General features: G+C 37.0%; 1 long non-coding RNA gene across 1 annotated transcript; it reads left to right on the top strand.

Moving 5' to 3' along the window:
• Positions 1-213: 213 nt before the first annotated feature.
• Positions 214-12997, top strand: LOC135413395 (uncharacterized). Its single transcript, XR_010430211.1, has 4 exons — positions 214-596; positions 2174-2231; positions 8624-8801; positions 10051-12997. It is a non-coding gene; the product is annotated as an uncharacterized LOC135413395 (long non-coding RNA).
• The last annotated feature ends 59092 nt before the right edge of the window (positions 12998-72089 follow it).

Raw genomic sequence — 72089 nt, forward strand, 5'->3', positions numbered from 1 at the left:
CTTTGCCTCTTTAAAGCAGCTCAAAAGCACTAAATGAAAGCAGCCCAGCCGGACAGTGCTGCACAGTGCAAGAAGTCTCCCCGAATGAAGACTTTTCGGGACTTTGCATTAGGAAAGTGCGTGGATTGCAAGTGCCCTGTTCAGGAATAATCCACTATTCAATGGGGAAAAAAAAAAAAAAAAAAAAAAAAGAAAAAACAGAAAAATGTCCCTTTCAGAAACTCCATCGAAACAACATTTATTACTGTACAGCAAAGTAACAGTCCCCAACATTTAAAAGTGACTTTACCGCCTCTGCCTCACTTTAATCTTCAAATTGCTTTCGAGCCAACGCACACACAAAAAAAGAAAGCTTGCGGCTCACACTGCCCGTAGCACCCGTAGCGGGGCTACTTCGGTGGAAACACGTCCCGTCGCCGCGGGCTTGGCAGCTGCGGGAAGAGACAGCAGGCTGTGGGACGGCACGGCCCCGCACAGTGAGCTGCCGGCATCTGTGCGCGGCCGCTTTGCGGGGTGGTAAGCAGTGGTGTACCCGCATTTTAGGACTGAAGGGCGTCCGGCGGGGGGAGCGGGACGTACGGAACTCCCACTCCTAGGTAAGAGCCCTTTCGCCTCCCGGCGCACACGAGCGGGGTCCCACCCGACAAGTCACCCACCCCAGCCGGCAGGTTGGGGACGTGGCGGGCAGTCTCCCCGCGCCCGGCCCCTCTGCTCCCCGCTCGGCCCTTTCCCCTGGCGCTCCCCCTGGCTTCCCCTCGGGGCGGCCCGCTTTCCCGCAGCCCCCGCGATGCCGAGTTGAAGAAGGGAGAGCCCCGGCACCGATCAGACGGGAAGTCTGAAAGGGGCCAGCGAGAGGTGCCGTGCATTTATCTCTACTGTAGCCCCGGGCTCAGCCGCAGCCAACCCCCCCCGGGGCCAGTGCAGAAACTGCGGTGAGTGCCTTTGGCCAGGCTCAGCTCACGGCGAGCTCACGGAAGGAGAGAGAGCCCTGGACGACCTTTCCATTTTCCTCATCCTTTATTCTCGATGCTAGGAAATGCATTCCTTATATATATATATATATATATATATATACACACACACACAGCTTGCCATCTCTCGTTCCTTCAACTGCATAGTGACATGTACCATGCCCTGTCACTGCACTGATGGTCAGAAAATTTCCTTATCTGAAGGAAATGGCTTTTCAATTAGGTTATTGAACGTTTGCATTAGTGCTGAATTCAGATGGTACACGTTCTGGAGGACCTGCGGTGGAAGGGAGAGCCTCCACCATGCCTTCTCCTAGGAAGGAGTTAACTCTGTCGCTAATGGGAATGCTTGGGGTTGGCTTTAGGGTGCCTGTAACGCCTTCCCTGCTCCTGTTTGAAGTCATAAATCAAATGTATGGGAATCAATGGGAAATGACGTGTTTAACTGACACTGGTGCTAGGTACCTTTGTAATACCTATTCCAGACAGATAACACGTGGACCCAAACAAATTCTAATTAAGTCAATGGCAAATGCTCTGAGTTTAAATAATATTGAAATGACATTATCCTTGCAGAAGAAGCCTAGAAATGGCACTTTTCTCAAACTGCTAAAAATCTTATGACCCAAGGCTCATCACCCATTCATATTCATAAATTTATTTACTCTTTTAATATAAAGATAATTAATGAGACTAAGATCACAGAGCCGTTGCATTTTCCTCTGTAAAATAAAATTCCAGCAGTTGAATTACATGAGTTTCCAGCTTCATTCTGATTTTGGTGCCATTCGATTTGAGAATGAGTTGCATAGGGCCACAAAGCACTATGATGGCTGGGACCAGGTAGAACTCCATACACTTGAATTTCCAATAACAGAAATCCTGTTAGTTTTCATATGTGAGTACATAAAAGTCATTAAAAAAATAAAAAAGAAAAAAAGAATATTTTACACAATGCTGGAGCCACTCCAAAAGGTCAGGGATCTGAACAGAACTAAACAATTTGGCCTAGCCTCTGTTTGTATTTATACTGGTTTTATGTCAGCAGAGTTCCTGCTAACTTTTACTACAGTAAGATTTATTATGATATGCTAGATGCTAGAGTGATGGCTTAGTGAAGGACAAGTCATGTAGCTGTACAGTTAAAAAGCTGATCCCAGTTGCATTGAAGTGAAATAAATTTCTTCATTGGCATCACACAGCTCCCAGAATATCCTTAACAAGGCCAGAAGAATGAATGTCATGGATATTCTTTAGAAGGTAGGCTATGCTACTATATATAATGTACTGCAGTCTTGTAATATATATATATATATATTAGTAGACATCAATATTTCATAGTAATATGAAAGTATCAAGTTCTTTATCCTCATCCAGAATAAAATTTTTACATTATACAAATGAGAAAGTAACTGGGCTTGGAACTGGGCAGTTACTTTCAATATGTCAGTTCCTTGTGGCCACAGAAGAGATGATCTGAAGTTTTAACATATGGAAATAATCCTATGATAGCCGTTTAGCAGAAGCGTGTTAGTAGTACTAATAAAATTACTAAATGGCTAAATCCAAATGTCAACAGCTTGACACCTGCAATTCTGATGAATCATCAGTGATGAACAGGTAAGATCAGAGAGAAATTAAGAATGGATTTAAACTCTCAGCAACATTAAAGATTAATAAAACCTTTTTCCAGGATGGACAATATGATACATTTATTTTAAAATAAATTCATAATCCCTGAAATTAGAAGGCACGGTAACATTGTTTAAAAATACCTGTTCTATTATCTGACCAAAAAGGGCATTCTTTATAACTAAGACAAATACCATATTGTTTAAGCTTGCAATTTTAGAAAGTGCCCAGTGGAAATGCTCTTGATTTTCATCATATAGAAGGTTTGAGAAATTAATTTGGTTTCATTTCTTGATAGCTACAGCTGTTCAGTTTTATGATATTTATTTTCCTTGAGTACTCTTAAGAGATAAATTTTAATTTTCATATAAATTATTTTCACATTAATTTAGTATTATTAATAAAATTCCGATTATGTTCCATTTAAATATTACTTAAAGCTGTAGATTACAACAAAAAACCATCTGTGCACCTTCCAAATCCAAAGCAGTCAGTCTGATCATGTTTCTGACACTATTAACCACACTCACAAGACTTTCATTGACATACATCTATCTACTTGCTCTACTGAGCACAATGAACTCTACAGTTTCTCTGCCTAGAATCCATTAATATTCAATGTTCTGAACAGCTTTGACTACCACTGAGCCATGAAAGAGAAGGAAACAGTCCCTCATTGGATCAGGCCTGGCACAGCTAGTAACAACATAAAAAAGACAACTGAGCTTCACAAACCTCCAAGCTAAGCTGAACAATGCCAGTTGATGGGGTTTTTAATTCAGTCATTATTACCTGGGCTTGAGATATGTTTAGAATTATCTAGCTGCACACCTATTTCACTTGCATGGCCTGTTTCTGTTTGAGAAAAATCCAAGGCTGAAATTCCCATTTCCTCCTGCTCTGTCCCCTTAACATCACCTTTTTATCTTCACAACACCCTTTGAAGGGTATTTACTGAAAGGATGAGACAGAGGTTATCACACAGAACTGAAAACTTAAAAAGGAAGACCCAAGAATTTCAATAAACTTACTCTGTAGCCAGATCAAGGACTAGAGATCCTCACACCCACAGCAAACAACCTGCAAGATTTGAAACAATTTCTACCCAGCTGTCTCCAGTTTACCAGTTCCATTAAGATGCGATGCCTGTTCTAGATGTAAACGTTGCATGAACATTCAATTTAGAAACCTTGTTTAAATGACAAATTTAATGACCTTTTCAGCTTTTAAAAATTCAGTCAAATCTTCTTTAGGAGATGGTAATGTAGTACCTAGATGTACAGTGTTGACAGACCTCTACCATTAAACCTGGAGAGGTTTGAATTAATAAAGCAAAGTGGCTTCCTAGAGAGCTTTAATTTCTGGTCTTACATGTGTATAAATACCCTTGCTATAAAAGGACAGCATATTAATGCTTCTTTGATTCAGACCAGCATCCTACAAAAAGTAAAGGTAACAAGTTGCTCAGCATAGGATAAACCGAGAAATGCCTGAGAAATATTAACTAACTACACTGGCCATATACAAAGACCAGAGTTGGAACTGAAGCACACCAAAATTATTTGACTCAATTGTAATACCTATATTTCCATAGGTATCTGCTTCCAGCAGCCTCTTAACCTTCCCTCCCAGCTGGTGAAAAATGGCAAGATTTATGTTGCAAGCCCTATGCTACTTCAGGAAATAAAGATGATGAGTGTTGAAAGTTGCTAGGAACACGTTATATGCCAGTACATGCAGGTGCTTAAGTACCGTGACAGTCCATTTGAAGACAAAAATCTGAACTAAGACAACCCAAGACAGCTAGGTTGTTCAGTTGACAACCACTCACCAGAGGGAGCCCATTTTCCCTTACTACCTTTGCTGGGACCTCTGAACTACCGTGCTAAAAACTCTACAGCTGCCGGGAGGAGTAGCTGCCAGCTAAAGGAGCCACATAAACATACGGTGAACAAGAAAGGACAGTGTAAAGGATTTTTGTAGCTGATTGATTAATACTTTCTGAAGTACAAAAGGTTCTTTACTGAAGTAGTTGATGTATTTGCCTTTCAAACAGAACATTTCTGAGGGAAACCAGTCATGTACCTACAGCATGTCTCTGACAGATGTAAACATTTTATACTGTCCTAGGTGGCCTTCTTATTACTGCTTGTTAGACTGTATTTCTTATATATTGCTATTGAATACTTTAAGCTAAGCTGTTGCATGTAAAACTCTCACCTTTTCAATAGAAAAATAATTTTATTTGAAAGGAAGACGCTTTTCACTTTACCTTACCTCAAGGGGAAGAAGCAGCCTTCTAATGTATTAGTAACTCTCTTTAAAGTCCAATTGAAAAACTTTAGCAATATAATTTGCATTTCAACGAAGCACAGAATTAAGTCTGAGATCATAGCTAACACTGGAACATGTCCTGTTCAGGAAGGACCTCCAGCTCCTTCCAAGACCAGACTGTGTGCACACAAAATGTTTGGAACAGAGCATGATACAGAGGTCCCTTGGCAGTTTTCAGAACCTGACAGAGATGCAAAAGTGGGGTTTTTTATTTGGTTGGTTGGTTTGCTGGTTTTGTTGGGTTTTTGGTTGGTTTGTTTGGTTTGGGTTTTTTGTTTTGTTTTAGTGGGTTTTTTTGTGCTTTGTTTTTTTGTTTTGTTTTGTTTTGCTGTTTTGCTGTTGTTTTTTGGTTGTGTTTTTTTCTTTAATCTTAGCCAGGTAAACACAAGATCCCTTTAGTAGCAAAACTTCCCTGCTGCCTATCTAAACAGGAAAACCTTGCTAGTGGAGATGTAGTTACATCAGCAAGCATGTGCTTCTGGCACTAGAAGATTACCTACACTTTTGTACCTCCTGGTATCTGTCCTTTTTTTCCTTCAGTATCATGAAATATTATCAAGTTGCTACTTTTGCTTCTAGTGTCTTTGTTCTTCATATTTGTTTCTTAATTACTGGTTGATACATTTCCTCAGCACTTTTCACAGATACTGCTAGCCAGCAGTCAGTAGATGCCACAGCACAGACCTGAAGTACTGATAAGTAAAAATCAAGTCCCATTGATTATTTCCTTTCCATAGAAAGCAAATCCATCAGTGCAATCATTTTAAAATTTCCCCTTCAGGTTTGCAACCATGCAGCCACACATTTTCTGCTACTTGTCAGACTAATTCAATAGCAAAATCTGAGCAACAAATATTTGACCTGAGTAAGTAACAGTTGTGCATAAGTTGATAATTAATAGCTGTACCAATTATTTCAAACTAATTCTTCGTATTTTCTTTGCAGCCTGTAGCTTCAGAAACATCCTGAAATACAATCAACTGATTTTTATTTAAAGGTGTGACTACAGAACTAAGGTGGGTTTTATCACCTATCTTTGGAAGGATTCCGTATTAATGGGGACTCACTGGTCTGTCATTGATACTGAACCTTAACACGCCACTGGCTAGACACTATCTTACCAGAACTTCACTGTACAGCAGTGCCAAATTAATCTGAAATTGAAACAAGAAGATAAGATAAAGTTATTCAGTTACTAAATTACATACAGGCATGAGTATGGAATCTGGAGAATCCCTTTGACAGGTGCATGCAAGGTTTATGTCTCAAAAGAGCTCTTACTGTTAGGCACAAACAAAATGGTAAAATGTTCAATAGGTATTTTTTACACTAAAGAGTTAAATTGCAGAACTTTATGTAGTAGGATTACTGATTTTACGCATGTGTTTATAAACTAGAGCCTTTTGTGCCACTGGCTCAGTGTGAAATGATTAGTGAGGATGTGTTACTATTCAAAGCGAAAAATTACTGAAAGCCTTTGTCCTTTGCTAGAGATTTTCAATAAAATGGAAATGTAAAAAACCTGTATTTGAAAACTAGTGGATTGTGATATATGTTCAGATTCTGTCTCAAACAGAAGCAGAAGATTACTTGCACAGCCCTTGCAGAAATACTTTCCCAGTTTGCTGCGTGTGTACTTTCATATGTTGAATTTATTGGATTAAAACCGTACTGATGATAAGAGGTGCATGACACATATTTTTTCTTACAATACTCTAGCAAAAAACTAGCAGGGCTGCAGCAGTGAGTGATTAGATAGCTGCAGTTGCACAGCTTAAAAAACTTCAAACATAATACTGAAGTATACAGTTGTCCAGTTGTCCAAGGTGTGTGCTTAATTAGCATTTAAAAAAAATCCCTTTATTACAAAGACAAGGATGCAGACTGCTGATTATTGACTGCTTTTATAAGGCATAGATTATTATTCATCTTTACCCACACAAGAAGTGTTTATAGGTTCACATGTATTTAATGTGATTTCATGCACAGAATAACCATACATTAAGGTCATTATTTATACAGTTGTAGGTCAGAATCTATACTACAATACTGAAATAAGAGTTGAGTAGAAAGACATATCTGTATGACAAAATTTGATAGCAGATACTGTGAAAAAAATTACTATTTCTGCTCTGCAAATATCAGTGATATATCTTAGTAAATAATTAATTAAATATATTTTTACAGAAAGAATTTAAATAATAATGTGAATTAAATATAATACTTGGCACCAGAAGTAATTTGGACATATCACTGGGAAGATCACAAAGTGTTCAAGGTTACAATTTGAATTTCCAGCCAGAATCAATAAATCTATCCGAGTTGCTTTAAAAGTGTAATACATTCACTAGGGAAAATTTTCTTTCAAGAACCAATTATTATCCACTGCTCTGTTAAAAGTAATTAAAAAATGGCTAACCAACTTGAATCTTAGAAGGAAAGTTGAATATGAGGTCAACAGTATTAAGACCATCCAAAATCAATTCTATAAATTCTACAACAAACTATTAAAATCCCAAAGTTCGCAATCCCAAGTGTTTAACCAGTTTTTTTTTAGGTAAATCTAAGAGGAGGAGCTCTCACCAGACTCCAGTTCCATGAAATAACTGCATGTTTAAACAGAAGAAAGGTCCAGGAAGGAAAAAGCTGAAAACTCCATTTCAGACTATTTTCAAGGGTCTACAACTGAGCGGACCAAGATTACAGAAGCAGCTGCAGCTTCACCACTTTGTCACAAGCTAAACTGGACATTATTTTAAATGGCCATTGTATTAAGAACTAAAGCAAGACACTAAGGAGATACAACAGTCCTTGAGAGTTCCTATATAACTGAAACACTAGATGATCAATTAAAAGTCATGTTTATCAAACCTCTGCCTACTGCTCTTACTTGGTAATTGAGGACATTCTGAAAGAAAGAATTCATACTTTTTTTTCGAACCCAGCTTTTTTAATATCATTTCACTTCAGAGGGCATTTATATATTATTTTTTCACACAACAAACACTTTACAAAGATAAGTCAATATTGCTAACACTGTTCTGGACCTTTGGAAACTCAAATGACAAACAAGTGCTCCAACTAACTTGTCTAAAGTCGCAACAGAGCAGAAAAAGGCCATGGATCACGTGCCTCTCTCTTTCCTCTCCTGAGTTATAAGCACAGTTCTATGTTGAACTTAAAGAGACTGGTCTTAGAATCCCTTTCTCCCACATTTCTGTTAAAACTCTGGGAGAATCAGAACATCATTAGGACTCCTTAGCATATTTGTCTTTGGCAGGGTGTCTAGTCAGGGATTGGCAATACCAGGTCAATTACAGTCAACTGGGAAGAGGGTAGATCAATAGAAATCCCAGCTCTTTGTACACAAGATACAACATATTGCATCGGGGGTACTGATGCAGTATGATGCAATACCTTGGAAACTGGAAAAGACCTGTGGGATACTTTTCCAAACAGTTGGGCACTGTAAGTGAAGGATGTTTACGGGCAGTGGCTGCAACAGTGACATTGATTCAAGAGGCATGTAAGTTAACTTTGGTACCTAAAATGACTGTATATGTACCTCATATGTTCAAGTTTTAGGGGGGGCCATCAGTTGTCTCCCAGCACAACACCAAAATATCAAGTTGTATTGTTGGAACAAGATGATGTTTTAAAAACTACTAACGTTGTCAATCCTGCAGTGTTTTTGAATACTCTACAGACAGAGGGCCTGGTGGAACACAATTGCCTGGAGACAACTGATTATGTTTATTCCAGTAGACCAGATTTAAGGATGCTCCTTTATCTCATCCTGATTTGGAATTATTTATGGATGGTGGTAGCTATGTAGAACATGAAGGATGCTTCACTGGATATAAGGTAACTACTGAAACCCTAATTATAGAAGCTAAACCACTAGCCAGAAACACATCAGCTCAAAAAACAGAAATAATAGTGCTAATATGAGCTTTGGAATTAAGAAAAGAATAATTGGTCAATATATGGACTGACTCAATATACGCATTTGAAGTAATCCATGCACATGGAATTATGTGGAAAGAAAGGAGACTTTTATCAGCTCAAGGATCATCAATTAAGTATAAGGAAGAAATATCAGAGCTCTTGAAAACGGTACAACAACCTAAGGCTGTGGCAATCATGCACTGTAAAGAACACCAAACAGGAACTGCTAAGGAAGCTGTAGAGTAGTGGATAGGATAGGAAAGACTGTGGCAAAAACTTCAATGCAAATGGCATTAATACCTACAAAAGAGGTAAAATTACCTAGGGAACAACCTAAATATTCAGAAGGAGATGAAAACTTGGGACAGTTAATGAATGCAAGGAAAAAATTGGCAGAATGGCTAGTGAATATACAAGGACAGGTGGTGGTCCCACTTATGAGAGAATTGGCTCAAATAAAACCGAAGGAATGTCACTGGGGAGCAGAGGCATTGACAGCATTACGAAAACGAACTGTGGTCTCTGTAAAATGGTTGGAATTATCAAATCTATAAGCATGACATGTGAAACTACTTTGTAAAATAATCCAATTAATTGAAAAAGACCACCATTAGGAAGTTTGAAATCAGGAGTTGAACCAGGAGACAATTGGCAAACTGACTTTTTGGAGTTACCTAGATCAGGAGGATATTGATATTAGTTGACTCTTTTTATGGGTGGCCTGAAGCCTTCCCATGTTGCACCAATCAAGTGAGAGAAGTGGTAAGGAGATTATTAGAAGAAATAATTCCAAGATTTGGGGTCCCAGTAGGGATGTCTTCAGATAGAGGATCACACTTTGTGGCAGAAATAGTTCAAGATATAAGCAAGGCATTGGGAATTCAGTGGGACTTACATACTCTATGGAGACCACAATCAAGTGAAAAAGTAGAAAGGATGAATCAGAATATAAAAAAGAAAATTAGTAAAATATATCAAGAGACCAATATTAAATGGCCACAGGTGTTGACTCTCATCCTTTTAAGAATAAGGGTACAGTGAAAGACAAGGACTAGTGTTAGTCCTTATGAAATATTGTATAGGAAACCATACAAATCTACAAATCCTACTGTGGGAATGCATGTAAAAGGGAAATGTGATTTATATCAGTATTTACTTTCTTTAGGAAAAACTTTGACAGCTTCGAGAAGCTTCCCAGTGTGGAATTGACCGCTAACTTTGGAAAATCCGGTTCATGACTTCCAACCAGGAGATTATGAGAAGACATGGACTTCTGAGCCTCTCCAGGAACATTGGAAAGGAGTTTTTCAAGTACTGTTAACTCCTGTTAACTGATTGTTAACTACTTTTACTGCCATTAAGATAGTTGAATCAGAAGCGTGGATACATTATACTAGAGTGAAGAAAGCCTCACCAGCATGGAAGATTGTTAATAGGGATCCTAAGACTTCAAAACTGACTTTTAGATATGCTGTTTAATCTTATGTATCACCTTGAAGTCTGGGGAGAATGCATATTGATTTGGAAATTAATGTTAGTGGGAGCCTGGGTTGAGGCAAAAACTGAACAATTAGAAGTATCAATAAGATGGGGAGATCCACTGAAGCTGACATGTGATTTTACACAGATTCAAGACTTTAATCCTGATAAACTGCAAGTGAACTAGGAAAGGGATAGAAAATAATTCCACCTAAAATGAGAGTCAGAGGTAAATGACACAGAAGTACTATTCAAGGTAATACAAGTTGTATTACCTTGAAGAATGCAGGTCAATGCTGTTGTTTGTTGAGTAGAGATGACTTTTGTTGTCTTCCACTTGAAAATAAGGAACAAAAACACCCAAAATATGACTTAGTGTTACAAAGTCCAACACAAGAATTGATTTGTAAAGAATTCCGAACTTCAAAGCAAGGATGCTGTTTAAAATTAGAAAAAGAGCAAGGAAATTTTATTTGCCAATTCTGTCATTCAGACAAAGTTGTCCCAACACGGACCAAGAAAGAAAGGATTAAAAGACAAACAGAGGCACAACAATAAATACACCTCACAGGAAAAACCTAAGAAGAAAATTTGATGTTAGGATTAATCAAAGACTTTGGCAATTTGCAGAACATGTCAAAAATTGCCTACCAATACTAGCAGCAGTAGGTGAGTCCATTCCATGGGGAATCTTAACCATGACTTCTACTATTCTAGAACATGAAAATAAAACCACGTGTTGTGAACAGAAACCTGTAATTGGATGAAAGAAACAAACAGAGAATATTAGGAAACATGGAAGTCTCCAGGGTGTAGAGCTGATTGTGAGAAACTATCAAATTCTGTTTTTGCCAAAATTGGAAGATCTTGGAACATAGGATGATGTTCTTATGATGAACAAATAAAGAGAAATGTAAGCCAAATGATCATGGAATGGAAATGTGATAAAACTAATCAAACACAGGGGAAGGAGAAAAATTTGGACTCCATTTGGTCAATGACAATCTTATCTCAAATTCAGTACATGTCTAAGGCTTCTTGGTGTTTTACTTGGGATGGATTAGTTTTTAAAACGCGATCAGTTGTGGGTGATAAGGAAACCTCATACTGAGAAGAGGAAAATCTAATGTCACGGTGGAAATGTGAAAAGATATATAATTGTAGTACTGTCGATATGATAATTCAGGCTATTCCCCCTTTATCTGCTGCTTTAAAGTAGGAGTGTCTCTGCAGAGGTCTTAAAAATAGCCTCCAACTGACTGAGACATATACACCCAAAAGAGGAACCATGTGTAGTTGCAGAAGATGTACAGTTAGGAGCCCAGGACACTTAGTTTGGGCAAGGAGTGATGGGACTTGGACAATTCATTTACTGTTAGATGGTAAAGTAAAGCAAAGAACATGAGGCATGCCAACGTTATGTCCAATCTGGAAGAAAGATCCTTTTAAAGGAACATTAGAAAATTTGAAATTGGAATAGGTAAAAAGGTCAGAAACAGATGAAGAATGGCATGAATGTTTGACGAGAGTGAAAATTGGCTGGACCTTGGAGTCTTCCTTGACCCCTTTAGCAACATATAGGATTAGAGAATGGATATGTCGACTTACAGGACAGCTAGAAAGGCTGGCAAATGTGACCAGGGAGGGCTTCAAGGATGTAAATTAGCAGTTACAAGCAACTTCAAACATGCCTTTACAAAATAAAATGGCTTTAGATAAGATCTTACTCAAAGAACATGGGGTTTGTAGATATTTGAAAGATAGAATTGATCATTGTTACATACACATTACAAATGTGACCCAAGATGTAGAACATGGCTTGGACTTGTTAGAAAATTTAGAAAAAAATACAAGCTTCGATAAGACATGCAAGAAAGTTGGATAGATAAAATCTTTAGTGGACTGGGATGGAATCTGAGTTCATGGGCAAAATCACTGATTAATACTGCATTAATCTTGTTAATAATATTTTTAACAATTATTTTGATTTACTATTGTTTAAAGAAACAAATAAACAGTAAGACTGCACTTAATTGGATGATTATCCAAGCAGTGGGCAGACAACAAGATGAAAAGGAATCAATTCCAAGACTCCCACAAACATATAATGAATGAAATATATCTATATTTCATAAGCAAATTTTAGGATTATAACGAAAGTATTGAAATGATTTTCAAAACTTTCAAAGGGGGGAAATGTTGCAATTAATCTGATGAAATAATTGAGATTTGATCATATAGAAGAAATAGTTGTGATTAAAAGGAAGAAAATTGTGAAGCATGATGTATAGGATTGTTAGGAGTGTTGTGTTTGAAGTATGCAACTATGGAAACCTCACCAAGAAGATATTGGACCATTTGTGCTGCTTGGAAACCCCCTTACCCTTCCTATCTTGATTTGAGTATCGAAGATTCCAATCAGTAGAGCTAAGTAAAATTGACCAATGGTTGTTTTAGAATAAAGTTATAAAACTAACAAAACAAAGCATTGTAGAGGATAAATACAAGACTGGGCTTATGTAACAGAAAAGTGTAAAAATGAATGGATTTTTTCAGTAAGAGAACACTTTTGGAGGAATGATCCCCTGTGTTCTCAGCATGCTGAATAAAGAAATGTCTGCTTATTCGCATCAGACTGGTGTTGGATAAGTTTCTTTCATCCTCTTTGGTGACACTCCTGCTCAAGCAGAGCTACTTAGAGCCAGTTGTCCAGGTTGGAGACTCCATGGTCTGTCTGAGCAATCCGTGATGGGGCAGACTAGTAAGCCCCTGAAGTTCCTTCTATCCTTAAGTTTTCTGAACTTAAATGAAACATTATGTTAATATTTATCTTTGACTTTAAAACCATCTTACTAATTTTTCTTCATTCTATACTTAAATCCTTATTTTACCATTTCATTTTCATAATAAGCTTTGTTCATTTATGAATTGAAAAAAAAAATAATTTCTAAAATAAAATAGAAGAAATAAATCTGTTACTCAGGAATTATGCAAACAAATAATCTCTCAGCAGTTCTCCCCTTGAGAAAACATTGTAACTGCTCAATTCTGATTTCACATTGCGTACTCTGATTATGCTACTTCTTCCTAGTTTAATTTTCAACCTCATGCATAAATTATATTAGTCCCATAGGTCAGCCTTGCAATGAAGAGAAGGCAGGTGTTCCAGTCAGTTTTGACAGCAAATGCCTCATGAACTATTTAATATTTCCAGTGAACAGGACAGACCAAATCTTCTGCACATACATATTATTTGCTCACACAAAGCTGTGAAAAATTAATATTGAAAATTACAAGGGCTACAAAAAGTAACTATATGCTGAAAAGTTTATTTTTCAAATTACTTTCAAGGATTTTTTCTAATTCAAATGTTGGAGTTAAAAAAAATTAAAATCAATACTCAAATTTGAAAACCATTTCAAAAAGAAATGACAGACATATCTGTCAAGGAAGCATATAGTTTCTTCCTCACATTTAATAATCCAGAATCATGCATGTTTAGTATTGACCTTGTAATTTATATGTAAGTACATGACAGATCACAGGTGATTAACATCTCTGTAAGCATCTCTATCCTACCACAGTTCTGCTTTAAGATACGTTGCTACATCCTAGAATACCTTTCCTAAATAAACTCCAGAAGGTAAATACTTAAGACAATAGCAAATGAGGGGTGAATGAATGTAAGAACATCAAAGCTTCTCTGAGTGAGCTAAACCACAAGAGAAGCTTTGAACCCAGGTTAAAATGTCACAGGGTGCTACCTGAGCCCTGCATTTATCAATTTAATTCCTTCAGAATCAACAAATAAACTTTGTGACAAAGATAAAGAAAATTTAAATCTGTATTTCTTTCTTAAAGCTGTCTTTGAAGTTACCTTATACCTTAATGTATAACTACCATTTTAGACACACACTTTAAAACAGTTAAAAAATTTCTCAGCAGTGAAAAGATGCAATCATATTGAGTCACAGACACAACTCCCCCCAAAAACCCTAATTATAATCAAATGGTAAAATAACAGTAAAACTATTTTTCATTTAATTAAGAATTTTGGAAAATAGGTACCATTTTTCTACCCAAGGACTGCATCTCTCTTCCCAAGATGAACAGTCACAGACATTAAATAGAGAAGTCTTCCTTACAAACTAACACTACAGAAACTCAATTAATGAGAAATTCACAGCACTAAAAAATCTGCCCAGGTTTATTGGTCAATCTTTTAAATGCAGGAATCTAAAACTGTCCTTATGAATCTGAGTATTAGTAGCCAAAGCCCTGTTTGCATTTGTATCTCTACTTAAAAAAAAAAAGATTAATTTCTTTGGTACCAGTTCTTTGTACAGCAATGCATAACTGAGAAGCGCTTCTAAAAGTCTCCCTCCCCAAAATCACTCCATTTATTGAGGTATCTAAACAATATATTTTAATTTTTTAAGTCGTGGTGCAACCCTATCCCATGAAAAATATTCCCTCAAACCCTCCCTGTTCACACAGTGGAAGGATGGGCAGGCAGACAGCCCTAGTTATTGTTTTTCTTTTTCTCCTTTTTTTTTTCCCCTCTCCACTTTGACATTGTCTGAACTGCGGCAGACAAGAATACCACCTTCTGATGTACAATGAAGAGGGTGAGGAATGGGAAGGTCGGCTTTCTCGGGTTTCCCATAATTAGAGGAGTCAAAGAAAATAAAGGTGGCCTGTGATGATGCAACTAAAGTAGCAGAAGTCGTATTTTTCAGAAGATGGATGTATAGGAATAAACACGATGGAAGAATATATTGCCATTTGGGATGTTGTTGACTATTTGGAAAGGATTACATCTTGATTTACTGTGCAGAAATTTCTAGTGAGAATTTTTAGTTGTCTTAAAAATAAGTGACTTGTTTTTTTCTCACATGGACCACACCAAGAATGCTTCCAAGTACTTATGAGTACAGTAATTAAAGAAAAAAATAGTTCTGGTAATAGTCACAGTTTTAATAAGTCACTGCTATACTTATTCAGGTATGTTCCACAGCATCTGCTTTTTCCACTTGCTAAGAGACTAATGCCAAACTCCACATAAAAACATAGCCTTGCAGAATCTTATGACTTTAAGTTTGAATTTTATTTCAGCCTACTGCCCTCAGGTATTTGGAATCAAGACAGTGATGAGTTTAACTGCACAGAATATGTGAAATACACAACAGTTATTGTTGAAACAGATGGAATTGACATTGAAACAGTATTTTTCTGGAATTTTATTTCATACGCTATGGGAATAAGAAAACACACACTGCATCTTTGAAGGAGTGAAGGGAGCTCAGTATCCCAGATGATGAAATGTAGATTAGTTGCCAGTGATAGTTCTTAAAAGACATGGCTAATTTCTCTCAAGCTGTAGGACATGGGAGTACCATGATGGCTCAGAGTAGGGTACAGATAGAGAGTTTCATTCTACAGACTGTCATGCTCAAACACCCCTTCCCTGGAGAAGTTGTGCCTATGACCAAGGACAACATGAAATGTTTTGAAACAGATTTATAGAAAATAGTGTGAAAATGGAATGGTAGATAATCCACAGGATTAATTTTCTAATAAGTCTTAATAAAGAAGAAGTTTATAGAAAATTCTGTTTAAGGAGTATAAAACACACAGTTATGCAAACAGAATATATTTTCTGCAAGTATCACAGAATCTGACAAGTCAAGCCTCTGCAGAAACCTTTTAACCCTACTTCAATAAATATTATACTCTAACACACATGTTGTTATGAAAACTAGCTTTTAAATTGGATCCCCATGTTCAAATCTGCCTTCTTGAACTCTGACAAGTGTTATTGTTTGGTATGACTTTCTGATAAAAAACTTGTTCTAAGGCTCTTTAGGAGAGAGATCACTGAATTTTAATCCAAAGAGTTTATGAACAATATATGCACATTCTTGTTTCAGAAATACCTGCCAACAATGCTGTACAGCAATTCCAACCAGACTATCTGCATAAAAGATAAGCAGGTTTAGCCAAACATGCCTTTATCCAGGATTGTAATGCATACAGAGAATCCTGAAAAACTTCCAACTTCAGAAATTTGATGTTTATTTTGGAGCACCTATGTCAATAACAGTAAAACATGCCACAAAGGTACGAACTGATCATCTGCCTGACAAAGTTGAAATGGAATGTTTTGCTTTTAAATATAAGAAGGAATAAAACAAAAGGAAATGAAAATGAACTGTCATATGCAGATCCACACAATAAGTTAACAAAAAGAATCTGAGAGCTAATTTAGGGAGCCTTTCATTTTTGCCACCACCACAATTCTAGGATGTTTTCATGTCTGAAAAATTAAACAGCTTCTGCATTTTTGGAAGGTAAATTCTGTCAATATCATTCCATGTATACTATATATCTTCTCATATGTCCTAACCTTGTCATCTCAACATCTCAATTTGGCTTCAAGGTGATGTTGACACGTTTATGCATTAAAGAAAACAAGGGAAAATTTTAAAATGGAGTCACATCTACTGAACAGAAAGAAAAAAAGATGCAAAAAGGTACATCTGCTTGGCTGATAGTTATCCAACTGGCAATGGGCTGACAAACTGCCCCAGCACAGAGCTGAAAATTGCACCTCAGAGAGCAGAGGTAGGAGCTAAATACCAAATTTAAAATAATTATCTTCCTTCCAGGTAAGAGACAGTCTTCCACTAAATCTTTTTCTTTGATTATATATTCCACTATTTATTAATCAATCTTTGGTTATTGCTTTTCTATGACATCTTAGCCACATCTATGTGGATTATTTAGTATTTTTTCTCAATTGTGTATTTCTTCTGTGTTAGGAATAGGATGATACATTTCTTATTTTGTTTAAATGTAGGCCCATTCTGGTTAGAGGGGATATATTTAATCATATGCTCATTCCAGCCACTAACACGACTATGCTAAATTTGCTTTTGTTTCATTCCCTATTATACCAACATTACAATTTTTTTGTTTGTTTGCTAACCACATTTCTTTCCCATCAACCTGGTTTCTTTTTTTTTTTTTTTTTTTTTTTTTAATTTTTTTAATTATACAAGTTGGATTGCCTGGGTTTCAAGAAACTGGCTGACTTATGACAACATGAATAGTACCAAAGCTTGAAAAGAGAAATCCAAAGCTCTGCAATATTTAGGTTTAACTCCCGTTTCTACACGCAATATTCTTTTTTAAAACGAGATTCTTAAAGCAGAGCTCTCCTAATTCCATACAAAAAACCCAATACACTCTCTGAGAAACCATTAACTGTAACACTGCTTTTTACTAACAGTGAGGCAAAATGAGATGTAGCTGGGATGCTTTAGTGGAAATGGCTTGATTGCTATACCTTATATAATAAAAATGGAGTGTTTCAGAAATGCAACACTAATGAAAAGTTAATAGCAAAGAAAGAGTAGGAAACAAAAGATACCTGCCACTGGAACCAGACAAATGCCACCAATACACTAAATAAAACTTGGAAACTTTTATTGACTATCAAGCTCAGCATGTTGGAATAATAAGGAAGTTTGGAATTTCCTCTCTCATTTGGAGTGTCTTTGCAGAAATATCAGCTGGTAATTACATCAGACTGTGCTATGTATAGCTTTGTTGATTTACAGAGGTCTTTAGAAAGCACACACCCAATGTTTTTCTTCACATGAATAACCCTTATAGATGAACTGCCTAATATACCCAAAGTTTGGAGAAGGAGAGAGAACATTATTTTTTAAAGTTCAGGTCATTAGAAATGATAATTGTTTAATTTCAGCATTATCAAATTGAGGTAATCTAACAGAATTAATTTCTAGTTATGACAGTTTTTCTCCAGACTTTCAAGGGACAACTTCTTGCAATACAATAGTTATGAAGAAAAGGTAGAATGCATTACTTCATTCCAATCCCTTCTATTAATGCAGTTTATCTGCTTTTATTTTTTCAAAATATATTTTAAGTTTTTCAATAATGTTAATTTATTTTTAAACCATTATTTTTTATAATGCTAAATGAGAAAAAAACCTTAGAACTATGAAAACAAATGGAAACATTAAATAAACAATTGAGTGCTGTTCCTCAAATATTCTGAATTATATTAATGTTTAAATTATTTGCATTACAGCTGTATTTTTAGAGACAGGACATAATGCCTTTCTTTTCCAAAACTCATCCAGAAAAAAAAACCACACTGAGTATTATTAATCCTTTTAAAATTATACAGAATAGAATTAGAGGCTGTATGATTCACTTCATGTCACATTGGAAAATCTGTGGTGGAAGTCCAATTAAAACTTGGTCAGATGAAGACAGAAATGCAGTAAAATGATATTTACACAATTACACAATCCTTAACATAGATGTGTGATGACTGTTCTGCATCACAGTAAATCATCCCACCCACCCAGTTTACTTTGCTCCTTCCTTCTTCACGTGGACAAATTCTGCCCACCTGCAAATGGAAGAGGGTGAACAAAGGAGGAAAATAAATATCATCCTGATTTCTGAATAAACAAACACATAGTTCTGACAAATTAACATTGCTAACAAAAGAGAATTCATGCAGTAATTCAAGTCTATTTTCTTCAGAAAATTACTAAAAATCTGGAATGCAAAACTGCAGTTTGGACTTGATCCTGCATGATGCCTACCAGCCATGGAGAAGTGTTTAGCCTTTCTGCAAATTTGCAGATATTTTTGAAGTTACAACAAAATTCAAGGAAAGAAGTCACAGATCTACAGATAACAGAATGATTTCTGAAAGCCATTAGCATAAGTACTTATTTAGCAAGAAATACTGTGTGTATGATGAAGGGTTTACTTTCCCAGAAGCGCTTATGGGACTTAAGATTGCACAAAAGGGCTGTGAAATGTGTTTCCCTCAGTTCTGGCTCTTCGGTTCCTGGAGCCTCAGGTCACATTCAACTCATAGTTCCTATCAAGCTTTTCCCAAAGGACCTTTGGGCTCCTGCAGTAGCCAAACTTCCCTGGAACAGGAAACTCTATTTACACTGATGTCTTAAAGCCTGGTGCTCATCCATAAAAGGGAAAAATAATACTTTTAGGAACTGCACTTCTCTTAACCTTTAACAGACCACACGTTACTTTAAAATGCACATGCTGTAAAAGAAAATTTTCACAAAATCAAGAAAAACTATTTCTGAATAAGTAAAGACACTTCCCCTGAAATGCCTGCAACTTTCTGACAGTATGCAATGTCTTGACAGGAACATGAAACAGAAAAATACAAATTAATTTGTCAGCTTTCACTGTCTCATATGAAAGAAAGGCTATCTACAACCATTAAAATACTAAGATTTTAATATCTTTTATCTGCATCATTTTTGATTCAGGTAAATGTTTTTTGGGGGTTGAATAGTGAGTAGGAAAATTTCTCTTCCAACTATCCACTCGTAGGGGAGAAAGGAAGCCTTCTGTGGGAGAGAGCTTTGAAAATTATTGAAAATAACCTTCATGATGGCAATGTGTCTCCTGAGCAGAAAGGTCCTGCAATATCTGCTTCTTATATAACAAACTAAAGCAGGCTACTGGGAAGGTGAAGTGGAAGTATTTCCTTTTCCCTTCTTGTATTAAATATTTCTGTTTGCCATTCTCCTTAACGGACAGTTATTTCACAAAGAACATGTGCAACTTCCATTTGTCAAGCTGCTTTTTGAATTTTTTTAACTACCATTTTGATTACAGGTGAGTAACCAATTAAAAGGTCAAAATGAGGATTTTTATTTAAAGACTCACTGCGACTTCATCTAAAGATACTTTCTAATCTAAAAATAAGTTTATCTTCATGCACATGTGAGTTTTGGTTTGCATTTTGATTACTTTAGTGCCAAGATCAAGCATTCCTGCATGACTACATCTTATAATCACATCCTCTGACTTTCCTTCCCCATAACATCTTTTGTTTACTGCTTTCTTTTTTGTCACATCTAAAGTGAGGGAGACTGCCAGCTCTTTAAGTTTCTGTGAAATGCCTTGCAGTTTACAAACCTCAGAAAAAACCTCAGCATCTGTCCTGTGCAGCATAGATGTGCTGAAGGCTGCTCTGAGACACTGAGCAAAATCCTCCTAAAAAGCTGTTGAGTTGCTTGTATGAATGATATAAAAAATAAGAGACAGTTCAGTGCTGCAGGCATGTGTCTTCATATAAAAACCCTAAAGTATGAACTTTGCATTCAGACTAAGATTTTGTTTTGAGAATGCATTGATGTTTAGAAAGTGAAATAGCATCTTTAAATCTAGCTATAAACAGTAACATGAAAGATAAAGGTGCTGTTACAATAGCATATTCTTAGTCGTGACATTATTTTATTTGAGGTCAGCTCTCACAATTTCTGGTTTAAAGGTGAAAGTTGAAACATACAGTCACCTTGCTTACTAAGAATGGCAAACAGTATCTGCATGACCTTTTGCAAATCATATTTTATTGCAAGGCCTTTAATACTTTAACTATGACTTCTTGGATGGACAAGCCTATTTGTTATGATTCCAAATGCTGGACAATTCTTGACCTCAGTCTAGAAGTATGGAGACATGTCAGTTATATTCTAGGACATTAAAGAAAGCAGAAGGACACAGGGGTTTTCCATAACTTTCTTTCACTAATCACAAGGACTTGACAATATAATGCCTCTAATCTGTCATCTAGGAAATGAGTAAGGTCCTAAAAATAATTGGGAGTATCCCAAGGTGAATAAGTGTAAATCTATGAAAAAAGTGATATATTATCTCTGTATAATGTTACTGGTTTATCTTGGCATTTGTCCATCTCTCTCTCGTTCTTGTGCTGAATTCTCTTATCTGTTTGAGCCTCATCATCACCTCCATTCTACAGGCTCTTCAAAGTGGCTGGTTAGATTTTTCATTGCTTCCTATTGCCACATTCTTATTCAAAAATGAAATGTAAGAAGAGATAAACTTACTATTAATAGCAAAAGCTTATTAAAATGCTATTCTCCCACCAGGTTTTAAGTATCCTTAATATTGTGCAAGAAATAGGAGACATTTCCTATTACTATAAATGATATTTTTCCATCTAGATCTTTAAAAAAAGATTAATGCATTTAATTCTACCAGATTGTTCTGTTTTACACTCATTCTTTTGAGCTTGTGATTATTTCCTTGATTTTGAAAAATGGAATCTGTGATAACAGTTGCATAATAAGTATTATCCAAACACAGGTTTTTGGGTTTCAGTTACAACACACGCAACAAACCTGAAAATGTGTCTGTGTGGTTAAATGTGCAAATGGTATTACTAATGTAAAGTTGCAATTGAATATGTTTATAAAGGCTTGTTCTTTTAAAATATTAAAGGTATCTAGCACACTCAATTTTAGTGTAAACACTGGTAGTTTACTTCTGCTAAAACTACCACAGAAGGCAACCACTTATTGATACTGATTGAAAAATACTACCTTATAATGACTATAAACTCCACTAAAGTTGAACAAGATCTAACAGATTTTACAAAGGTGGAAAACGGTAATGTCCAAAAGAATACAATGTCCCTCTGATATGACACATATCCCTCTTTTTAGATACTTTCCCACAGAAGTGAAATAAAATATTTTAAATGCTCTGTTTTGTATGTAAAACAGAGTCCTAGAAGCCTCAGCTCTGAACTCCCTTTCCTCATCTGCTCTCCATTTCAAGTTTTGAAAATATCTGGGAGACTGGAGGCATAATCATAGAATGTTAAGGGGTGGAAGGCACCTTAAAGATCATCTCATACCATCCCCCCTACCATGGGCAGGAACACCTCCCACTGGACCAAGTTGCTCAAGGCCTGATCCCAACTGGCCTTGAACCGTGCCAGGGTTGAGGCATCTGGTTGGGGCATCCACAGCCTCCCTGGGAAACCTGTTCCAGCATCTCACCACCCTCACAGTAAAGAATTTCTCTGAATATCTAACCCCAATTTCCCCTCTTTCAGTTTGTACCCATTAGTCCTGGTCCTATCACTGTAGTTTCAGGCAAAGAGTCCCTCTCTGGCTTCCCTGTAGCCCATTTCAGATACTGGAAGGTTGATATGAGGTCTCCATGCAACTTTCTCTTCTCCAGGATGAACAGCCCCAGCTACACCCACTGTAATTGCATTATCTAGACTTATATCTGTATTTGGATGAAAACTCTATGTTCGTTATCAAACTAAAGCAAAAGATTTGCAATGTAAATCATGTAGTGCTTCTCCACATTTGACTGATGAACTAATCCTTGTACAGCACAGTCCCTAATATGTATTTTCCTATCAAAATATGCAGTTATGTTATGAGTTGCCTCTTTACTTTCTGCAATAGTTTGTTACGCCCTTTCAGTCACAAAACAAAGAGTATCAAAGAAATCGCCTTTTAAAATGGAAATTGATACAATATGTTGAAAACTGTACCAACTGGCAATCCAGACAACACTTAGTAGCTTGAGCTCCTATAGGATTGTAGATCTAGTCAGACAAAGCTAGCTTTAATAATTCAAATTCTATGCTTAACAATTACAATTGTGAGGTTATTTTTAAAATGACAGAATACATTCAGAAAAAATAAAATATATAAATTTTCATTTAGTACCTGGCTAAATAGCATTTTTGTCAAACTTGTAGTCATATTTAGGAAATACCAAGAATTATAGAATCACAGAATGGTTTGGCTTGGAAGGGGCCTTAAAGCTCATCTAGTTCCAAGACTCCTGCCATGGGCAGGGACATCTTCCATTAGACCAGGTTGCTGAAAACTTTCTGCAACCTATACTTGAATACTTCCAGGGGGATGGGGCATTCACAGCTTCTCCCAGACTTCTAAATATCCTAAATTATATAACTATATAATAATTATATAACCTTAGCATGAATAATTCCCAGCATGTTGTATTTCAGGGATATAACCTTATACACATAGCTCAGCTACCCGTGCTTTAATGTTATCTAAACAGTATTAGACAGGTAAAAAAGTTCTCTGTTCCTTCACTAAACCACCTCAATTCTGTCCTTTGCAAGGGCACAGGACTGTTGCACCCAAATGTACCACATTTAGCTGAATCTCTCAAGATGCCTGACATTTCCAGATTTCCACGAAAAGAAAAAAGTCAAACCTTTTTAAAACAAACTTTTGTAAAGTTTCTATATAGTTTTTAAACAGCTTTTTACCATTCTTTCAAATGATTTCAATAAATATTATTTTCAATTTAGTGCTTCATAAAGCAATGGATGAAAACAGGACTGCTGCACCCCAAAACTTATGATCTAAGTATTCATCTAAGAATAATTCTGCAACACACATTGTATTTACACGTACAGACCAAGAAGCAAAGCATAAAATAAATGTATGTTTACTGTGAAGCTGTTCAGAAATTACTAATATAGGCAATGTCTAAGTGCTATGTTAGTTTATTTTTAAAGTTAACAAGTGCTGCATTTAGATGATCAATTACTAAAATGACAAACAAATCTCTTTATGGCAACTAGACATGAGCCTTTTGCAAGTAGTGTATTTTAAGGAGGGATATTTAAGAGGAAAGGGTGGAGGTATGGAATGGATTTGTTTAAAGCTAGTGGCCAAATTCACGTATTGTGACACTACCAGGTTCTGATTTTCAGTAGAGATAAATCAGAGTAGGCATTTTAAAATAGTTCCAAGTATTCTATCATCATATATTGAGAATGGGTTTATTGGAGCATTTTCAGGAATATGAGTTTTCAGTCATATCCTCTTCCCTTTATTCCCTCATTCTTTCTTATCTTAATTTTTAGTGATGTGTTTATAATAATAACTCAGTGATACAGACACTGGTTAAGCAGCAGGAATCATCCGAAAGTGACTTCATCAGTCACATGAACACTGCCTTTTGCACTTGTCCTTGACCTGGGTATGGAAGATAGCATGAAAGCAGGAAACCCCAATAACAGAAGCATCAGAAACAGAAACATCAGACCACCCATAAAATTGACAGTCTAAATTATCTGTAATTATGAGATCTCACAAGAACTCTATAACTCTTCATTTTTTATTATTATTTTATTTAAAAAAATGAAGTCTAACCCAAAACTTAAAAAAAAATCCCCGAATTCCTGCAATTTCTCATTAAAATCTTTCAAGTCTTAACTGACTGAAAATAGTAATGACCAATAACTTCCCTTCCTGACTTGATTTTAGAGGTGAGTAATACTCAAGTCTAGAAAGGTTTTGACAATCACACAAAGTCAGCAGAAGTTATTATTCCCTCTCTGGAAAAATATTCTATTCCAAGGAAGGATCCCTAGCTTAAGCAGCGTTATACAAGCTCTTCTTTTAAAACCAGAAGTTATGCTCCTAATCAGTAATGATTTCAACACACTTGTGGAAGTCTTTGTGAAAATATACAGCACAACACTGTATGCAGTTGAACCAAGGACAAGGTGGGATAGAAAATCTGATCATTATTATAATAGCTATTAATGTGAGTGCTATGCAGATATAAGAAATAGTTCAAAAATATTAGTACAGCAGCTGGGAACCACACTAACATGAACTTGTGTGAGTAAAAGAAATCCTCATTTCAGAACCTCAATTTATTGACCTTAATAATTCACTTCCATAATCAAACACTCACTGTTTTCTTTTGCCATCCGCTGCTGTAAGCAAGACAGAAAACAGGCTTGATAGGCAGATGCAGTCCATGCTTCTACCTCTTCCATCCTTCTCTCTCTGATGGTACCTTTTTCCTCACAGTAAGAATTAATTCTATTCCTTCTTCCCAGCAGCCCAGGAAGTCAGAGCCAATAGAAGACTGGAAGGAAAGGTCAGGAAATGCTCAAACAGATAAAGATCCTGTATCTCAGTAGAATGAGACCAAGGGAGGCCTATGTCTGTCTGCAGTGTCCCCAAGTCTTTGATAGCCCTCTGAAACCCGCTTTCCCGTGCACCTCTTCATACCCATTCTCTCAACTAGGAGCCAATCACTTACATTTCCCATCTGAAATTCTGATTTTCTCCATTCAGAGCTTCAAAGTCTTCACTAATGCCTCCATATCCTTTTTTCCTCTTTCTCCCCATGTCTGTTCATCAAGTGCTACAAAAACTAAGCCTGCATACACAACTGAAAGGCCTCAGGTCAGGTCTAGCATATCATATAGAGCTGTCAGTTCTAAAGGATCAGATTGCCCTTTACTCCTAGCTAAATATTTAAAACAATAGCTAAAAATGCACAGAAATGCATTAGTAAATATTGTATTTTATATGTATAACATATAAATATGTTATACAGGGATAAAGGTAGTCACGACATATATCTACATAAAAATCAAAATGTAGCTCTAGCTTGTGTTGACAGACATGAGTCAGTTTTAAACAGCAAAAGCCAGGTATCATTACAGCCCAATAACACAAAGTTCAACATCACCTGCTAAGACTAACTAAGCTTCCAGGTAGGCAGTGCCGAATCCTGTGTTATCAGTTCCCAAACTGGCAACATGAAAATGAATTCCAGCACATTTAAGTGAACAAACATGCCAATTTCAGAAAGAACTAAAGGCATATATAGACAGAAGAAGGAGAGGTAGTTACAAACACAATTAATATATTAAAATGGACTCTGCAGACGGAACAAATAAATCTTGCTGTCTTTAATTTAAATTCATGTTTCTGTAATCAGTTTAGATTAATTATTCAGATGATAAGTACCACTTCCCCTTTATGACATGTCACTATTTTTCTATAGAGCTTGTAAATATGGGTTTTGATTTTGGCATACATTCTAAGGGGAATATCAGTCATGTATGTATTTATTCTTACAGACTGTCATTCATATGATCAGGCAGTTAGACAAAGATTTAAAGAACTACTGTTTGGGCTTATGCACAGATAAGACTGGTACGCTGACAGAAATTCAAGAGGGAAGAATTTCATATATCAGTGAAGAAGACCTCTTTAAGTTTTCATTAGGAAAGAAGCATCGTAAGTGTTCATACTGAAAAAAAAATCAAAACAAAATTTTACCAAGCTGCTTTCCTATTGTCATTAAGTTAGACCTAACTTGTCTCCTGAGGAGTGCTTGTGGCTTCCCACGAGATAAGCTATGCCTTTCATTTAGACAATGAAGCTAGAAAGTGACAGCTATAGTTTCTAACTCATCCAAGCAGACTTGGCAGTTAACACGCTTCAGCAGAGAGCTAAGCTGTTTCACTATCACCAGTCTGGCATATGTGAGCATTGCAGACATCTGCATGAAGCTGGACATCAGACTAACCTGTGAAGTCCCTATTATGACAGGAAAGTATAAATTTATGAATATATTAAATACCCATCCATTCCAGAGATTATCTTTTCAGACAGATAGACATAAAGTCTATCTAAACTAGCATCACTTATGTGTTCAAAGTACAGAAACAAAAACATAAGAGCTCTTATGTTCACAAACTATTTCTCCACTCCAAAGTGATGTTAACATCCTAGTCTAAGGATACTTTATATTACATATTCTTAAAGTTCATAGCTAGGAAAGAATCATACAAGTGTTGTGTGTTATCTGACCCAGAAGCAGCCACAGATGTGACTTTAGAAATGGTTTTCCAGTCAACTTTCAAATTTTATTTCAGATGCTTTTCAGAAAACAAATAAAAACACATGGAATTTTTTGCATGGACAAATTCTTTGCTGAAAATGTTTGCTTATACCAAAATATTGGTAGTTATAAGCACTTCCCGTTTTGTAATGAAACCTGTAAAAAAATTGACATTCAAATTGGCACTTCAGTAGGTCTTCTACCTTTTCCAACTGGGTGGTCACAGCACCAGTCTGAGTTCAAAAAGTGTTTGGACAGTGCTCTCAGGCACATGATGTGATTCTTGGGTTGACTTGTGCAGGGCCAGGAGTTGGACTTAATGATGCTGATGGGTCCCTTCCAACTCAGCATATTGTATGATTCACATTAAATGATTCTTAAAACTCCTAAAATCCTTACTATAATTAAAATGAAGCTAAGCAAAAGAAGAATTGATTTTAAATACCCTGCCCCCTTTACATATTAAAATTGACATTTTTTGCAAAGAAGTGTTCGATTATTAAAGAATTTATATTCTTTTTACTGTTAGACTCTACTGGTCTTATAGAACCTCAAACAGAAGTTTAGTCTCTTTCCCTGCGTGACTCATGATCTTGTCTATCATGAGAGAAGAGACTAAAAATACAATGCATTACTGCATGCAGTGTCTGTAAATCCCAGGAAAGAGGTAGCTTTAGACATTTATACAGCTAGTCTGGCGACCAAGTGGTGGTGAGTGTGTCAGCAAGCGGCTGGAAAGCGGACAGTTTGTGCCGCTGCTCTAGGGACAGGAAGCATTGAGAGTTTCTGCAGCAGTGGTTGGCCTGAGATAATACCATTGTATGAGGAGGCTGAGCGGCCTCTCCCAGTGCTGGGAGCCCAGAGCCTGGCGTCTGGCTGCCTGGCTCACAGCCAGCCTGGGCCCTGGGCTCTGCGGGGAGGGCGGCTGGTCCTCCGGCAGCTCCACGCACAGCCTGGGCCACACCTCACCTTCCAAAGGAAATCTGGCGAGAGCTCCAGACTTTATGACTTCTTCTTTACGAGTCCCCTCTTTTTTTTTTTTTTTCTTTTTTTTTTTTTTCCACTTTATGCTGGTACTGGTGTTCACACTGGGCTCTCAGGGAACTATTTAAAGTCACAAGCAATAAATGAGCTGATGACAGGATTATTGGGAAAAGTCATACTTTGCTACCCCAAAATGCACGTTACATTCCTCTCACTTTTTAAATAGTGGCCAATCACTGTCACCGACACTCATCATATAGAATAAAAGATGAATTTTAACAGGCAAGTTGTACAGTCTTTTTAGTTTTTACCCCTTCTAATTCTACCAGGTTTATTTAAGATATATGTTCTGTTTAAAACAGACATTGTTCTTAACACACAAAGGAGTTCAAGGATGTGGCATCAGTGTGTTCCCACCCATCATTTGCTCTGATGGTGTTACATTCTCTGAAAAAAAATTCAAGTCCCAGAGCAAACATTGTGCTGGGTATGTTTTTAAATTATGTATTTTAGTGACAGTAAAACAAAGATACTAAAAGTTTAATAAAATATTTCCCTTTACAAAATCTATGTGAAGAAAACCCACCAATCAGAAAATACAATACAGCACAGCCAACGTCTGCTACCTTTGCTCCAGAGAAACATCATTTTACAGCCCAGGCAGCTTCCCCAAGAGCACACCCCATATACCTTTTAGGATACATTATGCATTTACATACACGTTGATCATGCTGGATTTAAGGATATCCTTAAGCATTCTTTTGAAAAAGCAGCAAATGGAACAACAGAAGGTACAGCTAAACAGTAAGAATCTCAATATTTGCATTTTCAAAAATGTGAGTTATTTATTAAAATTGATGGAAAATGGTGTAAGACTAGGGACAGATTTATATATCAACCTTAAATATATCTATTTTTATTTTTACATTAACATTTAATAATTTCTCAAACAGTATTAAGCTATTATTCATAGCTTAATTTTATAATAAAACAATGAGTGTTTCACAGCTGAATTACTTTCCTGTTTTTATGTTATACAAATATTTTACAGAAGTCTATTAATAAATAATAAGAATTTAATCAGTACAGCAGTAATATTTGATACAACAATAATTCTGGCTAGTAACATAACTGGAGTTCACTTAATTTTTGTAACACTATTTCTATGCCTTTAGTAAGTAAAATCATTATAGCAGCAAGACTTCAATTCCTAAACAGCACGTGCAAAGGTGGTTTTATGTTTAAGGCACTACATTTAGCCTGGATCTACAAAAGGGCTGTGTAGAGTATGACCTTGTCCACAAGAGCTATAATTCATATATTGTGAAATATCAAAAGCCTCAAAATTCAATCTGTTATGCCTGAGCTTGATGAAGTTCACATTCTGAGACAGATCTTAAAAACAAACAATGTCACCAGCTTTAAATTCCATGTTTAAAAAATAGGGATGTTACTTGTCTTTTGAATTTAGAACTTCTAGGATTAGTGTTTTCAAGCTGCTCTGTAATCAAGAAAATGTGAAGAATATTTTAGTGTCACATCAAATTTTTTAAGGTCTTGTGGCACCCAGAAGGGAAAGGCTTCAAAGGAAAATAAAACAACTTATTTAAAGCTTGGTTTGAATAAAACAGGTTATAATAAAATAGCAATTAAATCATCTCAGGCTTCTCAGCCAAACCAATACAGTCATTAAAAAGTGACTAGAAGAGGTAACATTAAAAATAAATATTTTTTTAACATGTATCAACATATTAAAATACTCAAACTGATGTATCAACAACAACAAAAAAAAAGAGTAATTCTGTAGGACAACTTGACACATCTTGAAAGTCATGTTTGGAGATGATTATTCAATTAATACAAAAAAAGCCATTATTTATTTTGAACAATTGAGAGAAAGAAACTAGTATACAGGTTTTTCTCCATTTCTATAAAAATTGTAGTAGAGATGAAGTCCCAAAGGGTTAACCTCTTTTTTGTGACACCTATTGTTTCTATGCAGTGACGATATATAAAACCTGGTAGCAGCCCAGACGTGACCCTATAGTAACCCTGATGTATGCACTCCTCTGACTGTCTCCTTTGCACTGATCCAACTGGTTGTCCAAAGATCCAGTAAATATTTGCATGCACAGAGTAAGGCAGTGACACTTTCCGTGCAGAGCTGGTAACAAGACACAACATCTCAGCTCTGAGTCAACAGCAAAAAACAAACAGTGGCTGCTAGTGGAGAACGTCGACTCCCATGCAGCAGTCAGCACTTAGGTACTCATGACCGTGACCTACACACTTTATCACACTTTGATCTGCATTGTGAAAGCAGAGACTGCAGCAGTGGCTGTCCATGGTGTAGCCTTCCGGGCTTGCTGGTCCTAAAGGAATTGTTGATTCTCCGCTCTCTGTTTCTTCCTCTATGCAGACCAGATAGAAACCACATGATGGAACACGATATATCTATGTATATATACCTGTGTAACTGTTCATCTTAAAAATATGTGCAAACTAAAATTCAGCGTGCAATTCAAGGGCAAATTTGACAGTTGCCATACACTATTATTAGTGGTAGGAGTCCAAGGAACTAGGCAGCAAGAGGCACTATAACCTTAGGTACTGAACAGATTAAAATGCAGTCAAATTTAATGAGTTGCCTGAATACAGCATTTGATTGTGTGCACTTTTTTTCTGTCCAGGAAGAATCCTATTTAAACAATTGTGGTAGTTTTTGCTTTAACGTATCAAGCTCCTGCTCTGCCTTACAGCTCTACCATCCATTCAACAAATGCAGAATAACTTGTGTTTCAATAAATGATACATGACTTAAATAATACAAAATACTTTGCTGAAGGGAAGTAGCTCTGTACAAGTACTTAAAGTAAAATATGAGCTTTGTAGAGTCAAGAAGATTTCTAACTAATCTGAGACCAAATTGAAATAAACCCAGGTCTTTCAAATTTCCTAAGTAAGGAATTCTCTTAACAAGGAATTAATAAGGTCACTACCCTTATTAATTGATAGTTTTTCTGCAGCCTGCTGCAGATAGAACTTTGAACTGCAATTTAATACTGATCTACTCATATACTACATTTCACTAAGGATCCACATTGCTAAATATCTTAAAATTAGTGTTTGAAAACTCTTTGTCTTGATTTGAAATAAAAGTTAAAGTAAAATGAATTATTAGAGGGAGGTCATAAAATACTATCCTTCTCCTTTCTCACTCTATTTCATTGATGTAAAATGAAGATTTTCATATTTTGACAGAAATCACAACTCAGTCCAGCCTAAATGCAAATACAGTCTAGATTTGTGAAACTTCAGTTATAACCTTGTAATTTTGGGAAAATTTTTGATCTCTTCTGAAGCAACTCAGAAAGCCATTTTCTTACAATGCATTGCACAGCCCAAGTGATGACACAGGTTATATTTGTATATAAATTAAAATACAGAAGATTTTGTTCTATCCCATTTTATATAATTTATTAACAGCATCTTGCCAAAACTTGCAGAGACAAAATAAAAAATCCTTAACAAAATTGGTAGTTTGCCAACAGATGAAGACTGGAATGGTAAAAGAAGGAAGGTTCTTTAATAAAAAGGAGTCATAGTCAAGGAACAGAACAGGTGCAAAAATAAATGTTTGTCATGAGCTCAAGAAGGAGTAGAACAGTAAGCTAGTTGGAATTCTTTCATCTCTACCCTTTCACCCATAGAAGTCTCAGCCAGAGCATCACAGGCTTCAGGTGTGACAGCTTGAGTGATAATTTTAGACCAAAGTGATTGGCAAAGAATTTTGTGATCAATGTCTTGCAGTGGTTGGTGGATTCAAGACTGTCAGGAAGTAGCACACTACAGAGAAGAAATCAATATTCAGATCTGCAGGTAACAAAGACCACATGCCACTTTATCAGGAACAAAAAGCTCCACAGAGCACATGGTAGAACAGGATCAGAATAAAGCTAGAGAACCAAAGCTTCAGTACATTTTGTAATTACAAACAAGAGGCAGTTTATCAAAAGAATTTTAAAAATATTTCTCAAACTGTTTTTAGCTGGACACCAGCATAACAACTATATTTTTCTTTGCATGTTCCCAAGGTTTTCATAGATTTCCTCTTCTTTTCAGCACACCTCTCTGATTCTCCACACCCCAGTCTTTCTGCTCTCTCATCACTCATCCACACACACTTGGTTGTGGTCTGTGCCCCATATTTTCATCCAGTACCATTGCCTCTTCCACATCTGCCCACTAGTAGGTTCAGCAACACCAGAAGAAAGCCCAAGCTACTAAGCCCTCTTGTGGACTGTAATGATGGGAGCACGGAAAGCAGGGTGAATGGAAAAATTATTAACCTTCCATATGAGGGCAAAATGTGTAACCTTGACAGCACTGGTTTTTTCCAGGTTCTGAAAAGCAACTTGTAGACCGTTCTGATTACTCTATAGACCTTTCACTTACACAGTATACAATTCTTACAAATGTGCTTTCTAATTCTAAATAATTTAATACAATTTTTATACTCTTCTTTTATTACTCTCCTTTGTCCCTTCTATAACACTATGGTCTCTCTCTCTTTTACCCCCTAACTCTTTGCATTTTAACTTGCCTTCCTTTCTCCAGGATGCCAGAAAGAAGAGAAGAAAAGCATGAGAACTGCCTCTGTCCAACTCATGTAGCTCAGGACTAGTGGCAGAAAAGGCCTTACTATATTTTGAGGCACACTCAGTAACAGCAGAGACTCTAAGTTAGCTAAAAATCTGGTGAAAACTACATGCATCTGAAATTCTTTATTTTCTACTTATGAATAGTACAAGAGGTATAGAGCCACAGAAATTCTCTGCCTCCCTCCAAACAACTGAAATTTCAAGTCCCTCTGCCAAATAATATAGCTACTAGATCACCACAATTTAGTATTAATTAAATCTTAAAACACAACAACATGATGAAAAATGTTGTAGTTCTTGATCAGATTTGGAAAAATCTCACCTTCAGAAGATTCATTATATTCTGAATAAATTAAAAAACAAACCAATATACGAAAAAAACCCCAACTCTGCCGTGACCCAGAAATTCAGGGGAAATTTTTCCATTCCTTTAAGTGGAAGGTTTGGACACCTGGGTTGAGGCCTGAGGAAGTGCAAAATGTGATCAATTTCAGTGTGATCACTGTGACATGAGCTAAGAAGAAAAATAAAATTCTGGGTTCGCTGCCCATTCAGAGATGCAATTCTGCATCTTTCTAGCAAGAAAGACATGTTTTTGTACTGGAGGTAAAAGTATGGAAAATAAACAAAGATTTTGAGATTTTTTTAAATTTTCCAAAATTTAGGATCCTACACATACTCTTTTATTATTTTCATGTCTCTTATCCTATAACTGAGCATCAGCACAACCAAGTCCTGGGAACAGCAGTAGTGGATAATCATTCTTTTCTTCTATATTTAAGACATGGCATTGTAAATGTTTTACTCTTAAAAGTATTTTTCTTCTAGAAATTTTGTTTTAAAATTTTCTCACCAAAAATGTTTTATTGACTTTGCTGGCCTGCTGGAGTTTATTTTAAAGTTTCATGTATCTGCCTACATTTTTTTCAGGACATGCTCATTAGTCTCTGAGGTCTGGTGAAATTTGAAAATATTTTACTACCTACTAGCATCTCAAGTACAAAGGCAATCTTCTAATGGAACATTTATGAAATTTAATTTTTCTATTTTTGTATATGTTAACTCCAGTTAATTTCTAGCTAAGAGGCACAAACCTCTAACTTCCTAATTTCAGCCTTAAGTCCACAGTCTTCCCTTCTAGTTTATGCTAAGAAAGGACATAATTTCATTTAGAAAAGATGCTCATTTGGAAGAAGTAGGCACATGGTCCTATGTGCTATTTTCATATTCACAGGCATTGTTTACAGGAGTTGCTGCTCTAGGAAAGGAAACTTCTGGTAGCATTACCCCTGCTTGTTTGTACAGTTCTCCAACAGTAGCAACCTGTGCTAATTTTTGCTCAAGTATATACAGAAATTTTGGCACATGTTTAATATAAGCAGGCCTGGTCTTGCATTCTCAGCACAGGCAAGTCTCCAACAAATCAGTGAACCGGCAATTTGCTTGGCTCAAAAAATGCATGGTTTCATTACATTCTTACTTTAACACATACAGAAAGAAGAAGAGAAAACCCTCACTCAAAGTCTAGTTCTTACAATCCAGCTGAATAAGTAGCTTGATGTGTCACACAGTTCTCGGCTACTCTCTCAACAATTTTAAGAAAGAAATGTCACTACAGGACCAAAGTCACAAGTCTACAAGAACTTATTTTCAATTTTACAAACAGAACTTTACAGGAAACGCTGAAAGCACCATTCCCTAGACTTCACAATTTTTTATCAAACACAGCTGATGGATGAAGACAGCCAGATAAGCAGCCACTACCCCCAAAAACCCCCAACTTTTCAGTCTGCTCATACCAAAGTGAGCATGCTGACATTTTCATGTGGTTGACTAACTTTTCTTTATGGCTACCATAAATTCAACTTGTTATAATTACTGTCAACAAAATTAATGAAATTACAGGCTGCTCAACAAAAGGAGTATCAATCTGTAGCATTTTATTAGGTCAGTAAGACCTTCATTTATCACTGGTACATTTTGTGTAAGGCAGGGATTTGGCTCCTGATTTGTAACTGTTGTAATTTCTTAAAGTTACATTCCAGGATCTTAGTGACATCTTATATATTGATTCTGCTTGCTTGATCAAGAAAAAGTTTCTCAAATTAAACAGAACTTCTAAAAGACTTTATAGAGACTTAGAATAACTTCAATCCTGAGCCAAATGCTAAATGCATAGCAGTTTTAATAAAAATGCAGCAATTTTTCAGTAACCGCCAATTTGAAAATGTGTCTTAAATACAACACTTCCTAAAAGGGGTTGTAAACTTTTCTATTTGGTGCAGCAAACATGAAGTCCATACCACTCCAGTTTCCTGTTTGTTATAAGACAATAAGGAGAATGCCACAGTTTTCTTCGTTTGTGATATATTTTATTTTTATAATTAACCTAAATTCACACAAAGGCCTTTCCAGTATTAAAAAAAAACACATGAGCAGCACATTCAAAACACAGAGCAACACAACTGTGTTTTATCTTCCTGTATTACATGAATAAAAATGATGATTCCATGTTCAACTGGTATCTGAATTTCTTTAGAGATATTTTGACACTGGATGGTACTCTGATGTCAGAGTCTCATTCTTGTGCCTCAGACAACACTGACCATAGGAAGCATACTGGAATTTCACTTTCAAAATGTTAAGTCATCTTATTTTCAAAGCTACCTGAGTTATTTCCCAAACCAACTTCCATCTTCAGGCGTGTCCTAGGCACTGAAGAATTCAAACTTCACTGAAAGTCAGTGTGACTTAGAGCTCACACTATGTGAAACCACAAACATTACTATAAAAAACCCAACCCAAACCAAACAAAAAACCAACAAGATAAAACAAAAAAACAGCTAAACAAGTTGTACCATTTAGTCAGACTTAACAAAAATTATCCATTTATTTTCTAGGGTTTTCCGACCTTACTTTTGTAAAAAGTCAGTTTTGGTAGGTTGTGTCTAATGACCACAAGATTCTGTCAGCAATCTGGGCTCTCAGTGACACAATCCGCTGCTGTTCACTAGAATGATAAAGGCATAATCCTATTTGGTTGTTTTTTTTTTTAATGTTGCAGCTTTCAGCCATTAGGGGAGTCAAAATGTTTAATAGCATTTTTCATATCAAGACTCTATGATAAAAATCTAGATACATAAGTTATTAAGTCATTTAGGCACTGAAAAAAATAATATATGTATTCCTCTTTGGATGGGTTTGAAGAGAAGAGATTGGGCTAGAACTCTGTCATCCATTTGGAGGATATCTTATATGTGCAAATACAAGAATACCACTATATATAATGGTTACTGTAGACTGGCAATAAAAAATCTATTCTTTATGGCTAGAAAATACAAGCACTACCACTTACTCATTTTTGTGACATTAACTCACATCAAGAAATTAATTATGCCTTCTTACTGTTGCACATATCATTTAGCTAGGGATGAGCCTGATCTTTTCCAGACTCACACCTTTAGGATTAGAAAACAAGTCTCTTTCCACATTTAGCAACACTGAACACTGTTTTCAAGTAGTACCTCAGCTGTTAACATTCCTTTTTCAGACCAGTCACAAACATAATAAATATTTAGAAAGCAAAGTGGATAAGGTAGAGACTTAGCAAATTCACAGTGAATTTTGTGATGTTAGCATCGTAAGTATCTTTTTTACTGATCAGATGGAATAAGATGCATAGTTCTAGAGTGTTGCCATGTTTCCCAGGTTAACTTAGAAGAGTCAGGCAACTAAAAATATTAAAAAATCTCCTAACGTAGCTATATGCAAAATTACCTGCTCTAGGACAGGATACATTACCTTACACAGTGCAAATGAGGAAACTTTACAATACCTCAAGGTTCTTTGAGTGTCAATTACTAAATGTTCCGATTTATATTCCTATATTGAACAATTTCTTTCTTTCTGTTTTTTTTTCTTTTTTTTTCTGCTAAGCATTCTCAGGTCAAGTCTCAATAAATAGCAGCTTGAACTGATATCATAGGAATTAACATCAAGCAAACTTATGAGAACACTGTAAGAGAAAGCAAATCCGCTCTGCAAAGAAAATCTCTCTTAGTGCTACAGAACTAGTTAGGGACCACCAATGTCCTGCCTAACCACAATAGCAGCCATGACCTCAGCTGTCACTGTGACCAGTGTTTCATAAAGGAAATACATCAAAGCTGATTTAGAAACACTTACTTTTTCAAGCAGTAAAAATAGAAAGATTAATGTATTAAAGTATCTGATTTTGTACCTCGAAAAACAGTCATCTGAACAAATAATCTCAGATGCTTCTCATGTGAAGACCAGAGGACCCATGAAAACCAAAAGTAAGCCGTCACTTATCTCATAACTATTTGCATCTTAGCAACAGAAAAGCAAACCCCTCCTTCACTTCTTGTTTTAGAATGTTCACCAGCACAGTGTCACTGAGAAAATATTAGAATTAATTTTTTGGTTTTCTTAAAATATGTTCCTCAATACCTATTCCGGGTGAAACACATTTTAAGGCACTAAAAAAAGACATCTTGGGAGAGTTTATCAAGCAAGATCCAACTAAAGAGTGCTAGATTATGTCCTCAGATAATTATTTAATTTAGAACAATGAGACTGTGTTTGAAAATTATACCTGTCACTTTAAAATATGCTTCCTCCTGATTTAACACTGATTCATGGCATGAGACCTAGTTTCAAGATTATGTCAAAATGAAAACAGTACTTTTTAAATGACAGGTCAACTGAACCTGAGTGATTTTAGTGAAACATGATTATTTGTAATCATCATCAAAACTTGTTGATTTTATATATCTATTGTTAAAGAGAAAACAAAGCTCTTATAGGGTATTTTCTTTTTCTCCAATGAAGGAAAAATATTCAATGTGAAAATCAGTTTCCAGTAAGGTAGAAAAAAATCTGAAAAACAGTGAAATCATAAGGGATTTTATTAAATAATTATCTCTAGTCATAAGGCAGCAGCACTTACTAGATCTGGTGAGAGGACCAACACAAATACAAACCAAAGAATTTTTATTCCAAAAAGTTTACAGTTTAGTAGGTCATAATTGCTTTTTAGAAAGACAATTTTAATTCACCTTTTGTTTTCACCTGGGACTCTTGTGTGAACCCTATGATGTAGCTGTTTTGCTCATCACTTCCAAAGATTTGAAGATTCATAAATATTTTTACTTTTACAGCAAAATGCAATTTTGCAGTTGTCCTGCGAATAGTATTGAAGAATACTAGGGACAGATGAAATATAACTCCAACTTAAAATCCCTCTTTATATTTTTCACTGTTTACAGAAAATACACAGTTGTTTTCAAAGTTCAGATTCTTATGTACCATGAAGAACACGTGTTACCCAACACAGACTTTGCATCAGTGCGTTTACAATGTGGGTACTACATCACTTTCCAAGAGCCCTTTTTCTGAAGAACTGTGCACTTGGGTTGCTGAATCCGGTTCACTAAAGAATCAGACTGGATCCCACATGAGGTCTGAGCTGAGTGGAGGAAGATTCCTAACCTTAATTTTCACCTTAATTATGCTATGAATGTTAGACCTACAGAAGAGGGCAAATTATTCACAATTATTACAAGTGAAATAGTTGTCCCTCGCTTATTTTGTTACTTTAGCAGTGCCATTTTAGGGGACAGGTCTGTGTTATCACACCATTTAGTTAACAGACTCAAAATGGTAAGCAGCCTTAAGTAAGAAGAAGATAGTGATCATATTCCTGCAGGATTAAAATGCTAACTTTCTATAAGTTAGCTGACAAGTAATGGATACTCCCACCAAAACAAAGTACTTCCATGCTATTGTTAGCTTCTAGTAGCTAGTAAGATGTTATGTATTCTGATACACCATATATTACAGAGTTTGCATCAAATGAACTTTATAAGCAGAAATTTCAATTGAATAATAACTTTACTCTTGATAGACATAACGCCAAATGAGGCTATCGGTTTTATGCAGAAAAACCATAACTGAAACAAAAAACTTTATTGCATTGGATTGGAGTAAAAGCATAAAGTCCTGTTATCTATTTTACTGGCAAAAATCTGCCATGGGAAAAAAAATATTTCTCAACCCAACTGTTTAAAGCAGGGCAAGGGCAGACAAAATAGACTGTGCTGAGATGACACATCTACTGTACATCCTCTGGCAAGCAGGCCCCAATATTCTAGACAACACATAAACAAGTGTCTTTTTACAGAGGGACAGAATGGCTCCAGTTCCAAATCATAGCTTTCAATAACAAAGCAGGGAAGTGAAAACTCCAGTTTATTTACAAAATGTACGTGCCACAAATGACAGAGATAAAAGTCTTTCCGAGAAGAAATTCAAGGAACTTATTAACTTGCACCCTTACAGTTCTCCCTTTGATATACATTAGAAGTAGAGATACACGTGTCACAAACCAGCTGTGAAACTGTGGCAAATGGTAATTTAAAACCTTATTAAAAAAAAGGGTATAATAAGAAAAATTAAAGAGTATCTATATCTATCTTCAGATTATCTTCAGATTATTATATCTCTTTTCAGATTCCAGTGACTACAATTTCAGCTTTTGAAAGAAAGATATAAAAAGATTTTTTTCAGATCTATATTTTTATGGGCCAACTGCAAAGGCAAAAAGATGGAAGGAAGGAGTTTGCAACCAAAAGGGGAATATGTCAGAGGAGAGTGAAAGGAAAAAATCAGATGGTCATGTCTATTTTGTACCTTCTAAAAATTTTTGTGCAATTTTGCCATCCTGTTAATTTCTTTCCGTCCTTTGTTAGCACATAAATCACACACACTTAATTTTTCATCGGTATTTTTATCTAGATGTACATCAGTTTTGAAAAAAACCCACCCAAATCAGCAAAAGGCACCATGTGTTTCACAGGTGTTCGAACCTGATTATCCTGCTTTCTAGCTTTATAACCCATGACAAAATTTAGGCTATGAAACTACACTTGTTACGAAATCTGTTCTTGAAGTTTTCCTAACAGCGGAAGTAGGACATGTATTGAGTTATCAAGAGTTTTGGTGTCTTTTAGAGCATTCACCTGCACCACGAAGGTGACTTACTTAGAGGAGCCTCTGAGTGGCCCAGCTGCCAGTGGATGCTGAGGGTGGAAGGAGGGCCTGGCCATGCTGCATCTGAGCATCTGAGGTGCTGCTGGGCATTAACTGGGCTCTGCTGCCTTCTGCCAGAGCTGAAATATCACCCATGTGGAAAACAGGCTGCACTTTCTAACCTTGGGCATCTTGGCCATGAAAAATCCATCCAAAAATCTCCTTTCTAGGAAATAGTCTGAAAGGTTGGAACCATGTGCTGCCATCCTCACTAGAGGCCCAGCAGCTGCTGCCAGGTCACTGGACAGAGTGGGAGCACTTCTCTGCTCTATCCAATGTGTTACAAGTGTGCACTCTGATTAAACATGGTGCTGTCATAAGAAGTAAAATTAACACCGATACATAGAGGTGTCAAAAGCACATGAACTTTGTGTTTAAAATCTGATATTTGACCTCTTTTTTTTCCCCACACATTCCCCCAAATGCACCATTTGAATACAAAATTGATCGCATGGGAAGTTTCTAATTAAATTTTGTTGTTAAAAAATCACGTTAAGGTAGGTACTTAAAAATTTGGCACCCAGTACCCCTTTTTGTGTCATAAGTATTTAAATGAAGGAAAAAACAGCAACAGAAATTCCTGAGATTTTTTGTGCAATTTAAAAAAAAAAAAGAACATAAAGTTTATTTTATTTCACACTTGTCTTTCGGTTAACAAAGGCAGAACTTAGCATAAATCATTTTGGATATTATGTGCAATGTATTACTTTATTTTTGGACGGTTGCACAATGACTGTAGCTATTTTATAGGTAACTATGTTTTAAAAAGCTAATTATATTTCAAGTATTCCAAGGGAAGTGACCAGAAGGGAGCATAAATGGCAAGGATATTCATCAGACACTGGCGGTAACACAGGCATGTTGTGATTGGGGTTTTAACACATTTCAGAAGCCCGCTGCCTGAGATAGTTTTGTGATTACATACTCGCTCATCTATTTCCCTTTGGTGTTTATGTTGGAAGGATGGCACGTTATTTTGAAAGAAATGAAGAAAAAAAGGAGTTTGCAGAGGAAACTGTAGCAACTAGTCCTGATATGGAGTAGTTTAAGGCTGAAACATGTAAGCAAAATGCACAGGTCAAATGATTAAAAAAAAGAACATACAATACTGGTGGTTTAATGATTTCAGAGTAGATTGTGTGTTATTATCATCCTGAAATTAATGTGTCTTCCCTTTGGCTCTAATAAACTTTGAATTACACCATATATATAGATCTTCCTGGTTGTTTTGGGAGGTTGAAATATGCTTTGCTTTGTAAGGAGAACAGATTATTCCTTTCAAACCAGAGGCCGGGTCTGCTTGCCATTGTAGACACAGATGTGGGCATTACCTCTGCTGGCATTTCCTTCCTCTTTCCAGTTGTGTTGTTGAAAGGACATATCTGTTGTGTTCCCTGTATTTCTTTTGATTTGGACAATTCCTTTGGTCATCACTCAGCCAGAGCATGGCATGACACTGCATGGCACTGAGGACAGGACAGGATCTGTTTCCAAATAGTGAAATGCACAACAGGATCAGAAAAGAATCTGTTGGTACTTCTGTTGTCCCAATGTCTTGAAAGAAGTATAATTTTTTAAAGAACCAAACCCAATAAACAAACAACCAAAACCTGGAAAAGTTTTGATGGCTGTAAGTTACTTAAATAAACAGAATCTTATTATGTATTTCGTACATTAAAGAATTGAGAAAACAAATAAAATCACAATTCTTTTTTCCTATAGTAATAGGAAAATTTAATTAAAAGGAAGATGAAAAAATTTGCATCTGCACAAACTACTGTCATTTTAAAAGGAAAGCAAAAAAGTCTGTCTTATAACATATTGTCTTTCTGGACCAAATATCTTTCCAGGTCTTGACAAGATTTTCCCACTGACTATCAAAAATATTGATCAACATCTTTTTCCCAAACAGTGTAGAAGTAAAGTTGCTAATAAACAGATTCATTTTTAAGGTACAAGATTAAAAAAAACAAAGCAAAACAAAAACAAAACAAAAACAAAAACCAAAAAACAAAACCAAACAAACAAAAAACCCAAAACAAACAAAAAAAACCCACAAAACACTGAAGTCTTCGATTAATGAACTGGGACAGATGATTGCCTCAATTCTCATTGGCTGTGCACGGGGACTGTAATAGAGTAGATAAAGACATACCTAATGTAAGAAAGGCTTCCAGTGAACATAAAGTCTCTGAAAGCAACTGAAATATTGTTTGTATTGGTCCAGTTCACACTGGATACTACTTCCACTCCTATCTATGTCAATTCTCATGATATGACACTAATAACAGACAGACCACAAACAACGATGTAATCCCAAATATTACAAGCTTGAGGCATCCATTACCTGCTGCTAAGACCATAGCCTTACAGATATATGTTGTCATATTTCCTAGGTATTACAAGTTGGTACAAAATATAAAGTTTTTTTCTTAAGTGTGTTTTTTTATCTAAAATGTGCATTTGCGTTTTTGAGTTAGGTTCAAAATATTTATCACCACTACACATAAAATAGTTCAAAAAAAGGCAGAGACTGTCCAATTCTCATAGGATCTCAAAGAGATCATGGATTCACTTGGATTAGAACAGCAGTGATTTCCACAGAAAATTCTGTACTTCAGCTGAAAGTAAAAAGAGGAAATGACATAGAGGTATGAACTCCTGCAGTAAAAGACAAGGAAAAGTCCTTGTGTTTGGAAGATACTCCAGTATAGCTTTCCTGGAAGAAAACAGGGTCAGCATTCTGCAAGGTAAATGCTTTTCAGCTACTCACAATGCTATGCTATGAATTTAAATTTGAGAGGTCCAAACAAGATCTCACGGCCATTATTGTTACTTCACTGACTCAGAGCTAACAGCTCTCTTAAACTGGTACATGTGCGTGAAAAATCAGATTTGAGCGCAATTGTCCTTGCCCAAAGCCGAAAATAAGTTTGACTGTAAAACAAATGTAATTATGTCTCTGCAGGAAGGAACACATCCAGAACGATCATGAAGTTGGTTGTAATCAATGACCTTTTCCGAAATACCTTGAACTCTTTCTTTTGTTGATGGGACTTTCTAAAAGTATACTGGGAGCCATAGGTTTCTGGCTTGTACCCATTTTAAACATTGCTTATCGCACAGTGCTACAATTTGTTATCAGATGACCCTGTGCTCATATACAAACACAACCACTATCAGGCACAGACAGGCTATAATCTGGCAATAACTTTAAAAAACAGAAACAAACACAATGTGTAGGGAATATTAATAAACTCACGGAATTCTGGCACAGAATAAGACTACTAATAAGTACTTGGAGGGAAATACAGTAAGACATGATAAAAATCCACATTAATTTCAGTCCTATTCCCAATGACATAAACTGTCCTAAATAGCTACTGTCACATGAAGTGCTCTCTCTAGAACGGTTCAAAATCCCTTTGCCTTATCTAGCTTTTACAGATAGGATGCTTACCTTGTTTTGCATGTTTCTATTGTGTCCAATGAGTTAAAACACAGACATTTGTACAAAACTACTCATTTAATTATAACAGTTGCTCTGGCTTTGGAAGAAAGGTCTTACAAGAAAGACTCTTCCTTTAACAGATAACATACTGCATGCATTATAGGATAAAAGTATAAAATTTCAGAATTCTTCAGTACCTGTAACAGGAGCCAGTTTTTTTAAAAACACTTCCATATAGCAAGGTATATAAAGTGGTCTAATTTCAGCAACTACCAGCAACTACTATGGTTCATAGTGTCATTTAGGTTGACAACCCCTTATAATATTGCCTTTGCAAAATGACAATTCATTGTACTAACTTTCAATAGAAAGTCAGTGAATCACTGTCTGTTTGTTTCAAAATGGGGATTGTTTCCCTTCCTCATGAGAATTTAATGAAAATAAAATCCAGGTATGACTATGCAGCTATCAGATACTTAATGATGGGTATTGCATAAGCAGTTGGATACATAAAAACAGAGAATCTAACTGCATGGTTCTTTTGTGAGCATAACTTCTGAAGACTGTGGTGACTTTTTGTGAATTGAACAAATGACCTGTACCAAAAAGATACATTTATACTGTTTATTGAAAGCTGCACAGGACTTTTTCAGGGCCATACCACACAAAATACAAAGGCAATAAGATTCAAATTTCAGCCTGTATTGAGTTGGTTTGTGTTTGTTGGGTTGTTTGGTTTGTTTGTTTGTGTGGGATCTTTTTTGTTTGGTTGTTCTGGGATTTTTTCAGTGAAGAACAATATATTTGCCCAGATGCAAATTCGTCTTCCTTGGCCAGTGTATGGATAGTCTTAAATTCCTCCTTTTACACCCCTTTCCATCCATTCTTCTGGGACAAACCAGGAGGAAGACCAAACACAGAGTCTTTCTTCTCATACTGAACCTGGCTTTGGGATCCGGAGGTCAGAATACAACTGCAAGGTGAAAGTCACAACTGAAAACTAGAGAAGGGCACAGTAATGGGACAGACGTGCCCAATACCTAGCCTGAGCAGAAAGCACATATGTTTTCTCTTCATGTTACTCTTTAGATTGTTTAAAAAGACTATCTTATATCTCCTTTTTTGGTTCAAGCGTTGCAACATATTCATGTTATATTACCAAAATCAAAACTTGGTCAGCAAGTGTGTGTGGAATTAATAAGGATCACTTAGGAATTTTGCTTAACAAGTGTGGAAATAAATGGGATTCCATTTAAATGGTGCTTGTTCTGTCTAACCTTATCCCTCAAGCTGATGCAAGAGTTCCTGGAAAACTTCAAGCTTTGACATTTTACAGATAGGCTCATTTAAGAGGGCATGGAAGATTTTAAGCCACTCAATACCATTTTTCTTAGATATTTGAGGCACATTCCTTTTTTTTTAAGGATCTCTACAAAATTAGTTGAAAAGAAACAACATTTTTCAGTCAGAAGTTTGATTTTAGAGAATCCAACCTCTGGAGTGACCATTTTTCTGGGTATTTTAATACAGATGCTCTTCTCTCATCATTACAATGACGTCACTGATTACTATATTCCAACTGACTAATCAGGAAGGAGGCTATGCCTAAACTGGATGAGATTATGACTCTAAAGTATTGTTATCTTTTTCTGCTAAGAAAAGATTCCTCAGGGAACTCCCACTCAGGAATCCTTTCTTTTGCCAGCTGAAGGGAGGTTGAGGTGCCAGTTCAATCTGCTTTATCACATACATTGGTAGATTGCACCCAAGCTTAGGCTGTGAAATAAATCCACTCATTGTTACTTATTACTATAAAATATTTGTATTCCAAAAGTATTCACATATCTCATAACACAATTACAGATGTGGGAAAATACAGTTGTTCCCTAGTGATATTTATTAATTAATGCTATCAAAACGTGATATGGAAAAAGAAGACAGAAAGGAATATAATTACATTTACATGCATATATGCGTGTGTGCATGTGTGTGTATATGCAGACATACATCTTTTATTAAAATCAACAAGGCCAAACTTAGGCATTCAAAATTACCAAGGCCAAAAAATTATGTGATAGGAGGATGCCCATGTAGAATAATTTACTGAAATCTCTTAATTAACCCATATTACTCAGTTGAATATGGGTTATAAAGAATTTGTATAAAGATGAGTAGATATAATCTAAAAATATAGTATTTTTTATCCAGCAAATCTACAGCTTAAGAAAAAAATTATCAAGTCACAGAATAACTGAATCACAGAATACAGTGAGTTGGAAGGGACCCACAGGATCATCGAGTCTAACTCTTGTCCCTGCACAGGACCATCCCCAAGACTCACACCATGTGCCTGAGAATATTGTCCAAATGCTTCTTGAACTCTGTCAGGCTTAGTGCTGTGCCCACTTCTCTGGGGATTCTGTTCCAGCATCCAACTACCCTCTGGGTAAAGAACCTTTTTCTAATATCTAAACTAAACATCCCCTGATGCAGCTTCAGGCCATTTCCTCGGGTCTTGTCACTGGTCACCACAGAGAAGAGATCAGTGCCTGCCCCTCCTCTTCCTCTCACAAGGAAGTTGTAACTGCAATGAGGTCTCCCCTCAGTCTCCTCTTTTTCAGGCTAAACAGACCAAGTGACCTCAGTCACTCCTCATGTGGCTTCCCCTCAAGGCCCTTCACCATGTTGTTGTTCTCCTTTGGATGCTCTCGAAGAGCTTAGTATCTCTCTTATATCGTGAAGACCAAAACCGCCAAAATATTCAAGGTTATTTTCCAAATAATCAAGTGATTTAATGAAAAGTTAATTTTAAGAATTCAATTAATTTTAAAATAACTCCTTCATCAATCATACTCCCATCCTTGAAGTGTTTTCCAATTATTTTGCTTGAGTGATGCTAAGATAATACATTTTCTAAACACAATTAAATCTAATTAAATTTTTAATTCAAAATTATGTTAATATATTCTAAGATGTCCCTAAAATTTAAATAGATTGATCATAGACAATTTGATGCAGAATTTTAATGGAATAAATTTTCCTTTTATTTTTACCTAATATGCTTATAGACTAGCATAGTTGACTTCAGTGGAGTCAATCCATTATTTCCTAATAGAGATAAATATAGAAATTAGTTCTTTGACACTAAAAATCCTAGATTAAATTAACAAAATAATACTACAGATTTAAATTGTATTAAATATTAATTGCCCATTTAGGGTCTTAAAATTGAGCCTACTTTATTTGAAATATAAGCTTCCAAGGCAACACAGAAATCTACAAATAACAGGGAATATTAAGTAAGAATAAAATGCCAATATCACATCTTGCATATGGTATTAACGAAATAACCAATCAAATATTATGTACAGTTCTGTTTTTAAAAAAATACATTAAAGATTTGGACCCAAATTTTTAAAAGTAAGGGAATAATTTTAAGTTGGAAAATAGGCCTTGAAGAAAGGGACTAAAAAAAAAATCAATTGAATTTTTCAAGGAAACAGTGAAGTATTTGGGATACAAATATGCACAAAAGGAATACACTTTTGATAGTAGACAGTGCTCTATTGTATCAGGAAAACCACGAAGTGTTGAAATGAAAGCAATGGAACTCAACATAATTAGAATGCCTCCTTAATTTATCCATTAAAGTATGTGACATGGTGATATTCTGAAGTCTTTATGATTGTGATCAGACTGAAAGCTGATGATGTTTAAGTTTAACGAATGCCAGAGTCTGGATTACTGATTATTAATAGTCTCCTCTGATCCTAAAATATGATAATAAAATGGTCTCTATACATATGAGAAGTTCTGTAAAACCATTGTTCCTAAAAGTATGTGAACAGCAGATTATTCTTACATTTAGATGTTGCTAGCTTGTTTCATGTGGCTGTGAGGGTAATTGGGCAGATTATGAGGGGGACTGCACTTTTCTGTTTAGCAAATCCAGTGTTTTCATTTAAAAGTTATTCCAGTCTGGAATAACATCTGGATCTGGTCAATTAAAGTTGGTAGCATCGTTCTTTTGACATCCCTACAGTCATATGAGGTATAAAAGCACATGGTATTGCATTTTTTAGTTCCTATGAAGGCATGAGGGTAAAACCAGTAGTGTAAGTGGAGAATTCTATTGCTGCACAGGGGGTGCAATTACATTAGATTTTGATGCACTACCTTAATTTCTTTTTCATACTGAACTTCTGCAATGTTCTCCCTTTCAAGTGTTTAGATCAAGGAGATGTATTCCTCAACTGATCTATACAGATATGTGGCTGCTAAAGTTATTGCAGTGTTGATTTCAGCATCCTGAGAAATGGATTGTCAGATTGCAGAAAAGTGAACCTAAAAGAAACAGAAGACCTTTCCTTTTTGTGTATGTTTTTCTTTTTCTAATTCTTTTCTCTATTTCAAATAACATACCTAAAAGAAAAAAGGTATCAGTAGGAAATTACTGAGTGATCTGCAGATGATAGTTGTTTGTAAATGTAAAGGTAAGGATATTGCCATTTACTGTATTTAAATTCATTCCAAGTGGCAGAGCCAGTACAGTGTCAAGTTTTTTGCTGCGATAAGGCTAGAAGCAGGAAGCCATGAGAGGTCAGGAAGGAAACACTATCAGGCCTGAGAGGGGACTGAACAGCAAAGGGAGCAGCAGAGCCTCTTGTATTTAGGCTGTGTAACAACTGCACTATTTCCAAACATGAACAGCTACAAGTGTAAAATCTCAGCTATTGTCCCTTTAAACTTATTGGGGACATACAAATTCCTTGTTTGCTGTGTTTGCTTTTTGCTTCTAGCAGCTTTGTAAGGGGAAGAGGGAAGGAGGGTAAGGTAACAGGGAAAGTACTATTTCATATAAACATTTCTTTTGGGATGCAGACTGGTTTGTTTATAGCAATTTCATTTGACCCTGGGTACAACAAAGGAAATGGTTTTAATGCTGGTTTTACTCCATTATGCCAGAGCTGAATTCAAGGCATTTGGTTTGCACTAGTATGTTTCCAAACATCATCAACATCACCTGCTTCCCAACACACTTCCCAATGGGAAATGGGTCAGGGAGCAACCTAAGGAGAAATGGAAAAGTCTGACAAAATTTGGCCTGTAAAAGAGCCACCTACATTGAAAAGTCCAAGGCTGTTGCTCTATATTACAGCACCAAAGGTTTTCCAAGTAGGTTAATGAGTCCAGCTAAACTGGGCCGACAAGTTCTTTTCCCATCCCATGAAATGAGAGAATTCATACTTTACTCCTGTTCCACGCTGCAATGAATTAAAGACATTTTTCCTTTGAGAAAGAGAGAGACAAAGCGAAGGAGAACCACTTTCCTACTAGGGTTTTCATTCTTTTCCGGTTTCGCTTACTGATGCTGAAGTTCTTGCTGTCCTGTTCATCTATACTGGGGAGGGGAGGGTGTTGGAGGAAACCTGGCAATCTGACTTCTGAGATGTTATGTCTGTAAAAATGACTAATGCTGAAAGAGAACATCTTAGAACAGCCATGAAGGAGAAGACAGACCAGAGCCAGGAATCATGATGAAAGAGACAGGGCTTAATATTTGTCCTAGGTCTCACTGATTCTTCTTATTGTCTTGTTCAGGCAATATCAGGTAGCCTGAGGAGTGTTAGTGTCTTTCTTGGTCCCACTGTGAATTTTATAGGATTTCGCATGTTCCTCTTATTTGAAAAATCATCATTTTCAGAAAAAAAGAAAAGTGTTCCATCCAAGTATTTGTCACTAAATCCTGAAGTCAGTTAATATAAAAATATATGGCCACTTCTCAGTGGTGCTATGACTTTCAGGCATAGAAAGACTTCAATTTTGTTGCTACTATTTTATTCTTATATAGTTAAATGGAAGCCAAACAATTTACTATTGTACTAGGCCATCCAAAACACAAATGATGCAAGTCATTGCCCACTGCATTTAATGAAAGCAGGTTATCAAAAATAGTACTAGCTCCAAAAACCTGTCTAAAATTACAATTACTCACAGTGGTAAACCTGTGCACGTGCTTTGGGATCTGTGCCCAGCTAGGTGCACGGGAACTCATTTCCAGTTAACCAGTGGGATTGTTAACTGTACTCCCTTAAATTATGGTAGAATAACCAAGAAGTTTATCCAACCTAAGCAAAAGTGACCATTTCAATAGGAACGTAAAGAAAAATTCAGTACTCAAGAAGACTGAAAATACATCTCAAACACTGCATCATTTCATCCTTTTTAAGAGTCAAAGCTTATTCCTGCTGGAAAGAAGTTCACTTTGTAAAAAATATTACCTACCTGTGCTGCCAAGGTCAGTGAGACCTCTCCTGTGTTGAATAAGTATCACTGAGGAAAAAAAAGCAGACTGGGAGGCAGCTTTAACTTGTGAACTACTATTTTGTTGGTAAACTCACTAGGGAAGTGAAAAAACAGAGCTAAAATCCACAAGTTTTATAATCCATTCCCTAACCATTTTTGTACAGAAGTATCAGAAAGAAGAATTTAGTTCATGGTAGAATGCTTGTCTAAAAGTAAATCTTTTTTGCTGCCATTAAAAACAAACTTGCACAACACTGCTGTGTAGCACTTCCATAATGGGAGCGTTAGTGGAGCCTGACAAAACCTGGCCCAACTTTAGATGAGGTTTTGAGCAAACCTAGGACAATTTCTGGCATGATCCAGAGATTTTTATTGAATCGGAACTGATGCAAAATTGGGTTGTTCCACCTGAAGCTCAAAATGAATTTTTACACTTACTTGAACATTGAAGTACAGTTTAAGAGCAAGCCAAAATAAATTAACTGAAAGTGTATCCAAAAATCCTGCAAGTCAGAGCTAACAAGGTCTTTAAATGCTCTGCCAGCTATAATTTTTTATGCATAAAACTCTCTATGCATGTAGCAGCTATATAAAGTTAATCCTAATATATCATGAAAAGAATAATTTGTTTACAGCAAGTGTTATGTTCAAAGGCAGCAAGTTTTGCCTATTTTTTTCCCCATAAATAAAATCAGACTGCTTTACTTGCCCTCTACAGGTACTTTTCTCCATGTACAGGTAGCAGAGTCCTAGGCTAGAGACAGACATATGCTGTGCGAATCTAATCTATGTCTAAATTGCCAAACAGACAGTCCTTCTCACTATTGTGGAAATACTGAACAGGAAAAACATATCCCTTTTCCTTTCCAAGTAGACAGTTAAAAGCCAGTTTTCACAAGATTGCACCCAGCAACAGGTACTCTAGAACATTCACTGTAATACCTGATTAAAAATGATACAGTGAAATGAAATTCAGGTAACCAAGCTGGAGGACAAATGCACCGATCTTGTAAAAATGTAACAATGTGGTGTTTGGAGGATACTTTAGAAATATCTTAAAAATGAAGCTTATGTAAATGGTTTCATTGTGTAACTTCTTTAGTCCGATAGACTAAGTTCTATGGGCTCTTCCCTGATTTTCTCATTCCTGTCTGTTGTCTTCCTAAAAGTGAAACATAAGTTGGTTTTCTTGGTTGAAATCATAGCTATTGGATTTCTTTTGTAAAATACATTTTCAGACTTGGTACAGCTATTTACCTACTCCCTCTTGTGTGTTGTGACAGAAACAGTTTGAAAATATGCCTTATTTAACGAATCAGAAGAAATCTCAACTAAAAATGCCATTTTTAAGAATCTGAACAGCTGGATTAGCCATTATCATTCCCTTGTTAAAGACTCTGTCAGAGGTGCACTCGTGGATATGGTGGTAGCAATTTTAGATTTGACAACAGTTTGACTCTCCTCGCTGTCTGCCAGAGATAACTATCCCCGGAGCACATACTCACTCTTTAGCAATTCCAGTTTATAGCATCTTATTTGAAACAGCTGACAAGGCTGCTGCACATCACTGTATTGCACTATGAACTAGAAAGGCTGAGGTGCAGGCACACATCCCTTCTGCTGCCTCACCCCAGGTACTCACCTCTGGATATGTAAATCCACCAAAGCTAAACTACCACAGCCCATCAGTCTGAGCCTTTCCAGAGAGAAGAAAATACTGAATGACATTGCATTCCCAAAGTGGTTCCTACACTAGTTTACTGTAGAAGATTAAACCCCTTTTCCTCCCACTTGAAGACTGCAGTTGGCTTAACGAGGGGTATAAAACTGTATGGTGAAAGATTTAGTGGGTATATTGTTTGCCATCAGAATTTGGTTTGGAATTTGGAACACTATGTTGATATAGTGGAAACTAACTCTAGTAACAAAATAAGTAACGACATTCACAAACTTTCCATGAGGAAGTGAAAATTAAGTTGTCAGGTGCCATTCTAGCATCAACCATGTTACACACTCTCTCCAGTCAAATGAAGACCAAGGTTGCACAGTGGAGTGTGAGGCGTCTAATGAAAAATCTCTCTTTTTGCAAGGATGCTTGGACTACCTTGCTTTCTGAAAAGAGAAGAAGAAACTGCATACCTACAGACTCACTAAATCCTAACAGTTTCTTATACACCCTGTGGACTACTCCTCCTGTCTGCACCCTGAGCTCACTTCTCACACCTCTTCAAAAATGCTATTTTTCACAATATACCAAAGATCATCACATTTGAATATTGCAAACCATGGCTGGTAAGAAAAAGACACATTGAGCTGAAAGGTTCTTACGAAAAAGGCCATGATAAACTGCCCCCTTTCTGAGAGTATGGGATCCCTCACTGAGCTGTGCTATGGTCATATAATGTTGGAGGACTTCTAGGTGGGTATGCCATGTAAGAATGTTCAATTTAATACCCTAACATTTCACTTATAAGTTACTAGACATCTGGTGCAGATCACAGATAGACACAAACATTTGGGAAAACAGCTTATGATGTTCTGCATGAGATTAGTGTTCTCATCAGACTTAGTTTTAGGTAAGTGTTGAAAACACACACACACACACACCCTTATCCGCCTGTGTTTGATGGTTCCATGTCTATCAGTGGGTATGATCTACAGAACCACTGTGGACCCACCATCTGAAATGGTCCATCAATTGGGCATACAGGTAACAGAAAAAGAGATTATTTTTCCTAGGTTTTTTTTAATATATATAAAACCTAAAAAAAGGTGATAATGATATCGTGATAAGCAGTAACAAACATCAAATAAGTAGAGGACAATTTAATTTGGAAAATTTTCTCTGATCCCTTTGATGAAGTCACAGATATCTTTTTGTCATTTATACTCTAGTTTCACCTAAACAAAAGGCAGGTAGTTTACTGCCTTTCCTATGCTTGATTAGGCAAAAATAGAGATTTTGGTACCATAAGGCAGTACTGAGTATAGAAGACTGATGAATGCTGCAGCTGCAATCTCTTGGCAGAAAAGCAAATGTCAGTCAAACCATCCTCGGATGTTTAAGCAGGTAGGGAAGTAAGCAAGTAACCAATCCAAGCATGGAAGTATCATTCCTCATTCCAACCAGCAATAACAGGCATGTGGGCCACACCTCATCTACTTAATGCTACCAGTGTGACCATCTTGAGAGAAATCCTTCTCCATGGAAATCACCTTTCTTTTGTTATTTTCTCAGTACGTAATTATGAGTGAAGCTTAAATATTCTCCATTCATACTGAGATTTTCACATGGGAACACAAGATACCATCACTTTTTTGTTGTTGTTTGGTACTGAGTTATTTAGTGTGATATATTCCTGAGAATTGTAACAGGAAAGAACAGTAGCTGACATCTGGCAGAAATATAGACAGTTATGTAGATTATAAACAGAATGATCTGTCACTTTTAGCAAATATATACCAGAACAAAAGACATTAAGTAGAAGCCTAAATGGCAAAACATCGATGGCAGGAAGAGATCAAAGAAATCCTACTCTTTGCTATATGAATAGAATAGGTGAAATTACTATACAAGGAAGAGTCTTATATAAAATTAGCATTGATATGTTTATCTTTGTTTTGAATACAGCTTTGTTTGAACTGAGAAAAAAATCATAAAGCAGCCAACAGTGTTCAGGCGTGGGTATCCTTTATTGCTGTATTTTGTTTTCAGGAAAGATTGATTTCCACCCCACCTTTTCTTACCCCCTGCCATTAAACATAAAGGTTTACTCTACTAATGCCTTTTTATTCATTTGAAAGCATTGAATAGAAATATTGTATAGAAGTTTGAGCAAAAATATGTGGAGAAAAACATTTCCTTCTTAAAAACACCTTAAAAAAGCACATCGTAATAGAGCACTGTATGTGCTAGTAAAAAAAAAAAAAAGATAATTGAAAGCTAATGTCTTCACATCATTAAGAGCAGACAAGCTATATTTAGGCAGCTGTGAGGTTCTTCAGGGGTGCCAGAGGCTGGATTGGTGATGGGGTTGCACAGTCTTGCATCCACTGCCCACATACATGATCAGTGAAACATGCTGCAGTAAGCAGCATGTAAGCAGTGCTCACTGGGGTCAGGGCTCCAGCTTCCATGGCTCTGATGGGAAACTTCTCCTGGCACTTCCTCCATTCTTTTCTCTGCTAACATGTATATACTTTTAAAGGCCCTACTTATGAGCTGAACTGTTCAAAATCATTGCAGTTTACAACTTCCTCATGAGGGGAAATGAAGGGGTTAGCACCGATCCCTTCTCTCCAGTGACCAGTGACAGGACCTGAGGGAATGACCTGAAGCTGTGTCAGGGGAGATTTAGGTTGGATATTAGAAAAAGGTTCTTCACTCAGAGGGCGGTTGGGCACTGAAACAGGCTCCCCAGGGAAGTGGTCAGACAATGCTCTCAGGCACGTGGTGTGACTCTTGGGGATGGTCCTGTGCAGGGCCAGGAGTTGGACTTTGATGATCCTTGTGAGTCCCTTCCAATTCAGGATATTCTATGATTAAAATCACAAGAATGTAATAAAACCACGAGAATGTAATAAAATCACTTTAGTATGCCTGACCGCAAATCATGAAGACTAAATATCTGGCTCCATACAACGTCTTTTAGATAACTCTCAGACAAGAATGACAAGGACTCTATTTCTATTCTCTGAAGAATCTTATTTTACAGTGTCTTAAAACTCACAAATGTGGGGTTTTGCTATTTAAATTAAGTGAACTCACTAGAAATATGAAAATGTAAGACTGATGATACCATTTCCAAATACTACATGAACAGTTGCCAAGATGAAGGTTGTACTTCAGTGGCTCTAATATCTGGCATAAGGGGATTTCATTAATGAAAAAATTAGCTCATCCATATTTTCCTACTGTGCAAAGTATAAAAAATGAAGTTGGATAATGCATCATATAACGCATTTTTAAATTTGCAGTACGGAGAAACTGAAGCAAGTCAACAGTCTACTTATATCAGTGTGGTAATAATCATAAAAGGCAGGTATTATGGTGTGAGATGAGAGGTTAAGAAACCTTGAAAGATCCATTTATAGCATAATATACTCAAGGTAAAGTTCCTTCCTAGCTGCTTTCAGCATAAAGTTGCCTTCTGTTTGGAGGCAGCAGAGTTCAGAAATCTTTCAAGCCACTGGGACTTGTTGTTCATTTAATTATAACACTAATTGCTTTATTTAATTTATCTATAAAGAGGGACTGACATTGCTTAATGAGTTATGCTATGTTCTGTGGCTCTGTAAAAATGATATGTGCCACTAACTTTAATCAACAGCTGTTTAGAAATTTTCTATCACTTTGCCAGAACATACTGATTTATGGATATTAAAGCATTTCACGTGAATATCAGTACTTCTAAAAAGTATTTAAAATGTATTTTTAAAATGTATTTTTTTTATCTCATGTGGACTTTTATGCCTTTCTGTTCAGATTCATCAAATAATTTTGTATTTTATTTTAACAACATTATACAATACAAAAAAAATAAAGACTGAGTAATGCTTGGTATTTTTTTCCCAATGTGATAAGAAATGTCCAAATTTCATCACTTACACAAAATCAGATATTTTTTCTCCAGGCCAGATATGTTTTTTGCTATTATATGTTTTGTATTTAGTTTTATAGTGAGACCTACAGGCCAGTCCAAATTTACAGAGAACTCTGTGTGTGTGTATATATATATATATATATATGTATATATATGTATATATATGTCACCTGTACGTATGTAACCTACTTCAGGTCTTGAATTAGGTTTTTGATGACAGCCTATGAATCTGTGTAATAGATTCCTTCTGAGAGTCACTCAGAACAGGTAGGAGAAAGGAAATTGTGTGAAAATCTCCTAAGGAAACTGGTTCTGGCCTCCACCCCACAAAAAGCCCTACGATATAAGGAAGGAAATTCTGGACAGTATATTCTGTAGAAATAGTAGAATCTTAGCATATTATAAGGTTTTGAGAAACTTCCTTCTTTCTTCTGTGTAGCTATGTATGTTTGCTAACTCCTTTTTTTTTTTTCCTGCAGAAGTGTTTTAGTCCTTGGCTGCCAGCCACAGTAAAACAGATGAACATCTTGATTATCAACAACTTCAGCTGTATTTCCATCCTAGAAATAATTTCTTTCCTGACTCAGGTGGCAATTCAGCCACAGAATAACAGGAAAATGAACTTGTGCTTTCAAAAGAGTGTAAAACTTGTGACAATCACACTTCAGCAAGAAGCCTGACCTGAAGTGTGGAGTTCTGCTCTTCAGTTTTAAAACCAAAAGGCTCAGAAGGTGCCCAATCAAGTTCACTCTCTTTGTATAAAATTATATCTTCAACCTCCCGAGGCTTTCTTCCTGTGTTAACTACGATAGGAATAGTGGTCAATATACTGCTTCCTTTTAATAAAAATGAATGTAACTATCAGACTATATCAGAAGTTATTAATGAAATTTAGGTCTTTTGAGAAAAAATATTCCATTGTCCAAACTGAGAGCAACATATTAGTTTGAATGCAAGTATGAGTAGACATTTTTTATGAAATTCACTATTTATTCGTCACCACCAGCTGTTCCTGTCTTTTCAAATTTGGGGTTAATAATATATGTCCCAGATCAGCAGGTCTGTCCTACAAAAGTGTTGTCCTTCAGCATCTCTGAACTCAAAACCTTAGTGCATTTAGGGAAAGAGGATGAGCAACTAAGGAAAAAGTATTACCAAAAAGTCTCTCCCATGAATTGAAAATGGAATATCATTTTTAGGAATATATCCATGACTTTGGTTGCCTTTTCAAACCCTAGAGTTTCAAATTCTGCTTAAAATACCTATACAGATGCTGCTTCTGTTTAAAAAGATGTACAAATACTAATTTTGAAGAACAGATGTCAACTTCTAGAAGATTAATTTTTAGGGTTTCAATTTAAAAATCATGGTCTTTATGTATTAAGCATAAAGGCTGGTCCACACTGTGTAGATGTATAATTTCATTCATTAATCAGAGACTAATTAAGAAGAGAATCTAAATAACAATTAGAAATCACCATGCTGTTTTGGGCAAGATTCATTGGCATCTATTCCATGCAGTTGATTTCTCAAAATGCCTTGCTAGTACATGCTAGTACATACTTAATATTTATGTTAAAACAGAATGTTGGTATATGACTGCCCCTAAACGACAGCATTTTGACAGCAGTGTGTTCATTTTTCTTTTTGATGTGGACACTGATCGTAAAGCTATATTCAAATAGGCTCTAAAAGTACTAAGTTTTGCCAAGTAGTCCTAGCTTCTATTTATCAAATAAGCAATTTTATCTAAAGATAAATCATTTGTTTTCTTACTGGATGAATTTTCAACACATCATAAAACTTTAACGTTCAGGCTTGGTTATCTAGTTCTGCTCAGGCTTACTGGGAATTTAGTTTCACAAGCTTGAGAAGCGGATCTATGGGAATATCGTGCATTTTAACAAGGCCAAATGCAAGATGGTGCATCTGGGTTGGGGCAACCCCTGGTATCAACACAGACTGGGGGATGAACAGATGGAAAGCAGCCCTGCCAAGAAGGTCTTGGGAGTGCTGGTGGATGAGAGGCTGAACATGGGCTGGGAATGTGCGCTTACAGCCCAGAAAGCCAAATGTGTCCCAGGCTGCATCACAAGCAGTGCGGCCAGCAGGCCAAGGGAGGTGATTCTGCCCCTCTACTCCACTCTGGTGAGACCGCACCTTGAGTGCTGCATCCAGTTCTAGGGTCCTCAGCACGGGAAGGACATTGACCTGCTGGAGTGAGTCCAGAGGAGGGTCACTAAGTTGATTAGAGAGACAGAACACCTCTCCTATGAGGAAAGGCTGAAAGAGTTGGGATTGTTCAAGCTGGAGAAGAGAAGGCTTTGAAGTGACCTAATACTGGCCTTGCAGTACCTGAAGGGAGTCTACGAGAAAGATGGAGAAGACTATTTACAAGAGTTTGTAGTGACAGGACAAGGGGGGATGGCTTCAAACTGAAGGAGAATAGGGTTAGATTTGACGTTAGGAAGAAATTCTCCACTGTGAGGGTGGTGAGGCACTGAAACAGGTTGCCCAGAGAAGCTGTGGATGCCCCAACCATGAAAGAGTTTAAGGCCAGGTAGGATGGAGCTCTGATTAACCTGGTCTAGTGGAAGGTGTTCCTGCCCAAGGGAGGGAGGTTGGAACCAGATGATCTTTAAGGTCACTTCCAACCCAGGCCATTATGTGACTACATGATTCTATATATTTTTACTAAATACAAAGAAACACAGGACTGGTACAGACCCACAGGTCTAGGTGCCTGCACTTAAAGAGCAGGAGTCATCAAAATTCGGTCATCTAAGGATAGTTATCTACTCCAAGGCTCCTTGATGCAGAGGGAGATTCACTCCCCTGATTTAGACACCTACCTTAGTCTCAGCCTGAGATAGAAATCATCTCTGGTCATAGAAGGTTCGGAAGTTTCTGATGAAGTAGACTTCCATTTTTTTCCTTACAGCACATTCCTAGGGCTTTCTTAGTGTCTAGCTCATGACACAGGTGGAGCATTAGGGACATGTTTTGGTTCACTGTACTGGAAAGAATGAGCTTAACTAACCAGAACATGGCAATTAGAAAACAGAGAGGTGAGACAGAAAGTAGTTGGAGAAAGGGAAACAGTATCCTTCAACTGTGCAGGGAAAAATAGCATTCCTGCTAAAACTAGGCTAAAAACTAAAACAATCTATATAGTCAGAAAGCAAAGAAAATACCAGGCAGAGATGTGATTTCTCTTAGAAGTTTCATGTGTCTGAAAGACTGCCTGACTTTAGTTGTCCTAAAAAATAATATTCCCTCTATAAAGTTATCCTTTTGCATCCTTAATCTAAGAATGCTGTAGAAAAGATAATGAGAAGATATCATTCTATATGATGGAGTTTGGGGTTTTTTCTTTTCTTTTTTTTTTTTTACTTTTCCCTCTGATATTTTATGTAATACCTTTAAATACAACAGTTTTCAACACAGTTGTCTTGATGTCTTGAGGTCTTCAGAAATTTCATTTTATGTTTTATAAGCACAATAATATTAATCTTGGTGTACACTTGTTTTGACTCTTTTGGATTTTTCTGCTTGCCTAAAATTGTCTCTCCTCTTATGCTAGGAAAATACATTTTAAGTCAAGCCATTGTATCTTGTTGTCATGCGTGGAAGTATTCACATCAAGCACCCTGAAGTCTTTTGGCTGTTCTCCATAAATTCCCTTTGCAAGAAGTAGAGTGTCTGCTCCAAAGGACAATTTAGAGTACTGCATTGCATTTCTAGTTTACATAATTTTGTATCAGAACTCCTCTTCCTGAATAAAATGCAAGTCTAAGCAGATTAAATAGTAAGTAAAAACCTTATTTGGATGCCTAAAACTGGGGAATGTGGATGTTCTTCCTGCTATTAAAGAGATAGTATGAATATCTTTAAATATCATTAGAAAAGACATTTTACTATATTGTCTAATTTGTAGTGGCAATCCTGTCATCACAGCACTAAGGCTATGAGACAGATAAAGTTTGTACAGGAGTTTAACAGCCTTATATTATTAAGCCATAAATGAGGGGAAAGCAGATTAATTTTTGAATCAACAAAGTCTTTAAATGTGTTGAAATTGAAAAGCTTCTCTGAATGGAAGCCACTTATACCAGTTCAAGGGGAACCTGAGAAAGCCAGAGGAAGAGAAATTCATAAAGGGTTACTACCTACATAGAAACCATATCTAGTTCAGGAAATCCCAGAGCTTCAAATGTTTGGAGGCTGGGAGAGCATTCAGGAAAGCAAGATATATGTTTGCCCTGTTCTTATAGCTTCTCTTAGGCTTTTGCTTTTGGTCACTGCCAGAAATGGGATACCATGTTAAGCAGACTCTGGTCTGACCTAGAACAGATGCTGTTATGGACATATTTATGTTTTTTAAGAAATAAACCACAGACATAAGTTATAGTTTTGGGGTTTTTGGTTTTGCTTTGTTTTTTAAAGGTACACATTTCACAGTTGAAAAACATTTTCCAGGTGACGTTTCAGAGAATGTGTTTGTCTCTGAATGTATATGACATTGCTAATTCATCATTCTTTGAAATTAGTTACTTTTTGCTAAAGACATACCCAGTTAATAAAAAGCAATAGATTTAGTGAAATCTAAAGCCATGATATTTTCTAGGGAGGCACTGATACATTCTGTTTCCTAACAAGTACTTCAAAGGCTTTAGAATGCATCCTCACCCTAATTTAGCTTGCTGTTTCTCTAGAAAGTTTAGGAGATGAAAGCAAAGCTAATCCACGGTCCATTCACCTTGCTGGTTATACATGCAACACCAATACAATGCCTTCTTGATTAGAAGTGAATCAGGTGCAGAGTGCAAGGAGAAGACATGAATAGAAAATATGTAGATTACTATTGGTTTAGTTAGGAATGGATGTCCTCTCAAGCCTAATCTATGCAGTGCTATCAGGTGCTAAAATATTCTCTCTGGCAGTATAGCAGCAAACAAACAGGATCCTTATTATACTGCTCCAGAATATCTCATATTCCTTTGTGATCACACACTGTTACAAGAGGAATGTAAAACATCACAGCCCTGGTGAACACATTCAGAAGATTTACCTGTCAAGAGGACGTGCTGCACTGAAAGGCAGGGATGATAGCTCATTTCCTTGTTTTGTCTTTGCAGAAAACAGGACCTTCTGAGGGGCCTACAGTTGAAGAGACAGTAGCCTCTGTTTATTAAGTTGGGAATTGATGACGCTAACAGAACTTTAATGCATGATCTGTTTGATCTGTAATTTAGGCTAGCTGAGAGCATAAGCTATTTAATGATTGCCATATAACTCCATACAAACAGAGTGCTACCTGACAAATATATTGGAGGCCTTCAACTACTGTAAACTGGAAAAACTAGGACAAGGGCTGTGTTCAGTGATATAAGCCATGGTTATGGCATGAAACCTTAATCACCTTCTACTTTTGAACTATCTGCTTCCTTAACTAGAGTTCCAAAGTGATTTTTTTAAAAATGTGAAGCCATGCTTGAAGCACAAAAAAATAGGTGTCTTTGCACTGACTCTGCTCTACCTGCAAAAATCAGTAGAGAACAACTATGAGAAGAACTCCTCTCTGGGAACTGCTAGCTACTGTGAACCTTAACAGAAATCATTAGACTCAGACAGCTCACCAAACTCCAAATATTACTTTCAGAAGACAAGGAACTGCAGGGTTGGGATGCAGACACTTAAGCAATATCTTTATTGCCATAATAATTATTAATATCCACTAGCTATACCAAATCCACTTTGAGACTAGACCTAACTGCTTCTAATGTAGTGCAAGCAGATTAGATAAGAAAAATGGATTACCTTACAAGGAGAGACTGAAAAAAAAAGATTGTTTCCCTTTAGGTTGGAGAGGAGAAGGGTAATGGGAATGTGATCAAGGTCATCACAAATACAGTGGATAAGGTGCATGTGATGAAGCTGAAATAGTTAACTACCGGTTCTACAGTGGCAGAATGAAAGCAAATTTATTGAAACTATTAGAAATGGGTTTAAAAGAGGTAAAATATTTCTTTGCACTGCAGGTAGTAAAATTTGGGAATTTGCTGCAGTTGAGGCAGGCAGCAGCAGCAGGTTTGAAAAGGGGTTAGTCAAATTCACAGGAAACAGCTTCATAAACAAGTTCTGAAGGGAACAGGCAGAAATATGCCCCTAAACATCCTTCGTGCAGCAACCATGATTGTTGGGAAGTGTAAGGGGAAAGCATCAAAGCATGTGTTTGGGCTCCACCAAACAGCATCTCCTGTTGTCCCAATGTAGTCAGACTGCAGACAGACCATACTCTGACCCTGCAGGGCATTTCTCATATTATGTCATGAGGACTTAATAGGAGATTCTTCAGTCAATGAATCTTCCTCTTAATCTAAACTACAAGCCTGAGACTTACGGGAAAAGGTTAATGTCCATCAGTCAGCTTTCCTTTCTATGCTACCCTCAAAAGAGGATGCACTCATGCTTAACCTTAAATACCATAAGGAATTGTGTTGTTTTCAGTCTTGAAGTTTAGCACTTGTGTACCTGAAGTACCTGGCATTCAATTCTTCTTCAAAACAGAGAGAACAGAATTGACGTTAGAAAGATAACAGATAAAACCACAATGAATGAACAAACCAGAAATTCACTAATTGGTTCCCATTAAAAGTAGTCCCTCAATTCCCTGAATTGATGTCTCTCTCCTTTACTTCCATCTTTGACCTTCACTTACTAGTGAAGTAAAAGCTTGCCCCGTTGTTTCTGTCCTTTCTCTCCTTTTCTTTTATCCTTTCCCTACTCATACCAACACAGTTACAGGACTAAGGGAATTAAGGTCTTAACTGGAATATGTAGTGTTTTGGAGAACTTTCATAGGAAGTAAATCAAGAAAGCACACAGATATTCTTGTTGTTCTAAAAGCACTTACTATGGTGCTTTAATGTGCTTTTGAGATGCTTGCAAGGAAATGCTATGTGAACTCTGCATACTGTTACCAAAATCCAGAACACACAGAGTATAAAGATGGGTTGCCAAGCTCAGTAGCAGCATAGTGTTTATTTGTTTTAACTTTTTGCTTGTCCTTTCTATGTTTTAAGGTTACTGATATTTAGTTCATACTATTAGGGACTGAGATGTCTCTCAAACATGCCAAATAGGTCATGGATACACCCAGAATCCTGCATCTGAAAGGGAGTACAAATCAAATACTTTAAATAATTAAAGAAATCCCAGTTGCTCACAGTGTATATACATGAAAGAGTTTCCACCTAGACCTCTAAATTAGAGGTAGCATATGGCAAGATTTGCATCCCTTGTAGAAAAATACAATCATGTTTTTTGTATAAACATCTGATCCCTTTTTTGACATATAAGAACAAAAAGATGAAGAAAAAGTAATGATTTCTCACATTGTCTAGCTAAGATCTACTGATTGATAAAATAAGCAGGAAGGTGGAAGGAAAAGACATGCATGCCTGCTGTTAAAGAAAAGCCTATTTGCACATAATGCTCTGGAGAAATTATTGAACATTTCATCTACCCTGTCACTCTGCCAGGGTCAGTGAGACCTGGGCCAATCTATTCAGTCAGTTCTAGTTATGCAAGTTAAACGGTTTAGTGGTTGCTTTAATTAGGAACCCCATTTTGTTTACAAACTCACAAAAAATAGTAGCAAAGAATGTTTCATGCCCATACTTACCAGCCCCAGTCCTTGGCCTTACCCTTATCCCTCCAAAAGGGCTTTCTTTACCTCCTTCCAGCCGTGCCTGGTAAGTTGCCAGAAACACATTCCAGAATGTAACAAACACAGGTATCACAGCATAAAAGTGACGTGTAGCACAAAGCATCTCTTCTGCGAGAATCCCATGTAGTACAAGAACAAGGAAGGCTAAAACATTATTGGCACTGTAAGGAAAACAACAGGAATTTAAATTAAAGTACAACAAAAAAAATATTCTCATCTTCCTACCATCTGTTAACAACTTCACTGCAAATATTTTCATTGTGATATCATTTGTTTCATCACATAATACTCTTTTCTCATTATTATCTCACAAACAGATCTTCACATTCTTCCATGCTGCTCTTTCTAGAAGATAGAATGACCTTCCCTGATCCATTTGTCTAGTTTTGCCTTTACCTGACACACATCCTGGCCAAAAGAACCTTTTTACAACATTGCTTCATAAAAGTTCTGTGTATATTAAGGCCAGGAACTCATCAAACATCTCAAACACTAAGACTTTGAAGAATTGCAATCAAAGTGACTTTGTGACCTGAGTGCTCTGTCAAGTGAGGCACTTAGCATTACTCCAGGTGACATGATGAAGGGACCAATTCTGAGCAACTAATACCCTGGTCAGCCATGTAATTTTGTAGTTTGCAAACACGCCTAATGAATCAGGAGAATGACCCTCCAAGATGTACTGAAATCCAAAGGAAAATATGACAAAATTTGGGCTGCAGCAGGACCAGACATCCTGTTCAGAGAAGTTCTTCTGTGCAGTTTCCTTTCCCCACTTCCTCTTGGCTCCTAGTCCTGTCCTCAGGTCATTAGACCACATCACTTCCCTGTTGTTAGCAGGTTATAAATACTGAGATGGATAGATACTGATATGATACTGATAGCAGTTTGATAACAACAGATCTACATTATCAGCTGCATCACTTGCCTAAAAGCTGAGAGTTTTGCTGGGTCCCCCTTGCTGCTAAATACCAGCTGCAAATTTGCATCTCCCTTTCTCTAAGCATAAAATGTCTTTCCCATGTTAGTATTCAATCAGCCTTGTAATTTTTCCTACATGGTTGAAATATAACACTGCACAAAACACATGAAGATCTGTCCACCCACAGAAAGTACTTTTTTTTTTTAAAATACATTTAAAAATCCGGTGATTAAAAACCCAAACAGTGCAGCACATTTTATCATTAGGTAATACAGGATTCTTAAATCAAAGCAGTGCTGGTCAATAATGAAGTACCTAACTCTCAGCTTTATTGATTATGTGTACACAGACTTAATTCACAGGTTAACTGTGCTTGCTCCCCAGATATACCCTTTTCAGAACTTAGACATAGCTTGCACAGAATTGAGACTGTCTCCCTATCACGCTCTTGTTCTTTTAGCTAATTAATACATTCTAAATCCACGTTGGCAAGTGCTAGACAGTTTAGTGTTGGTTTAGAAAGAGAGAAAAAGGTTTCTCAGTCTGAGCTCAGTTTTCAGCACAGACCACAAAGAAATATGCTCTTTTTCCTGTCACATAGAAGAGCACCAATGAACTAATGTTATCTGATGTTCTCAGATCTTGTAAATTCATCTGAACTATTTAGATTTTTTCCTCAAAACAGAAATTATTTTAAATGAAAACAATAACAACATCAACATCAACAAAGCCTCCACCAATAAACCATGAATTTCAGGAAAATCTCTGTGTATGGCAAAGAGAAAAATGTCAAGGCAGAAACAGATTTCAGAGGACACTGTTTGAACATAGCCTCTTAATTCGCAGAAGTCCAACCAGCAAGATGTCATCCAGCTGACTGAAGAAGTAAAGCTACAATCTGTGCATTAAAATCAGACTTTTGGCAAACTCTTTTCAAGTTCTTTTCTACATGCTCTATAATAGCCAGTAGGGATGTTGTCATCAATGTCAGGTATGCGAGAAGATTTCTGCTGTGCAGAAATCTGTGGGAGTGAAGGATTTGAATAAAGAGGAGGAAAAGGGTGGGAATTCAGCAGTACATCAGTGCATATTTTCACATCTGTGTCAACTAAGGCAACGAGGAAAAGATTAATAAAATTTCTGCCTGGGATCTGGGAGAAGGGTATCTGGAGGGAAACTTCTTCTCTTGGTGTACTGTACAGCTTTCTGGAATAAGTTTGCTGGAAAATCAGCTGAGGAGAAGGGAAAGAGTAGGAATTTGCAGCCTTACAGACTGCACTCACTGCTTAAATGTGCTGACTGTGTTGGCTTTACTACCCAGTCACATTTTTTGAGACCATATGTATGACATTAGTTTCTGCCACATACAAGCACCTACATTTCCACCTTTCACAAGCAGCATTCAGCACCATGGGGTAACAACTTAAGAGGCACAGCAAAGAAGACCAACACTACAGGTAAAGACACTCGAGTTCTGGCTTAACTCTAAATGAGTATGACCATAAAAAAAAATCCCCAGATTAATGAAAATCTTGAAAATCTCAGAGCCTGGCTGTGTTAAGGGCCACCAAATAAACACTTGAGCCAGTAACACAAGATCAGTTTTCAGGATTGTCCTGTACCAGCACCGAGCCTTTTTTCACACATCTTGTAATTGCTCTGCAAACCTTGGTTCAGGATTTCTCCAGTGCTGTCAGGAAGAGAAGAGTCCTGTCTGGCAACCCTCCATGCAATCACCTTCTGTCCCCCCATATCTCCCACCTTAGCAATATTAGGCATATTTAGCTGTTGTGTGAACAATATTCATCCCTTCCAGGTGATGAGTTAAACAATTTTTAAGATATCAAGTATATTATAGATGTAATTTCAGAAACTGCTCAAGTTTAAAAGTAGGTGTTGAAAACAGTCTGCAGGATCATAAGCCTTGTTGTTACTCTTACACGTTATAGATTAAACTACTTATCTTCTTTCCTGAAGGTGGGGCAAGGCATCTATTCCCAAAAGGCATTTCCCTCTTAAGGCTAAGGGATTTCCTTAGATGTTACATTTAATGAGTGGAAGAAACTGGACAGAAAGCTGCACAGGCCAGGGACTGGCAGTCCAGTGGAGAATGGGGAGAGCTAATTGTGAGAAGTAATAGCAATGATTCCCCAAGGAGAGCAGAAGATGGAGGGGGAAAAAAGGGAGGGCAAGTGAAGTCCATGTCAGATTAAGATCTTTTTCCCTCTTTCTTCTGGTTGGCTGCAGCTTGGTCTCACCCACTCCCTGTCTTGAAACTGTCAGCAAGCCAAAGCCTGGCACAACGGCCAAGTAATTAATGATGACATGTGAGCAGTATTTTTCCAGATTGGCTTTCCTGCCTTTCTACAAGAAAAATAAACCGAAAGTTGTACCCCAACAAACATGACAGGAAAAATAACAATACTTTTATGGGACTGCTCCTCCAGCTGCAGCCTGGAGAGAACTACTACCACCCTCTCCCTCCATCATGTCAGCAAGGAAAGGAAAGATTGAAGGCAGGACGGGAGAAGGGTTCTTTCCAAAGGTCAGCACATCTCTTTCAGTCACAGTGCCACACAAGAACAGGGAGAAGGCAGCAATATAGAATTCACTTGGCATAGCAATAACTGAGACAGACATAGCACTGCTTGTATTTGATTTACTGGAAAATCAAACAATATTGTTCAATCCTCTCCTCTGCATTAAACCTGAGTTGTATGACTCTCTCTGCCATTTTTAAAGATTAATAAACTCATGTCATGCAAGTGGGTCCCCTCAAATGATGATTTTACAAATCTTTCTCAACCATCAAGTTCTTCACTTTAAGATGGGAAAATCAAATTCTGAAATTCCCTTCCATATTACATAACTGGTCTTAATAGTTTGTACAGATCTATCCTGAAAATGTTGCCTGCTGGCCTATGTAATGTGTTGTCTTATTCCATCTCTCAAAATCAGGACCAGAGATCCCATTCCCTAAAGAGAAATCTATGCATGAAAACAAGACCTCATTTCTACCCAGAAAAGTGCCTTTTCTCTATTTTTACATAAAACTTTTGTTCTGCAATTCTTAGTAGGAGCTGGAGAGAATAGATTTCTAATCTTCATCTGCTGCTGCCTGTGAGATGTTTTAATCTCTCTTTCTGTGGACAACACAAACAGAAGCATAGGCAGTGGATAGATGAATGGATGGATGTTGTTCATTTAGTGGTCTCATAGTATCTCTTTGCACTTTAAGCACCTTGTTTCTCTTCCCTTCATACATGCAGATGGTAGATTCAATAGAGCAGTCCTGGAAAAGACTGTTTTGGTTATATAGTTAGGCCTCCTGGGAAATAAGCATATTAGAATGCTATTCAATTCATGATTAGGAGATCTAAGAACTAAGTCATTGTATAGGTCAATGGATGAGCAAAGGAATTGGGATATGATTTACCACAGATAAATTAACAAACTGATGTGAGATAAAGAAGAAAAAAAGCCATTTTAAAACTACAAAAACTCAGAATATGAAAAAATGAAGATTTCACACTACAAAGAGTTATGATGATTGCTCCAGTTAATGATAATTCTGCAAAACTTTCTATTCTAAATCCCTGTTTTCATACACTTTTCACTAGAAAGGATTACCATATTCAGGGTAGTTTTTTTCATTCTATTAAAAAGTGAACTTCTTCCTTGACATTTTTGCAAAGTCACTATGAAATCACTTCAACTATATTAGAGTCATGCAAGAATAAAAAATCCTATTAAAAGAAAAAATTCTGTCTAGCTAAGCCTATGAGGTTAATTCAAAACATCCTGGATTTGAAAGCCTCAAATTTGGGGTGTAGTCCTCCAAATGAGACCAACTAGCCAAAGTACCTATGATAATCAGTGGGACATATCCTCTCAAAAGAAAAAAAGAAAAACCACCATGGTAAAACTCTATAATAATTTAAATCTCCTTGAAAAACTGATGCAAAATCTGGCCTTGCTCCTACAGAAGCAAGGTATCAAAATAGCATGCTTTAAGATAATTTAAACTAACCCATTGTCCTTAACACTACAACAGAGCAGAACACATACAGCTACTGTTCCTCCCCTGAAGGCTAATAACTTCCTGCTGAGGGATGTTGACTCCTCTAAATGTGTTAACTCATTCACTTTCAGTCACATTCCTGTATCTGTTAGCAACTCACCAGAAGGTGCTATCTGTGGAGCACTGGTATTTACCCAGCTCTGCTCCCCTGAAATCTTACTCCTGTCTTTCTTCTGGTTCAAGTCCTTGACTCATGCTCCTGGTGGACAGGACTGCTCTCCATCTACACGGGCAATTGTTTCTGCTAAGAGACAGGTAAGGTGGTCTCAAGGCAGTTTCTGAACCACTACAGTTTGTCCACAATTTTTTTAGTGACAAAACATAAACCAGTACTCAGTGTGTGACTAGTGATAGACATAATCTGTATATGGTCATGTAGCAGGACAGGGCTAATATGGCCAAAAAGGACAGCTCTGTGAGACAAGCATTGCAGCATCAAAAGGAGAAGGTAACAAAATGCTGTACGCGTGAAAATATTCTGCCTTCCTTATTTTTTTTTCTTTTTAAAGTATATTCCACATGAAACTTCATACAGCATTATAAAAACATGAGCAAAAACTTATAAAAGAAATTACAGAAGCAAACCTTTATGTAAGACATATCTGTGTTGCTCACGAGCAAGTTTGGAACTTCTTCCTCTCGCACTCATTTCCGAGTGCTTTGACGCACGTAAACCTGCCTATGAAAGACATCCTTCCAGTAAAGTTATTAAAAAATGAAATGACCCTTCAGAATATTTGGATAGATCCTAAACAGAGAGTGCCTTTATAAAATACTAATAGAAGACCAGTCACAATCTGCCCCATAGCTACTTACAAAATCCCTGAATTTTACCCATTTACATTACGCTCTCTTCTACTCTGTGATCCAACATTCCAGGCATGTTTCTTGACAGGTAGTCCAACAAGCCCATTTCCTTGCATTGGAAAAGAAGCTATCTAGGCACTTTGCAAAAGACAAGTATTGCAGATATGTTTATGTGCACAGTGCCAAGGGTATGCAATTGTTGCAATGTATATATGTCTTTTATCTTTAGTTCAAGTTCTAGAGCTCATACTTCAAATATCCAGCATAATCCCTAATGTGTCAACCAAGGTAGCAGTAACTATGATCCCTCTTAAGTACATCTACTGTGGCAAGTAGATGGTATCTAGGCTGTGGGCTTGCTTATTTTCACACTGTTCTCTTAACAACATCTAAAAACTGTTCCACTGGCCCACATGTGACTAAATAGGCAGAGTTTGGCTTTTAATACTTCAACTCTACAAATAGCTAGGGCTTTTCTAAATGGATGGTTTCCTTTTTGACATGCTTCGTGTTTCTCACTGCCATTTCCTGCAAGAAAGAAAGTGTGACTAAGGGGACATATACAGGAATCTGCCCTTAGTAAAATAAATCTCAGACTCTCTGATCCAGCCACAGTGTGCTTTTACAAAGTCCCATTGAGTACAGAGGTACCGGGATGCAAGGGCTGTATCTCCAATACGATAAGCAGATGTAGATGATTTCTGTATGGTAACATGAAACAATCAAAAGGGGCTAAATAAATAAATAAATATGCTGAGAAGTGTGTATGGCAGGCTCAGCATTCTCAAACTTATGTTTACTTTATCACCATTTATTTTACTTATGCCAGAAGCTTCCTAAAGTCTTCCCTCTTTACTTTACTAGCACCAGATCTACTTCCATGAGCTCTCTTCACTTGAACTGCAGCAAATTCTAAGTCATAAGATTATATGAAATATAATCTTATAAGATTATATGAAACAGAAGATACAGAAACCTCATTTGGAATTTTATTATGGTAAAAAGATTCAAATACTACAGGGTTGTTGTTGGTTTTTTCTCTCTCTCTCCCTACCCTTCCAATCCTTATTTTCCCCTATTTTGTAGGACTTGCAAGTTAGGTTTCAGGGTGTTAATAAAGTATGGAGCAGAATTTTGGAAAGTGTCCAGCTCTTCACCCCACCCAGATGAATACCTGGAAGCACACTGTTAACACGGCTCTCTTGCCAGACCAAAATCAAGTGTGGCTTCGACTGGAACAAATGTTGAAAAGGTGCCTTCTGAAACAGGTAACCACAGGACTGACACAGTAATACTTTGTTTAGAGTTTTATAGCTCTCTGGTAAATAATTTATGTTTTACTCTACAAATCCTTTTGTGGTAGGACCAGATATGTCGCAAGCAAGTCCTAATGTTGTCTGTTTTCAGTGTACTTTATCTTACTATTTTATAAACCAATCTGATATTTTGGTAAAACATAGGAATTGACCAAGTTTAGGATGTAGGATTTTGCAGGACTATCCAGTATCAGCTATGCTGCCTAGTATCTGGCTAAACAATATAAAGTGGGTTTTTCGTGTGTGAGTGCTAGAACTGGCGGAGGATTTTGTAGAGCATAAAAGGCTTCATGTGCATTGTCTCTACTTCAGAAAGCTTTCACCAAACCCAGGGCAGGCACCCAGTGGAACTCTCCAGCCACTTCTACACACTAATTTAGAGCTAGGAATGCTAGTACTTGCTTGGATCCTTGGCTCTAGCTCCAATAAGCTGCAGTGGAGGACTCTCTACTTCTGAGGTCTAAGGTCTGGGTACAGCACCTGCAACAGTACAGCACCTTATTTATGCCAGAGGCACCTCCAAAATCCCTGGCTCCAAAACCACTGTTTTAAGGCTTTCTGGTCCTGTACCATGAAATGAAGAGGCTGAGATGGCAGATTCTCCCACCAGCTGCTATTGGCCTCATGGATCTGCAGTCAGGCCAATAGTTTCTGGGTGCCCCACCTTACTTAAGCCCCTCCTTCCCCCGGGGTCCCATACATCCTCAGAAAAGCTGTGTGATGGTCAGTGCCATGGCTGAGTGGTAGGAGAGAGGTGGCAGGAAGCAAGGAGGGTTTTCATGTCAAGCTGCCATCCCAGTCAACACACCATGCTGTGATGTTGTTTGAAACATGATTCAGACAGAAACTACATCAAAGAAGACTCACAAACCAGCAGGTAAAATCAGCCCAAAGTGAATATCGGTGCTAATTCAACAGCTTACCTTCCAGTGCAATCTGGCCCTCACCTGGACTCCTCTGCACAATCAAGGAACCGCTGTAACTTTTGTGCCCTCACACAGCAATGTCAGGGGTAATGCTGGACCCTGCTCTCAGAGCTGGGTAAAAGCCTGTCCTTTCTTGCCATCCCTCACCTCATTACTTTCTTCTGTTGTCTGAGCCAGAGCACAAAGCCCTTCTCCTTCAGGGTGGTGGGGTTGGCTGGTTTGTTCTCTGTGACAGACAGGGTTACATGTCTGGAGACAGGGTTCCTCTCAGAACTTCCTCTGTGACAGCTGGCTCCACAGAGCCCCTGCCATCAGCCTCCATGTGTCTCGCACGGAGTCTGACCGTATTGATTTAGTAGCCCATTGTCATGTGGGAAAAGTGCTTAGTGGTAAATACCAGAACATGATCAATAGCTCACAACCTCCAGAGTCTGTGTTAGAGCTCCAGTGCAAGGGCTTGGGCTCCAGAAACACTGCAGTAACACCACTGTGAACTGGCGTTTGGTTGGTGAAGTGAATGGATCAAAGCAGGAAGCATCAGAAGTAGGCCAAGGACACTCACTTTGCCTGCCCCAGGTGCCTGCTGAAACGTCATAAACCATCTGATAATAATACATTGAGACTCTTTAAAAACCTGGGAGTTCAAAGGCATGATTCTGATTTAATGCACATGATTTTTGCTCTGATTTCAGTGCTATTGCTCCTGATTTTTGGAACCGTGAGCTCAGGCTCCTGTCCTTTAATTTTTAAAATGCCAACATCGTGCTGTCACCAACCCCAAGCCTGAAAACATTGGCAGATCATAACAAATGTGTCACATCCTCCTTCCCCTTTCTGGACCCCACTCCCTGCTACCACTAATACTCCCTACTATGGCGCAAGTAAGTCGTGAGCAGCGTGATATATTCTTGTAAAACAAAATAGATGAGGTTTAAAGAACATAAACAGCAACTTACTAACCCAGTCCATCATATGATCCGAGGCTCCAAACAAAAGGGCAAGGGTGGGGCCCACAGACCAGTCCAAGTGTCGGGTGGGTCCATGTTTTACGAAAGATAAGAACATATTCTATTAAAAAAAGTCTTTTGTACAGTTGCTCTTTGCGACCCTGAGGGGGGAAAAAATTATCTTTGTGTGCAGACTGCAGTGGTGTGGGCCAGTGCACGCACATACACATGCCCTTGCAGTGATGCTGCCAGGCATTGGGGATGTGTACACTATTCACAAGTCAGCACTGCCAAGGGAATGTTGATGGAAGCTCCATCACCCAACGGCAGCATA

Source organism: Pseudopipra pipra, chromosome 1 (assembly GCF_036250125.1).
Source record: "Pseudopipra pipra isolate bDixPip1 chromosome 1, bDixPip1.hap1, whole genome shotgun sequence".
Taxonomy (NCBI): domain Eukaryota; kingdom Metazoa; phylum Chordata; class Aves; order Passeriformes; family Pipridae; genus Pseudopipra; species Pseudopipra pipra.